Raw genomic sequence first — 60948 nt, forward strand, 5'->3', positions numbered from 1 at the left:
GCTTGACAGAATCAACACTTAGAGCTACGAATGTTCAGATAGCCGAGGAGATGGTCACGCATGGTGCTGTTGTTTCTAGCTCCAAGTCACCTGCTGTCAGTGCACTGGTCCAAAGGATCTTCTTGTGGTGACCTCACCTACTCCTGCTCTTGCTATCAGTGTGTCTCCTCCGGAGGATCTTGTTGTGGCGACAACACCTACTTCCTCTATGTACTACCCTAAATTTTCAACTTTTGCAATAGTTTAAATTTTTTCTTGAATTAAATAAATAGGACTTGCAATTTTTTATCAAATAGAAAGAAATTATTTTTTTAAATTTAAATTTATCATAGGTTATAGTTAAGTTTGTTGCATTTATGCTGCAGTAGCTGCAATAGGCTTTTATGCTAGAAAAAAAATGTTTGCAAAAGATCGCTAGAAGTCGCTCGTTTAAAAATTCTTTTGAAAATAGTTCAAAATCATAAAAGAAAAGAAATTTTAAATATGTCAAATGCTTCTCGGGCCAATTCCTTCCCTAAGCCCGGCCTAATCTCTTCCCTCCCATATCTCCCCCCCCCCACGTGGGCTACCTCCCTCTCCCACATTGGGCCTCGGGCCAGCCTAATCCGCACCTGAGCCGACCGTTGCCTGAAGCACCCGAGCCGCCCCCTCTCGCCCTCTCTCTCTACCAAGTGGGCCTGAGCCGAGCTGCCAGCCCAGCCCTACTTCTTCCTCATCCCACCCGTTGTTTCCGCCCCCAAATCCTATCACCCGTTCAAAATTCACCACCTCCCCGAGCCGTTTCGCGCCGATTAAACGCCGCCTCCATGATCCTTGCCCCTCAATCAAGTAATCCCCATTGTTTCCCCCTCCTTTACCCCTCTCAAATGCGGAAATTGCCGCATTTGAAGCCAAGGAGGCCACCGGCCATTTTCTCCAATTCTCAACCGATTCGCTTCCCCTCTTGTGCATATAAGCCACCCTCCTACTTCTTGAACACATTTTCCACCTGCTCCCACCTCGCTTCACTCTCGGATTCACCATCGCCACTGTCATCTTCTTCAACTCTAGTGAGCTCCGCCACCACATCAATTCTCCACACCCGAGCCACCATTGATCATGTTCCTCCTCTATTTGGCTTCGCAGGGTCACCGGAGAGCTTCCCGACCGCAGCTCGGCGTCGCCTGACACTTGGAGCGCTGCCACACCGAGCTCAAGCTCCACCCGACTGCCCCTCTCTGTCGTTGGCCTCCCACAGCCCCTTTTCGCCATCAAGAATCCTGTTGTGAGACTCCCTGTGCCCTTCTCTTCATTTTGTGCTTTTCCCCATCGAATTTCATGGCCAGATGCGCTTTTTCACGCTTCTCTAGCGAGGTTCCGGCCATGCGCAGCTGTCGGCTGGTCGTCGGCTGTGTCCAGCACCTCTCATTCCACTCCCTTCACCTCTAAGTCATCCGATCTTGATCTAATGGCCGAGATCGCATACCCCTTCATTTTGTGTAATCTATCCACCGTGGACCATGGACCGGCCTCCAGACAGTGGTCCATAGGTCCATGAACCTATTCCATAGGTTTTTCAATAGAAAAGCATTTCCTTTTCGCTTTTTTATCATCATAAATAAGATATTCAGTATAAAAATAAATTGGTTTATTCTCGAAAATCTAGTAAAATTTGCAGAATAGCCCCTGAAATTTCAAAAGCTTATAACTTTTTGCTCGTAGCTTTGATTTGGGCGATTTTCACGCTCAAATATTCATAGCGACGTATAGAATCTTTTTATAGGGTTTTAACCTAGTTTTAGTACTAATCAAAGTACTGTTCTTAGTACTTCCTTTGTGTGTGCTTTTTCGGTGTGCCGTTCAGGAGGTGAGTAGTTCGTGAACCTGCAAGATCAGGCTTTTGAAGATTTCGAGCAACCCTTAGCTGAAGGCAAGTGTACTTGAACATCTTGCTCCTATTTTAGGATTTTTTGTAGGTTTTTATCCTTCATTGCATGCTTTTCTACTTTGGAATCCCATGTTATGGTTTACTAGCTTTTGTATGATTATCCTTGTCGCCATTGATGAATTATGGGGAATGATGAGTAGTTATGCTAGTGCTATCATAGTTTGGTAAATGGTAATCTTAGCTAATGTCTATACAACATGAACTGGGTATGGTAATTTGGTAGCATAGGGATCCTAACATGATGTTTGTGTGATAATGGTGCGGGAATGCACATACTTGGTTTGTGGTTGTCCTCTGTGGGATCCTAAGGATCGATTCTTGAAGCATGTAACCTGGCTAAACTGCACAGCCATGAGGCTTATATGGGTATGACCTGGCCAATTAATTAGCCATCCCTCCGATTCTGTGGGCAGCAATGGACGGTTGTGTGGTGCAAGAGGGGGCTTATGTAGTGATGGAATCACTGTTAGTGGTGAAACCTCAGTGAGTGCCTGCAAGTTGGTGGCAGCTTTGTAAAGGCCTTGTAGTGAGACCCCGACTCCACACCCCGGAAGTGTGAAGCAACATGGGAATCACAAGTCATGGGGAAAGCTGTGAAAACTCTGCAGAGTGTCAAACTGATCGATCAGCCATGCTCACAGTCAAGAGTGGTTTGGACTTCTTCTTGATTAGCTTGGATCAAGGTTTTGGTATAGATGGTCGGGTAGCTAGGTAATGGAATTACCTGGTAAGTCTTGGTAGTCGGATGGAATCCGATGAGTTATTCCTTTTGTTATAGTTGTGTCTTCACACTTAGTAAATAGGATGCTTGTTGTTGAAGTCATAGGTTAAGGTTGCTTAGTGCTGTTAGCCAGTATCTAACCTTTCCTTGACCTAAGCCCCATATCATATTTTCTTACACTTGCAGAGTACATTATTGTACTCATACATGTTGTCCTCTTTCTTGCATCCCTTTGTTGTTCAGAAGCTGTCAATGAAGCTGCATCCTTCGATGAGGATGACTTCGACCCGAAGCTCCTGTTCTAGATTGGTGTCCCCCCCCCCCCCCCGATTGACGCCTGTGGATGATGGAAACCCTCTATCACTGAGGCTTTCTTTTCCTATTGTATTTTCTTTTAGACCCTCGGGTCCATTTGTAATAAGTTAATAATATTATTATAATAATAGCACTGTGATAATACACTGATGATGTAACACATGTATAAAAACTTGATCCTGGTATACATGTGTTGTACCTGGTTTTGTTCCTTTAAAACTAGGTGTTACACTCTACGAGACCTTCATCTCCTGACTTCGACGCCCTTTCTACTTCTAACGAGGCCGAGCACGACTCTGACTTCGCCTTTGGCTCGGGTTCTAGGTTGGGGGCCAAAGAGGTAGATATTTTGGGGGAGTAGAGCGAGTAGAGTGCTAGATATGTGATATCTGATGTAGTTTTCATGTATGAACAAGCTATTTGTATGTGTGGATAAGTAATGTAATGTGTCTTGTACTAATTTGTCCTAGCCTTTGTGCTTAGGTGCTAACTTTGGGCCTCTCAACCTCAAAGGTGGGGCTGAAGGTGGGACCAAGGAGCATCGACCTCGACCTGCTTTGAGTGTTGGTACCATCGGATGACTCTTCGATAGAATGGCCTTCCAACAATGATGCGAAGGAGGAGCAAGAAACAATGACCCATAAGCGTGCCTAGGAGGAGGAGGATGAGAGGCTAGCCCATTAGCTGTGTGCTGTGGAGGAGCAAGAAGCAACATCCCGTAAGGGTGCCTAGGAGGAGGAGGACAAGAGGGTGGCCTGTTAGTGCACTGTGGATGAGCACAAGAGGGTGGCTCATCAGTGCGCTATGGAGAAGGCTGAAGGTTCAAACCATAATGGTGTTCAGGCGTCGGACTTCTATGTCTTTGGCACGCCAGCAAGCCTAGAGTATAGGCGACATTGTGGTCGACCAGGCGTGGATGGGTCCTCCACTCCACCAAAATTGGCCCCTCGGCATCCCTAGACGTACACACACCATCAACCATCCATACGGAGACGCAGTGCTTATCGCATGGGAGGTACATGATACTGGACTAGCTCAACTCGACAGACTTTTTGGGGGTGACCTGTGAGAACTATTATGCATATATGTGTGTTTGTTGATGCCTATGACTTGTTGATGCCAAGAACGCGGGGAACGTACCCAAATTTGAGGGAAAGAACTCTTTCCTTGAAGTTTGGGTCGCCACTTTTTTAGAATTTGAAAGACCACTTAGTGAGCTTCAAGTTAGATGGAATGGTAGGGCTAGGAATGACCTCTTAGTGAGCTTCAAATTGGTTTATCTCAAATGTCTCAAGGTTACATCATTTGCAAGATCTTGATGGTACTCCCCAAGCCCAAGTGTAGCATCATCGTCTCACTTCTTCATGAGAAGGACCTTGGTGAAATGGAGGTTCATGAAGCGATGGGGAGTATATTATGATGCGTTGGGGATTATATTATGACCTCAAAGAACTAGGGAGAAAAGTAGAATGAAAAGAGAAACTATATTAATAAGAGATTGATTGTGTGTTATTTCAATCGTCCTGCACCCCTTTAGCTATTTATGAGGGGTGTCATGGACTTCTCCATCAAGGACTGGACTCTATCTTGTCCTTAAACTGAGTCTCTATCTATTTCCTAAAAAAACTTGGCTAGAACATCCCAAACATGCGGGATTTTCCAACCCAACAAGCCTTCCACGCAGGGGATGCGTTTATATGCCATAAACAAGTCGTATTTGGCCAAGAATATGAAAGAGTCCGAATAGAACAAAGAAACCAAATCAGTCTGAATCAAATATGCACACCAGATAAATTGGTGTAAACAAAAACCTATTACCGGACTATCTAGTGAATGCAATCTAAAGAACCCTTGATTTCAAGCTTTGTTCTCACCAGATAAATCAGTGTGAACAAAATGCTAGCGCTAAAGTTTTATGTTTACACCATACAATTACTCAAAAGCATTTCGGGAAATCCTTCTTAACACCGAATGTTCCAATGAGCTACTGGAGTTTTTCTCTTTGTTCGGTGTTCACAATCTTCCGCTACAACTCCTCTCCTCCATCTTCTATACATTGGATGATTTGGTGATGACACCGGAGTCTTCATCGAACTAAAAGTCATAGAGTAAACTCTAATTTGAACTCACCGGATGATCCTGCGTTTAAAACAAGCTATCACCGAACTATCTGGTGTTCACATTAATTTTGAACTGAGCCAAATTTGAGTGTCAACACTAGTTTATAAGCCATAATCCCCTAATTCCATAGTTTATATGATTTACAATTGCATAGCTTCACATTCTACAAATTGCCCCCCCCCCCCCCAACACATTTTGCTTCATGCTCCGCCCCTGCACCCTACCCGCAAAAACTAGTTGCTACGCATGGCACTTACAAAATTTCGTGCACCAAAAGCCACACCGCTAGACAGCCTCCCAAAATGAATATGCAAAATGTCTATTTTGTGACTGCCTTCCAAAAATCCTGCACGTGCCACACCACAGCAAAGGTGTTTTGGCAAACAACTGAGGGGCAAAGGTGTTTTGGCAAACAACTGAGGGCAACTGGCTAAATATCCCCAATCTTCCCCTTGTCGTTTCCTAGCTCGTTTCTAATCTTCCCCTTGCTGCCCTACCCCATCCCCTTCTCCCTCCCAATGACCACCGATGACCGATCCTTCTTCCTCCAAGACCCCGATGGCACTAGGGTGGAAGGTGCCACCAATTCAACGGAAGTAGATAGGTACTTTGTTTCCCATGTTTCGTAGGCATCAGTCAACGGAAGACGTGAAATTGTATTTAAAGCTTACTACACGCACAATACAACTATATACTTGGATGCTTATATTGAGTTGACTTGCTTCTCATGCATTTCAAACAAACAATCTTATACTTATTTATTTTTTACGAATGTATAGAAGCTCCACTTACCGGATATAACAAAACGAGGGCTCCACACTATGATAAGGAACAATCAAGTGTTGCAAAGACTTGGTGTCACTGCACTAGCATCAATAGTTAAAAATACATTTCGAAAGAGCAAGGGTACTGGTCCCAAAGATTTGGGTTATTTGTATGACCCTCAAGAGAACAAGGACTCTGAACAAGTGCAAGTTGATAAGGTATTAATTTGCATGTGCAAGTATGTGCTATCACTGTTGCAGTGTTATTTTTCATTAGCTTTGATTATGATATTTTTTTAATTTGGGTCTAATTCTTTTTGTATTCTACCTATTGAGGCCTCATATTCTTCTAAGGATCTACCTAACAAGAGTTCCAAGCAGATTGGTAGCATATCTATTCGAGGAGCAAGAGCATCAAATAAAGTGATGGCACCTGAGCAACAAGAGCAACCTACTAGAGTCACTAGGTAGAAGACAAGGGAATTGACTTCAACTGAGGAAGTTTTCCATGGTATGAGTCCAGATCGACAAGAAGTTCCCACCCTAAGCCTATCTACTACCACACACAATGCATTGGTATATGCTAATTCTCCAACCCAACATGAGGACCAGATCCAGATGAGCGATGAAGGCAAGTGATTGTATGTCCTTTGTGCAAGGCAATTATTATTTACACTATTGCAAATAGCAACTAAATGATTTACACTAACTCTATAAATGTTATTTTGTCAGTTGGACCAACTACCAGTACACAACAAGGGCAAAGGGGAAGAATAATGAGGAAAGATTGATAGGATAAGCAGAGGGTTATACAGTAAGATTGCAATCAATATTTCTAAAGGGAACAGATGGCTGGAGGCACCTATGCAAGCTGCATAGCTTGCATCAAAGGGTGGGATCAAACTTAGGTAGCATATACCAATCCTTCCACACTAGAAAGAGTACAAGAAGAATGAGTTTCATCTTACAAACTACATTGGCAAAGTTGTTGTAAATATATCAACTCTTTGTCATATGTAGCTGAGATGTGAACTCAGTTTTATACATCAGTTCAGTTCTGTTCTGTTCTGTACAACTTCATCAGTTCAGTTCTGTACCTAAACAATTTATTTCTATAGTCTTAGATAAACATGGTTGTAGACAATTTATTTATTCATCATTTACTATTATTAATTATTCCTTTGTTTTACATGGCATTAGTTCATAACAAACAATATGTTACTATCATCGCGATATGTTACTGTCATGTAGTTCAGATGAGTCTTGTTCAACTGAGTTTCAGATTTGAATTCCTCCTATGTTACAAATGTTGTTTGTCAATCAGATAAAAAATGTGCAACAAATAAACTATTTTTCCAGATTACTTGAATTCAGCACGAACCAAAATATATGGATTAATGGTTAAGCAAGATGTTTGCTACTAAACTACATACTTTCTATTTAATGAAGTTTGGACATTCTTGGAATATCACATGCATATATGGCACTGTTGCTTCTAAATGTTGTATCGTATTTTCATGAAAATGGAATCCTTGGAGTATTTTTTAGTATTTAGTATTTTTATTAGTCTATCTTACACAAATGTATCATCTACAGGACAAGTGTATCAAAAACCAATTGAATCATGAGAATGTCCGGTTTCAGCAGCGAACAAGCTCTCGGTGCTACATTGCATAGACCCATGTCGTGGTAAGAAACTAAACAAATGATGTTTGTGATCACTACTCATGAAATCCTGATCATGTTCCAAGCTAACAGTTTAAAATTATTTACACATCATTTTAGAAGCAAGACAAATATAAAGATGTAGAGCCCACCATGACTGATCTTTTCAAGGACTTCCATTGCAGCAAGAATATTGGTTTTAGTGGGCCAGAAAAGAAAGCTATTGTAAGTCCTTGTTTTCTTTCTTTTCCTTTTCTACATGAAGTACACTTGAAAAAAAATCTAAGTACGAGATGGAAGTTTGAGTTGTAATCCTTCTATTGCTAGGCTGATATGGAAGTAATCATGGTTGAACCAGTACAAGATAGATAGGAAACAAAGTCTGCTATTGAAGTTGTTTCTCAAGTTCTGCAATCAAGTACATTTCCTCAAAATGTGGGCCTTCAGTCAACCTCCAAGAAAAGCTACAGAGGTGGCGTTTCTTCATAGGTAGAAGAGCTTGAGAATGAACTTGAGACCGAGAAACAAGGAGCAGCATAACTTCGACAATAAATTGATGCTTAGCAACAAGAGTTGGATACCTTGAAGAAGCAGGCGCAAGAATCAAAAACAGTAATGAAAAACCAATTAGAAGATATTGAGAGTTTGAAGAAGACAGCATAAGAAACTAATGCCGTCCTTTGTCAACTGCTAAGCTACAGTCAGGTTTAGGTCCATCTACTCCTAAAATTTCTGGGTTCTGCTTATCAGCTTGATGTATCTCTAATTGTTGGTGAACTAATGTGGTTTCTATTTCCATGATTTTGTGACCTGGGAGACAATATATTATGTAAACTTATGGTTGTTTCATTTTATATAGGGTCCGTGAACATTATTATTGTATTTTGGTATGTGGGAGCTATGCAATTATAAATCATATGAAATATGGAATTAGGGCTTATAAACTAGTGTTGACACTCAAATTTTGCTTAGGTCAAAATTAATGCGAACATTGGATAGTCCAGTGATAGCTTGTTTTAAATGCAGGATCATCTGGTGAGTTCAAATTAGAGTTTACTATCTAATTTTTAATTCAGTGAATACTCTGGTGTCATCACTAGATCATCCGGTGTATAGAAGGAGGAGAGGAGTTGCAGCGGGAGATTGTGAACACTGGATAAAGAGCAAAACTTTGGTAGGTCATAGGAACATCCGGTGTTAAGAAAGTTTTCCCAAAATTCTTCTGGGTAATTGTACGGTGTAAACATAAATCTTCGTCACTAGCATTGTGTTCACACCAATTTATCCGGTGAGAACAAATCTTGAACTCTAGGGTTTCTTAATATTGCATTCACCGGATAGTTTAGTGATAGAATTGTGCCTCAAAATGGGTTTAACCAAAAAAACGAATTGAGTCTCAAAATGGATTCGATCAAAACTATATAGGGCCTCTAAATGGGCTGCGTCCATATTACTTGGGCTCAACAATCACATGGGTCTTTCACTTAATCATGATGACAAAATTCGTCATAATATTTTGCTCAGATCCACAATTCATCACAACATTTTGCCACATCAGATCCACAATTCATCACAACATTTTGCCATGTCAGATCCACAATTCGTCACAATATTTTACCACGTTAGATCTATGTCACTAGGTTGCAGAGTTTATGACAATTGCTATCCATGTGGTAGCACCGTAGCCACCAACTTGTGATGTTTTTTGTTTCAACCGTAACGATGCATAACATCATAAAAGTAATGATGATACAATATCATCATAATTTCTGTGACGAAAAAGCTTTCATTCGTCACTGAATTTGATTAGAGACGCAAGAAAGATGAAAAATAAATTTTTGTCATACAACCGTCACAAATTTCATACCATGATAAATATTTAATAATCAGTGATGAAAGCTTATGGTTACAGAATAGCATATTTGTTGTAGTGCAACTCATAAAGCAAGTTTGCTTTATTGACCAGAAAATTAATCCATATAGATTTAAAGGATAAATTTGTTTCAATTCACAAGTGTAAATCCATAAAAAATCAAAAAGCAAATTGATATCTTTTTACAAGCACATCCATACGAAATTCAAGAGCAAATTTGTTTAAATCAAAACGCAAACATAGCGAGCTCATAAATAAGGACAAGATCTTTGCTCGAAATGGATGGCTCTAAAGCCTAGAGCAACACACAATCCATCAGGTGAGTTCCAGTTGCTGTCAAGGAGGCACACCGGGTTTGAACCTGCTTATTGTAGATCCTCATGAAGTGCAACCGAGATGAACCTTCCGACAAAGAGCTCCAACTCCCAGGCACCACCACTGTGCTAGCTCACCGCAACCATGCCGCTTCACACTGCCGCGTGCTGGCCTCCCTCAGGACATCCTGAGCGCCACCGCGTGCTGGCCTCTCTCGCTACATCCTTAAGCGCCATCACGTGATGGCCTCCATCACCAAGCCCCTCTGCACTAGCAGCTTCCCTCCTCGCATTTGTGTGCGCCATCACTCGCAGCGCCCCCCGCACACCATCACGAGATGGCCTCTCTCGGCTTGCACTGCTCCATCACTATGCGTTGGCCTCCACTCTCAGCACGCTCCTCCTGTGCTCCCTTTCCTCGTGCTACACTGTGTCGCCTGCCTCTGCTCATGCTGCCTCTCCCACAACTCTGCCTTGACTTGTGTAGAGGAAGAAAGCGAAATTGATGATGCGTAGAGGAGTGGAAGACAACAGGCGATGATGATGAGAAAGTTTGATCCCAGTCAATTGGATATGGATGAATAGATGGCGAAATTTGGGGAGAAAAAGGACATATATGCGGTGGATGGGCGCGCTAGCGTCTGAACCTCTGATGCAAAATAGACGGCCGATCCTAACGTGCATGCCACTCGGAATTTAGTCTTTAAAGTTTGGCTGACCGGAGCAACAGAAACTTCACAAGCATCCCATACCAAGTTAAGTTAGTTTAGTGCACCTTACAAGCAGTATAAAATAGCACGTGTGTGCAGAAAATGGTCGATTACTGTTGGTAGGAGTAGTATAGAGGTATTTGGTGGACAGATCGACATTCGGTAGCCATGCCTTTTGGCTAGCTTGTCATCAAGGAAAAGCGTGAAAAGTTTGCGATTGATTCCTATCGTCTGGCAACTTTTGCTTGGGAGCTGGGACTTGGCCCACTTGGGAGGGGTGCATAAAACCTATTACTAGAGAAAATATTTGTACAGACAATTCAGAAACTCCGTACGATATATTTTTCAAACCATCTGTAAAAAAGAGTGTGTACAAATCAGATTTATACATACTATTTTTGAACCATCTGTACAAATCTTTTGTATTGACGGCTTGTTATTGGAGCTATCTATACTATAGGAATATCACGGATGGCATGAAGTTTTGAGCCTTCTGTGACCTAGGAACAGTATTGATGGCTCCAATCACGAGCCATCTGTACTATGGGAATATCACAGACAGCTTAAAGTTTCGAGCCATCTGTGAACAATGTACAGTACAGATGGTTCTAGTTGCGAGCCTTCTGTGAACTAGGAACAGTACAGGCTGCTTCGATTTTGAGCACTCTGTTGTGTATTTGTACAGATGATTGTAGGCCTAGAACCATCTATACATTTATTTATTCAGTACTGAATTTATGTATTACTGAATGTAAACTGACAACACATCATATGCATAGATCATTTAACAACAGATTCAAACTCCATTCACAATAGATTATACAGAGAGGAGATCAAACATCTTCATTCAATGTCGCAAATCATACACATATAAGTCAGAGAACTAACAATTAAAACTGAACTGAACTAATATATCTTACATTTTCCAAAGATATGGTACATATGTTTGGCCCAGTGTCTACCTACCACAGCCAGATCCTTCAAAATTACTCAGTTGGCTTGTTCGGGTCATCTTCCTTAGGTTCTTCCTTGCTAGATCATCCTCTTGCGGTGGTTATTCTTCCTATTCCTCTTCTTCATCGTCATCGAGAGAATCATCAGAAGGTCTGTCCCACTCCTAGGAACATTCAAAGACAATAGACATTAAATTTTTTGCCAACAAAAAAGCAAAAAGAAGTAGATGGAACATCATGTCCAAATCACTAGTCATGTTTGACATTGTTTTTCTAGGCTAGACAGATCATGCACACAACTAGAATAACCATTGGAAAAAATTACAAGGGGCCTGCACACACTACTTTGGTCATACTAAAAAATATTCGTTATAAGCAAGATGATGACTATCGCAGCTCCACTCCGCTCAGCTATTCAACATCAAAATATACATTGCCAAGAAAGGCTAGGATCAATATGCTCACAGATCACAACAACATGTAAAACGCAATGTCATGAAGCCATGAACATAATCTAGCTTTCAAAAATAAGGTAGTAAATTTTCTAAAAACAGCATGACTGCTCCTGTCAAGACCGGTCTAAGGAACAAACCAATCTTTTTCATGTGTTGAGCCCAGGAATCAATCTCAACACACAATGACTTCCTTGTGATAATCATTACAGTATCATTTCCTTAATCGATAAATCGTCTTGCAAAAGACCTCCAAGATTGAAGAACTAAATAACTGCAGCGGATCCTAAGCGTAGTCTTTATCTTCACCGATAACTCCACAGGGAAAGTAGATGGAGATCACCTCCCTAGATTGCACCTTCCATGAAGTCTTCCAAATCTTTCCCAATTAAGTGTTTGGTTATGGCAAGTGTGAGCACATATCGTACTTAGCAAGTTGTAAAGGAATAGTATGCATATAAAGGCTTTAACAAGGATAAGGCTAAATGGCTCTTTTACAGAAAACAACATTTAAGTAAAAATATTTTAAAAGCAATAATAATTAAGTGAATAGCAACCCACCTCAAGATTCCAACCATCCTGACTTAACCAACTGACCACCTCAACTAAGGTTCTAACCAACAAGGTTGAACACCCAATACCTCAATCATGGCTCCCACCGCCAAGGTTGAACTACTAACAAACCACCTCGACCACGATTCCCACCATCATGATTGACCCATACCTCAACTACGGTTCCCACCACCACTGACCAAAATATCAAATGATAATAATGGTAGGTTTCCTATGCCGCTCGTGACTGTGAGGATGGCTAAATATTCAGTTTTAACTCTGCAGAGGTTATACTTTACCCACAAGTCATGATTTCACCACCCGCAAGCAGGTGACTAAGTCTCCATGTTACAGTTCCGGCCAAGACATTACACACTAACTAAGGTGTGTTACTAAGAGATCACTACAAAGCCTTTACAATGCCCCTCTCAATACGCGCATACCCACTAAGGTTTCACTATCGCGTGAATCCACCTCAACAACAGTAGCCCCCTCTTGCGCCATTCAGATTCCAAGACATTACATCCATTCAGCGCTCTTCTGCCTGGTCTACACTATGCTAAGAGTGAAAAATTAATTGGCTAGGCCCGTCTCATTCCAGACTTGTGGTTGTATTGTAAACACAGAAAGGTCACCTCATGAATCGATCCATAGATTTGAGCAAGAGTACCACTTTCCAAACCATACCACCCTCATCATACCTTTTGCTCAAATCCCTATTCCATGTTGCTACAAAAATTATTCCACCATATTTTTATTATTGTTGCATAGGACCACTATAAATTTCATAGAACAATTATCAAGATTACCATTCTAAAGCAAGGCTAAGCATCATCTACCCTCCTATAACCCAAAACCATAATATGGCGATAAGGATGATAAGAGAAAACTAGGGTAAAGCCTAACACCTGGTATTCCCAACAGATTATTAGCATGCATGTTTGCAAAGCAAAATATTTAAAATCTGGGATAAATATGTTCAAGAACACAACTTGCATTAACTCAACTCAATTAGGTCTTCAACGAAGTCTTGGTCTTAAAGTCCTTGTAGCTCCTCTGGAACATTAGTGTCTACTTATGAAAATAAGAGAAAAGGCAACACATAAACACCAGGATACAAAAGAACCAAATATCACACAATAAATATCATCACATATAAGATCACACTTTTCCAGACAATCCGACGAAAGAACGGGTCAGAATGGAGCTACACCTGACAAGTTATGATTTTCTAAAGATTAAAACTGAGCTAAAAAGATTACCTATAGATGAAATTATGTTGCTAGAAATTTCTAGTGTTCCAAAGTCATATATGATTTTCTAGCATTTTTCTAGACTTTATTAGTATTTACTTTAATTATTAAGCTCTATAAACATTAAACCTAACTAAATAATATTATAGAAACATTATTACACATCACTAAAACTATTTCAGATTTCATCCTATTTATGGAATAATTTTTATTCTAGAAAACCTTATTTACCATAGAAAAACATTAAGCAAAATTAACAAATATTTATTTGAACATGTAACAGAATTAAATAATATTAAAAAACACCATAAACATCATGAAAACTATTTTACAAAAGATTACCTTAGAATTATTTTTATCGTGCAAAATATATTTGTTGGAATTATTCCACTAAAGAAGCACTTTATGGGATTATAAAACTATTGAACAAAATTAAATATACCTATAAAACATTATTAAACATTTTTTAGAAATTAATTTCCTATTTATTATTTTTTAGAATTATTTTTGTAGTGGAAATCTATTTATTGCGTAATAATTAAGCATTATGACATCAGCAAAACAATTAAAACAAATAAAAAATAAAAGCTCACTAGGCATGCTAACTGGGTTGCTTTGCTGAGGTGGCTTCATGATTGGACTGACATGTAGGATAGAGGGTTGACTGGGATTATGTTAAACACGTGGCAATTTCTTATTGGCCAACGAAGGGATAAACACTAGATCTAATCGTGGCCAATGCATCTGGATTGGACGGCTCATAGCACTCCCACACTCGGCTTCAATAGAACGGAGGCGGCTTGGCGACAGAGTCAGCTCCCACAGCGGCGCTCGACCAGAGTTCCGCCGGAACGACGCTCCGGTGGCCTAAGGTCGATAGCAAGAGGAGGAAGAGAAACACAAGATGGTGGTGAGCTCATTTAGGGGGTCGGTTAGCTCCGAGAGGCAGTACTGATGGCTGGCGGTGAGGAACATCGGTAGCAACTTGCTGACATCGGCAAAGATGGTACTCCAGTGGCCGGGGAGTAAAGGCGAGGGTGGAGGAAGCTTTCCAAGGTCTCAACGGTGCTCTAGGATGTCTCGGAGGTGGCAATGCGGCATGGAGGCAGCGCGTCGACGAGCACGGCTAAGGAACACTAATGGCGGCTCGGCATTGGTGCTAGGGCGCTACGGAGTTGCTCTCACGTTGGCGTGTTGGGGGAAGGTTTGGGGTGTTCCGGGGAGAGCCTCGGGCTACCTATTTATACCTGGGGCGTGGTGGAGTCCATGGTTGACACAGGTAGGGTTTCAAGGAGGTGGTGGCTAAATCCCGTGCTCAAACTCCTCGTTTAAACTCACAGGGCTTGGAGATAAGGCCGACACTAGGTCAGGAGTTCACAGGGACTCGTATCAGAGGATCCTAGAAGATCTGCCATCCAGATTGGCATGGATTTGCGCACGGCTCATATTGGAGGCAGTCTCTGGCTCAAGGTAGAGGATGGGCATGATAGGTGGGCCCCTCCTAGTGGTCTCGAGTGGAGAGAAAGTGGGTCGGTAGGGTTGCGTGTTCGATAGGAGAGCGGCAGGTCAGAAGCTGACTTGTGGCCTGGGCAGGAGAGAATGGCGTGCGGCCAGCTGGGCCGAGGCCTGGCCTAATTAGAAGGGAAGGGAGAAAGGCTGGCTCCGGCTGGATCAAAAGAGAAGAAAGGAGAGGGAAAGAAAAAGGACCGGTTGGGCTAACTATATGGGAGGGTTTTGGCCCGTTTTAATCTAAAAGCTTTTAGACAACGGTGGCGGAGACCCTCAAGAACTCGACGACGGCGGTGCTCCGATGGCTGAGAGACCAAACCAATGGTGGAAGGAGCTTTGGGGATGGGTGGCGGAGCTTGCAGGTGGCTCAGGTGGGGCAAGGTGACACTAGAGTAGCTCGGTAGTTCGATCGATAGGCAGAGGCAACAATGGCGGTGGTGGAGCTTTGGATCTCAGTAAGAAGGCTTAGGATTTGACGAGTTTGAGGCGAGGAGAAAATGAGGAGGATTGGGGACCTATATAAGTGGGGTGGAGAGCTCGGTACAGGCCAGGGCTCCAGGCGGCGATGGGAGTCTATCTTGAACACAGTGGTAGGTTTGACTTGGAGTTAAAGACGGTGAAAGCAGGGGACGAGGGGAGAGAAGAGAAGCGGTATGGGAGGGGAGAGGGTTGGGCCGGGTTTAGTTTTAGGGTTTTCTAACATCCTTTCCCTTTTCTAATTCTATTCTATTCTATTTTCTATTGTAAAGAAAAACAACTCCAAATAAAAGCCAAATAAAAACCAACAAAAACCAAATAACCATACATGCCTATTTCAGCATGAATGCATCTTAAGAAAATATATCCTATGTCAAATTGACTTATTTTAGAAAATAGGATTTATCCTATTCTATTTGTATAAACCCTAATTAACTCTAGGAAAATTGAAGGAAATTGAGAAATCAAAAACCAAGGTGTTACAATGACGTCGATGGAGTGGCGAACTTCAAAGTTCTTCCAATATGGTAGCTCCCACAATAGCGATCTCTTCTTCCACATGCCACTGATATCCTTAGATTTTTTACTCCCCTTTCCAAACACAACATTGAGATCTTTAACCATATTGTGCACCTCTTGACCATTGTAGTGCCTTGGACATAAATATTTCTCTCTCATTTTGTCGAATTGTTCCTTCATGTTGCGGTACGGGTGATACCTATTAAGGAACCTATGGTGGCGCATGAACACCGTTTTACACAAGTGGGGAAACCACATACTCATTGATCGTGCAGAACAACAAGGCATGTAGCATGAAATTCTCTCTTTTGTACGAATCCCATACTTGCGCCCTTTCGTTCCACAATGGTTTTAGATCTTCCACCAATGGTCTTAATTATACATCAATATCATTCCCAAGTTGTTTTGTGCCTTGGATAAGTAGCGACTTCATCTAGTACTTCTGCTTCATACACAACTAAGGAGGTAGGTTGTAAATACTGAGAACAACTAGCCAAGTGTTGTGCCTGCTGCTCATGTTCCCAAAAGGATTCATCTCGTCCATGCTCAAAGCAAACCTTATATTCCTTAGTTCTGCACCAAAGTCATCAAAGATTGTGTCAATGTTTCTCCACTTGGGAGAATCAGTAGGGTGTCTTAGCTTTCCAACTTGCTTGCGGCCCTCCGAGTGCTAGCACAACAATTTTGTCTCTTTTCGATTCATAAACAAATGCTTAAGACGCGAAATTGTAGGCAGATACCACACCACCTCAGCAGGAATTTCTTTCTTCACCTCACTGTCATCTGATTCACTCTTACGCTTGTATCGAGATGCTTTGCATACTGGATATGAATGCAAGTCTGATAGATCTTTACAGTACAAGATACAAACATTCGAATATGCATGTATCCTTTCTATATCCATCCTCAATGGACAAAGAACGTGCTTTGCTTCGTATGTGCTTTTGGGCAGCTCGTTTAATTTCCATCTGGAAGCATGTCCGATAAGAATTCTATAGTGTCGTGAAACTATTGTCCGACCAACCATCGCTTGCTTTCAATTTAAGCAGTTCAAACACAGATGAAAACTTTGTGTATTCCGGTTTGCATCTTGGAAACAACGATTTCTCCGAGTCCTCAATCAAGCGCATGAATTTGTTAAAGTCTCTCTGAGTACTCAAGTTCACGTCTGCACCGTACATCGTCTACACCATCACAATCATCATCATCGGCACCAAATTCTTTGTCATCTTGTCTTCTTACATCGACTTCGGGTTTTTCAACGATACCAACGTCTTCATCTAACACATTATGCTCTTCACCATGTTTGGTCCAACACGTGTAGTCCGGTTTGAAGCCCCTGATAATCAAGTGCGCTTGGATCTATAGGGTTGTGTTCTGTCCAAGAAATAATATTTCGTTTCTACAATCACAACAAAGGCAATATATAAATTCAACATCCTTGTCCAAACGATCCTCCTTAGCAGCTACTAGAAAAGCTGTCACACCATCAAAGTACCCTTGGTTCGTACGAGAATCATATATCCAGCCACGATCCATCTACAATGTATGAAGTAAATTAATGTCAAATCAACATAATAAAAGAGAGCAACCAAGCTTTTGGTTGAAAAAAATAGAGCTACCATGCATTCATACATAAATGAACCATACAAATGACAATTCATTCAAAAATAATTAATGATTATCATTATATATTATATACATGAATACCTAAAAATAAGGGCAAACATTAATTCAAAACTTACCTTTACATACTATATAGTTATTAATAATTTTATGTTTATATACCAAAAATCCAAAATTTATCTAGAAAACTAGATTAAAACTAGCAATTTATAATAACACATAATTAAACCTTGATCTATACTTTGAGCTTCATGTATACCTAGAATAACTAATATATTCTAGATCATCATGAAAAAAATTGAAATCTAGATGTAAATATAGTTGACCTATCAAGACTAAATTAGAACACAAATCTACATCATCTAATGAATAGAACAAAACTATGTTATCATGAAAAAAAATCTAGATTTAGCTAGCTCTCCAAATCAAATATAAACCAAATTAGAACATAATGCTTACTTTGCAGTAACAAATACCAATAAATTTTCATATTTTCACCGAAATCTAACAATCTTTTTGTGAAAATCGCCGGCCTCTTCCTCCAAAACTGCGCACCAATCTTCACTGTTCGACTGACATTGTTATGCTTCGATCTGGAGGTAAGGGATGATATACTATTCTAATATTACAAACGGTTTTATGTTTAGAGCTATGTGTACTAAAGTGTCCCACCTCCTCCATGTCATTTTCTCTGACAGCTCGTATTTAGAGCTGTCTGTACTAATTTTATGGACGGGTCCTATTTGCCATCATCTGTGAAATTTGTTTTATTACAAATGACTTCAAATACAAACCGTTTATATTAATATTGTAGACGATTTCTATTTGAACCGTGTGTGATATTTATTTTATTACAGACGGCTCTAAATAGGAGCCGTCTATATTAATATTATAGATGGTTTCAAATGGAAAACATCCGTACTAAAAGCATCCCAACACTTTAGGACGTATCTCTTTATTATTACAGACGATTCTCATTTAGAATCGTCTGTGATAATCTTTGCACAGATGACTCTACAGTGTGTGTGTATATATATATATATATATATATATATATATATATATATATATATATATATATATATAGTAGTGACCGGTCATTTGTAGCCGTGCATCCTGCTGGTTTTATAGCGTTCAGGAGCTCACAAAGCTTGTCGTGTGGCAACCTTGTGCTCAGACAAAAGTCTAGCCGTTTCTCACGTAATCAAAATTAAGCTTCTCATTTCTTGGTGAAAAGCTGACGGTGTAAGCCTCTTACAACAGGTAAATTTGGACCACCCCAGCATCAATCGCACAGGCCCTTACAACATCATATCAGACGGGTGGTGTGTCACTACTATATACGTAGCCTCGAGATACATAGCAACTGATGGTTACATGACACAAAGATTTTTTTTTTATAACGGGAAAACCCTATTTCCATTACCAGATAACGGAACAATGTACTTAGCAGTGATGTTTATAGTCCTGACTGAAGGGATAGAGCGAGAGGACTTCAATATTTACAGATCAACGAGTAAACAGCACAAAGGGAAAACTCTAATAAAAACATCCAAATTTAACCAAGCAGCAGAGAGACAAAAGTCTGAGAGACACAGACAATCAGAGCAAAAACTAATTAGCGAGTTTATCATCGTCCGGTGAGTTGGAGGTGCTCATGTCAGCATTAACCTCAGAGATCATGACTGCAGGACTGAGAAGCAACAATGAAGGAGGTATCTGGTGTTGCTGCCAAGACTTTCTGACATAAAGATTTAAGTGAAGATGTCGATTATTGTGGACCCCTGTCCGTCTTTGACTTCGGATGTATATTTAGTGACACCGTTCAGGTCAGAAACAGAAGCTGAAGAGCCGTAGAGCGCATTGCTAAGCGTACGAACGAAGGGGCTGGGCTCGGATCGAGTCAATGCTGCGGAAGGATTGCGGAGTAACAAATGCTATGTACACTAACTTCACCATGCAACATATAAACACGTGATAATAGACAACATGTCATCGAGGAAACGGCCTTTTGGCGCCGACGATATGGCTCCAAAACTTTTGCGAATTGATATCTATTTCTTTATAGTAATTGGTATCCATGTTTTGAATACAAACTTGACAGCTTTTACTTGGGAGTTGGCAGGGTACATAAAACTGAGCAAGTTTGTAAGTACAACAATAATGCATCCGGCCAGCTGGTCTTTTAGCGTATAGCTACATGTAAAAGAAAACTCAGATCTAGAAGGAACTAGATATAGTATTAATAAGAAATAGATATCTAAATTTAAATTGAAGAGAACTCAAATCTAAATAATGGGGTGTACAATCACCTCTCTCATTAAGTGATCCCACCAACTGAGCCTAGCTACGTGTTTACAAAGCTAGCTTGTCGTAGCAAGGTAGCTCCTATGTATAAAGTTGAATAATTAAGCTTATACATTCCGTCAAAAAATTAAGCTTATAACAATGTACTGTCAGACCAGAACGAGCATCAACCAAACAAGCTCTGAGAACACGATATCAGACGGTACGGGTGCAACTGATAGCTACACAACCGGAAAAGCAAGTCGATTAGGACCCTGTCGATCGATTGATTAGGATGTATCTTTACTGCCCAATCGATTCGGGTTGACTATGTCCCAGGCTGACTAACGCCACACCAAGTCGTCCTCACCAGGCCAATGACAAAAGCACCTGGCTGCCACCAATAATAGTTGACAAAAAATATCGTGTATAACAAGTCGGAGCCCATACCTCTCCAGCTACTACTTGTGCGCGCGCGCGCGAGTAGAGAAATGGTCCGCTAGTATAAAACTGCTCCCAACAATACAGCTAGTTGCTACTATTTATTATTTCTTTCATGTTATCTATATATAGATAGTATAAAACTTACCTCTCTAATAGTTGATCTACAACACAATTAAAATTTTAATTAGTCTACTACCCATATTCTATCTCAACCAATCATCACATACATTTTTTCTGGTATTTAATGTCTCATGTGTTATATTTTATTTACAGGTTAAATACTAGTTTTTCTCTCTTATTCACCTCTCTCACGCTAGATAAAAATCTGACTTGGATAATCTTATAGCTTGTTAACATGTATTATTGGAGACACTCTAATACTCCTGCAGAAGTAGCACGTCGACCGATGGAATAGCTGTACTGTGAGAGATTACTGCGGAGTCTAAGGTACGAAACTCAATATACTTTTAATCTTATACGCTGCATGCCATGCCTGTAACAAATACAGTAGAAAAGACCGAAGGAAAGCTTCGAAGAAATATCAAACAATACAACTTTGTGAACTACTTGAAGGTGACCCCGGCTGTGATGTAAACATGTCGATCTCATCCATGCCGGCGGTTTCTGGTTATTCTAACACCCTAATTTTCAATTTTGTCAATTTATAACATTTGCTAGAATTTATTTTGAGCTTAAACAATTTCACAAGGTTAAATGCTATTTTATAAAAAGAGATCTAATTTGATATAGGAAATATTTGTATATTGTGCATTCATGATGTTTTAGGCACATAGGTTTTCTTTTGTTTGATTTGTTTTGTTTTGTGGCTGTAGGTTTGATTTTGGGTGCTAGTTTGAATTTAAAAGAATTTCAAAAGCTTTTGAAAAAGGGAAATAAAAAGGAAAAGAATAAAAAACCTAACTGGGCTCCCTTCTCTCTTCTCTCCCTCTGGCCCAGCCCGCCAGCCTTTTTTCTCCGCCCGCTCTCACTCCCTCCCGCGTGGGCCGCACTGCCTGAGCAGGCCCACCATCCCGCGCAGCTGCCACTCCCGTGAACATGCCCTCTAGGAATCCGTGTTCACTCGAGCCATCGATGTGTGGGGCCCACCTGTTAGGTTCGTCGTCTCCAAGTCAAACTCGGCCATCCACCGCGTCCGAGTTGATCTCCGCCGCCGCCTGAGAGTCATGGTCCTCCTCGAGCCCTCTTGAGCCACCTATAAAGATCCCCGTGACGCCCCTCGATCTATTCCTGTCCCAAAACTCGCCGAGTTCCAGCGCAATCACTGAGATCCGTATCTTTCCGCCGCCGTCATTGCCGCCTCGATCGAGCTCACCGACCTGATGTTCCAGAGCCCCACAGCCCTAGCCGAAGCCACCGGAAGAACGGTCTGCCGTCGTTGATTGTGTTGGAGCCTTTGCTGTCGCCGATTAACCGCCAGAGCATTGCCATCGACAAAGATCCGAGCCGCTCCATCGCCTCTCCCGTCACTGGCCCTCTTCACGTGTGTCGCCGCCCTCAGTAAGGCCCCATCCTTTTCCCCGTGAGCGTGTCGTCGTGTTCCGCCGCTCGTCGCCGAGATCCGACCCCGGCGATGAGATTCCGACGACATTCCAGTGGGTGCGCCGCCACGACCCCCTCGGTGCCGCCGTGCATCTCCTCCCCGGCCGCCGATCCCTTCTGAGTAGTCCGATTTAAGGCTGACCGCCTAGATTAGATTTCAACTTACCCCTTCGGCAGCCAATCACAGCATGCTGCGTGTCGCCTCTTTGACCTAGTCAACAGGCCAGCCGAGTCAGCCGCTAGCTCAGCCGCCACGCCAGAGCCACGTCGTCGGTTCTACCGACGTGTCAGCCTAGTCATGCCCAATTAGCAAGCCACGCAATAATTCAAGGTTCTTCAATATTATGATAATTTGGTTAATTCCTAGAAATTGGTGATTTCGCAATTTAGACCCTATACTTTTCTAAAATCACAAAAAGAGCATTGTCTTTTTACACTTAAGTCTCTAAGCTTTTCAAAAATTATAAATCAGTCCCTCTATTTTTACAAAAAGTAACTAGAACTTTCTGTTTTTGCAAATTAGTCTTTTCTTTTATAAATTCAACCATAATCTTGTTTTTAGCGTATCTTTTTCGTCGTAGCTCCGTTTTAAACGATTCTTGCGCCATTAGATTCATTTTTCAATGCTCTTTCTTTTTAGATAGGCTGTGTAATTTGTTCTTTTGTTTTGTTATCTATTCTTAGCATATTTTGCTTGTATGCTTTGCCAGTAATTATGCGATTAGCCAACAACGCCCCAGATCAACTTGAAGAACATCAAGACCAGGAGCATGAGTACACTGAGAAGAAGCAAGGATAAGGCAAGTGCCCTTGATCATCTTGAACCTATGTTTTGAATGTTTTGTTTTACAAAATTGCATGCAATATTTGTCAAATTGATGGGTAGTCACCTATGTTAGGGTTTACCTAGTTCTTTCTTTACATTCCTTGAAGCCTAAGTGGTAGTTGATATGAGTCTCCTAGGTAGAATTGCTTAGCTATGCTTTTGGGATGTTGGGAAGTGTTATATACATTTTTTTAGTGGACATATGCAATGGCGATGATGAACTTGTATTAGTAACATGGAACCCTAGGACTTGGGCAAAGAATTAGTTTGATAATGGTGGTTTATATGGTGGGCTTGTGGATATGTTCCAAGTAGTGTTGTTAGGTTTTGTTTGTTGATAATCTCCCTGTTGTATAGTCTTTGCCCAAGTATCACATGTAAGGATCGGTTCGTAGAGCGACAACCTAAGAATTATCATACCAACCACGAGGCTGATATGGGTAAAGCTTAGCATATTGGTTAGACAGTTGGCTGGAATTCGTTGGAGTACCAGGACCTAATCAATGGATAATGCTTCGTAGTGATCTCCTGGCGGCACACCACTAGCGTGTGTTAAGTGTGTCATGAACACAGCAACAAGGGAATCACGACTTGTGGGTAAAGTTGGACAATCTCTGCAGAGTGTAAGAATTATTATAACAGTCGTGCCCACGGTTATGGAAGACTTGGATCCTCACATGATTAGTTGATTTTGGTCATGATCTTAATGTTACAGGAGTTATTGGATAGTGATAGTTTAGGGATGGTTACCTTTGGATGGTTAGTTGTTGGGTGGTTTGGGTTACATACACTTAACAATGGCTTAATTTTTTTCAATTACATTACTGTTTTATTTACCAGCATTTACGTAAATATACCTTGTGTTAGTCTATTCTTGTTTTAAGCATGCATGTCATTACTTTACCACACTTAATGAGTACTCTATGTGCTCACCCTTGCTATCTCCCACAATACATATGCTGCTCAGTGGAAGACTTTGAAGACTACAAAGATAACCACCTGGAGTTCTAGGAGCGTGTCTTCCAGTCGGTGCCTGTGGAGTGATTGGTCGCTGATGCTTTCATCCCACTATCGTTGTTTAGATGCTATCGTTTAGTTATTAGAGTTGTTTGGGTGAGGTCTTTAATGTATTATTTAAATGGTTCTAAGTTAAAGTATTGCTTTTGTTACTTCACCTGTGATATCTTTATGTGTGTTAAACTTTCTGGGCATACATAAACCGCACTTGGTTTTATCCGTTAAAATTGGGTGTGATAGAGGTAGTATTAGAGCCATACTGACTATAGGACCATAAGCCTAGTTAGAATGGTCGTTCTAAGGTTTTTCTAGTCTGTCTAAACCCATAGAAGTTTTTCTTAGCCCTCAACTTACCTCTTGTTATCCTTAAGGCTAGTTCTTATATCCTATCTTCTCCTTTATGGATGGTTCGCCAGTTGCTCACCGCTCGCAAGTCAGCTGGAGAACGTCCACCCATTATTCAACGTGTTCCAACTGAAGAGGAGATTGATGATCCCACTTTTCGCAACATGGATTCTGTTCCCGATGTCTACAAGAGTGACGGTCTTCACACTGGACACCTTCTATTGGAGCAAGAGATCGTCTTGCCCGAGCAAGTACGGAAAGAGTTTCTTCTAAGGAGGAGACTCAAGCTTGAAGATAAAGTTTGAGAGGAAGGAACACCACAAATGTATTGATGGTAGAAAAATGGATCGGTTTGTGGGGAGTATCACAGCGTGATTTAGTGTTTGGGCACCTCTGTGTCATGTGTGTTGCCTTGAGCGTTCTTCTTGTGACCTCTTCTAGCCTAGATGACCGCAACCCCCTATTTATAGGGTGGTACGTAGCTTAGTGTACAAGTTATCACAGTGTACAAATATCTACGACCTGGCTGAATTATTGGGCCTTATCCTGGATAACTACTTTTTACCCTACATAGAAGATAAATATCTACCATGGTAACTAGTGTGGTGCTTGCACCCTGAGGGTTGAGCCAGTCGCCAATTGCGACCTGACGCCGTGCTGTCAGGGATGTTAGGATAATCTCCATTGTATTGGGGTGTCAGGATGGTATCCACTAGCCTAGGTATTTAACGCCGATCACTTCCTTGCAGGCAAAGGATGGCCGGCGTTCCCCTTCTAGCCGATCTTTTTTTAGGCTTGATGACTCACCCCGTAGCCTTTGGGAAGCCTGCCTGAACCCCGGAGATGGGGGCTCAGGGGGAGGTATGGCTCCGGGAGATGGAGGTTTTGGGAGGCATGGCTTCCGGAAATTGAGGCTTCGGGACGCATGACTCCCGGAGATGGAGGCTTCGGGAGGCATGGCTCCATGGGCATAGGCTAGCTGAGACAGGGGGCCGTCGGGGGTCTTTAACAACAACCCCCAACACATTCCTCACCTGCTGTGGGGAATACTTTCTAGACTTGGACATACGCAGAAGCTGATCTACATGGGGAATTAAGAAGCAATAATCTGTACATGTGGAATAGAGGTAGAAGTCACCATCTACGACTACAAGCGAATCGAAGATGAAGGAATGGATGTTCGTCGAGTTGTGGGCATTCACTCAGCAATGACCCCAAGAGCAACCTTCACTGCTGGTGTTCGAGATGCAGCACGTCAAGCTATATCTTGTGTTTGAGACCAATACAACAGCAAGATGGTTGACTCTCCTTATGCATACTATCCCCGAAGAACTCATGGGAGTAATGAACTATTCATGAAACACCCTTTTGGAGAATGCCCCAAGCTATGTGAACAAGTTGTGCTTACTATGGCCTTGGAAGATGAACTGGACTGGGCCCTATGGGAATTGGGAGATTAAAGAAGCATGAGGAACATTATCCTACGCATGACCTGCAGTTAGCAACTGTGGTTCATGTATTGAAGATTTAGAGATACTATCTCATTGGAAAACAGTGTGAGATATACACGGATCACAAGGGTTTGAAGTACATATTCACTCAACCGGATTTAAATCTTCGTCAACATCGATGGTTAGAGTTAATCAAGGATTATATGTAGGAATCCACTATCACCTAGGAAAGGCTAACGTAGTGGCCGATGCTTTGAGTCAAAAAAGTTACTATAACTCGATGATGGTTCAAGAAAGTCAACCTGAGTTATGAAAGGAGTTCGAGAAACTCAATCTTGGATTTGTGGCAGATATGGAAACATCTGCCATGAAAGTTGATTACATGTTAGAGCAAGAGATTCGAAAAGGTCAACTCGAGGATGAGAAAATCAAGGAAATTAGACAGCCTATCAAGGACAATAAAGCGCCAGGCTTTACAGAAGACAGTCAAGGTACCATGTGGTTCAAGAAAAGGATATGTGTGCCTAATAAGAACGACATCGAGGAGTAGATTCTGAGAGAAGCTCATGATTCAGCGTATTCCATTCACCCTGGAAGCATGAAGATGTATCAAGATCTCAAGGATCGTTATTGGTGGTATGGAATGAAAAGAGATATTGCAGAATACGTAGCCATGTGTGATACTTGCCAGAAAGTCAAAGCAGAACATCAGAGACCAGCAGGATTGCTACAACCCCTAAAAGTACCTGAATGAAAATGGGAGGAAATTGGTATGGATTTCATTGTTGGATTACCCCATACACAAAGTGGATATGATTCTATATGGGTTATAGTTGATCGTTTGACTAAAGTCGCCCATTGTATCCCGGTTAAGACTACATATAGTGGAGCCAGACTAGTAGAGTTTTATATGTCAAGAATAGTGTGTTTGCACGGAGTACCGAAGAAGATTATTTCGGATAGAGGAACTCAATTTACTTCCAAGTTTTAGCAGAAACTACACGAGTCTATGGACATGAAGCTAAATTTCAGTTTACCTATCACCCTCAAACAAATGGCCAGACTGAGAGAGTAAATCAGATACTCGAGGATATGTTAAGAGCTTGTGCTCTGAAGTATGGTAAAAGTTGGGATCAAAGTCCGCCATATGTAGAGTTCTCGTACAACAACAGTTACCAGGCAAGTCTCCAAATGTCTCCATTTGAAGCCTTGTATGGAAGAAAGTGTAGGACACCACTGTTTTGGAATGAGACCGGAGAAAGTCAAGTTTTTGGTCCAGAAGTTCTACTAGATGCAGAAAAGCAAGTTCAAATAATTCAAGAGAATCTAAGGATTGCACAATCGAGGCAGAAAAGTTATGCTGATAACAGGCGAAGAGAATTGGTTTTTGAAATTGGAGAGTTCGTCTATCTCAAGGTTTCGCCCCCTAAGAGGTCTTTGTAGATTTAAGGTCAAATAGAAGTTATCACCAAGATTCATTGGACCTTTCAAGATACTGGATAAGAGAGGAGAAGTAGCTTATCAGTTGGAGTTATCAACTCAACTGTCAGATGTGCACGATGTCTTTCATGTTTTCCAGTTGAAGAAATGTCTTCGAGTGCCGGAAGAATGGTTACGAATGGAAGAACGGATGTTCAGGAAGATCTCTCCTATACAGTGTATCCCGTGAAGATTCTTTAAAGATCAAAAAGAGTGACCAGAACCAAAGTAATACCAATGTGCAAAGTGAAATGGAGTCACCACTCAGAAGATGAAGCAACGTGGGAAAGAGAAGAAGACTAGAAGATGGAGTTCTCTCATCTCTTCACCGATCCGTCCGAATCTCGAGGGCGAGATTCATTCCAAGGGGGGTAGGTTTGTAACACCCTAATTTTTAATTTTTGCCAATTTATAAAATTTGCTAAAATTTATTTTGATCTTAAACAATTTCAAAAGGTTAAATGCTATTTTATAAGAAGGAAATCTAATTTGACATAGGAAAATTTGTATATTGTGCATTCATGATGTTTTAGGCACATAGGTTTTATTTTGCTTGATTTGTTTTGTTTAGTGGCTATAGGTTTAATTTTGGGTGCTAGTTTGAATTCAAAAGAATTGCAAAAGCTTTTGGAAAAGGAAAATCATAAGGGAAAAGAATAAAAAAAATCTCAGCGGGCTCCTTTCTATCTTACCTCCCTCTGGCCCAGCCCGCCGGCCTGTTTTCTCCACCTGCGCCTGCTCCTTACCGCTTGGGCCATGCTGCCCGACCCAGCCCACTGTCCAGCGCAGCTCCTGCTCCCATGAACGCGCCCTCTTGGAATCCATGTTCGCTTGAGCCGCCGATGTGTAGGGCCCGCCTGTCAGGGTTCATCGTCTCCGAGTCGAACTCGACCGACCACCGCGTCTGAGTTGATCTCCGCTGCTGCCTGAGAATCTTGGTCCTCCCTGAGCCCTCTTGAGCCACCTATAAAGATCCCCATGACCCCCTCGATCTATTCCTGTCCCAAAACTCACCGAGTTCCAGCGCAATCGCCGAGATCTGTAGCTTTCTGCCGTCGCCGCCATTGTCGCCTCGGTCGAGCTCGCTGACCAGACATTACAGAGTCCCATTGCCTCAGCTGAAGCCACTAGAAGAACAGTCTGCCTTCAATGATCGTGTTGGAGCCTTCGCCGTCGCCGATTGACCACAGGAGCATCGCCGTCGACAAAGATCCGAGCCGCTTCGCCGCCTCTCCCGTCACTGGTCCTCTTCTCATGCGTCGCCACCCTCAGTAAGACCCCATCCGTTTCCCTGTGAGCGTGTCGTCGTGTTTCGCCGCTCGTCGTCAAGATCTGACCCCGGCGACAAGATTCGGCAACATTCCGGTGGGTGCACCACCACGACCCCCTCGGTGCCGCCGTGCCTCGCCTCCTCGGTCGCCGATCCCTTTTGAGTCGTCCGATTTAAGGCCGACCGCCCAGATTAGATTTCAACTTACCCCTTCGGCAGCCAATCAGAGCGTGCTGCGTGTTGCCTCTTTGACCTAGTCAACAGGCCATCCGAGTCAGCCACCAGCTCAGCCGCCACGCTAGCGCCACAACGCAGGTTCTACCGATGTGTCAGTCTAGTCATGCCCAGTAGCAAGCCACGCAATAATTCAAGGTTTTTCGGTATAAAGATAATTCGGTTAACTCCCAGAAATTGGTAATTTTGCAATTTAGACCCTATACTTTTCTGAAATCACAAAAAGGACCTTGTCATTTTACAATTAAGTCTCTGAACTTTTCCAAATTACAAATCAGTCCCTCTATTTTTACAAAAAGTCCCTAGAACTTTCTATTATTTGCAAATTATTCTTTTCTTTTATAAATTCAACCCTAATCTTGTTTTTAGCGTATCTTTTTCATCGTAACTCCGTTTTAAACGATTCTTGCACTGTTTTTCAATGCTCTTTCTTTTAAGATAGGCTTTGTCTTTTGTTCTTCTGTTTTGTGATCTCTTCTTAGTGTATTTTGTTTGTGTGCTTTGTTGGTAATTGTGTGATTAGTTGTGCTTTGTTGGTAATTGTGTGATTAGTCAACAACACCCAGATCAACTTGAAGAACATCAAAACCAGGAGCAAGAGTACACTAAGTAGCAGCAAGAAGGCAAGTGCCCTTGATTATGTTGAACCTACATTTTAAATGTTTTGTGTTACAAAATTGCATGTAATGTATGTCAACTTGATGGGTAGTCACCTATGTTAGGGTTTACCTAGTTCTTTTTTTACATTCTTTGAAGCCTAAGTGGTAGTTGATATGAGTCTCCTGGGTAGAATTGCTTAGCTATACTTTTGGGATGTTGAGAAGTGTTATATACATTTTTTTTTAGTGGACATATGCAATGGTCATAATGAACTTGTTTTAGTAACATGGAACCCTAGGACTTGTGCAAAGAGTTGGTTTGATAATGGTGGTTTATGTGGTGGGCTTGGGATATGTTCCAAGTAGTGTTGTTAGGTTTTGTTGGTTGGTTATCTCCCTGTTGGATAGTCTTTGCCTAAGTATCACATATAAGGACCGGTTCGTTGAGCGACAACCTAAGAATTATCATACCAACCACGAGGCTGATATGGGTAAGACTTAGCATATTGGTTAGACACCTGGCTGGTATTCGTTGGAGTACCAGGACCTAATCAATGGATAATGCTTTGTAGTGATCTCCTGGCGGCACACCACTAGCATGTGTTAAGTATGTCATAAACATGGCAACAAGGGAATCGTGACTTGTGGGTAAAATTAGACAATCTCTGCAGAGTGTAAAAACTGTTATAACAGTCGTGCCTACGGTTATGGGAGACTTGGATCCTCACATGATTAGTTGATTTTGATCATGATCTTAATGGTACAGGAGTTACTGGATAGTGATAGTTTAGGGATGGTTACCTTTGGATGGTTAGTTGTTGGGTGGTTTGGGTTACATACACTTAACAATGGTTTAATATTTTTCAATTACATTACTGTTTTATTTACCAGCATTTACGCAAATATACATTGTGTTAGCCTATTCTTGTTATAAGCCTACATGTCATTACTTTACCACACTTGATGAGTACTTCATGTGCTCACCCTTACTATCTCCCACAATATATATGCTGCTCAGTGGAAGACTTTGAAAACTACCAAGATGACGACATGGAGTTCTAGGAGCGTGTCTTTCGATCGGTGCCTGTGGAGTGCTTGGTCGCTGATACTTTCATCCCACTACCATTGTTTAGATGCTGTCGTTTAATTATTAGAGTTGTTTGAGTGAAGTTTTTAATGTATTAGTTAAATGGTTCTTAGTTAAAGTATTGCTTTTGTTACTTCACATGTGATGTCCTTATGTGTGTTAAACTTCCTAGGCACACATTAGTCGCACTTGGTTTTGTCCGTTAAAACCGGGTGGGACAGTTATCACTAGCCTGCACTTTAACTTTAGCTAGGATTAGATGGTTCAAATCACTTGGACGACAGATCACGAATAAATCTGATAGTTTGAAATCTTGATTATATTGTTGTAAAAGGAGTTGTAAGTAAATGGGTTGCATGTAACATTCATCACGTAAAAAACTAGTAAAGGAGACACCACATTAGTGATAGCTGATCAACATGTGTCACTAATGTCCTATTAGTGATGGGTCCAATAAGGATGTATTACTAATGTCCTTTCTGATCAGGACCAAATATAGACCCGTCACTATTGAGTGGTCATTAGTGACGGGTCGTAATATGACCTGTCACTGATGATAATAGTGATGGGTCAAGTTGTGACTTATCACTAATGATAAGTTCATTAGTGGCAGGTTATCCTATACTAGTCATTAGTGACGAGTTAAGTTGTGACCCATCACTAATGATAAGGTCATCAATGATGGATCGTCCTAGGCCCATCATTAGTGACGAGTCACAACATGACCTGTCACTAATGATCCACCCATTAGTGATGGGTCATCATATACCAGTCATTAGTGATGAGTCAATATGTAATCCGTCACTAATGACTAACTCCAGTCACTAATGACGGTATTTGCAAATATTTTTTATTTTTATTTTATTTTTATCTTATTTTTTCTCACCTCAGGAGCACTAGAATAGGAATAATTGTATATTTCTGCTCAAATTTGATGTAAGGTGTGACGGCTATGGACACAAACGCGCATTCTGAAAATGGTACAGAAAATTCTAGGGGCAAGAACTCAATCTTACAAGCTATTTTTTGCCTTATTTATGACCCGACACTAAGGACTGAACATTAGTGCCCATCACTAATAACCTATAATGGAAGAGGCGACTGGAAAATTTCATTTAAAGAAAAAGAGGTAGACGGAGGGTTCACACACCTTGCTTTCAAAGGAAAAGGTGTCCTTTCTCGAAACCATTGCCCACATTTCACAAAATAGTGCACCACAAATAGGAGCTAATGAATAGGCCCGCGATTCCATAGAAAGACATCACGACCCCCTGTGGAAAAAAAAAAGCGACGCGATAAGAGTGACGGATACGAGATCCGTCACTAATACCGGTTATTACCCGTCACTAATGACTTTTTTTATGTAGTGATTTCTCTTTTAGATAGCTTTTCATCTAGGAAAAGCGTGGAAAGTGCAGATAAAAACTTTTTGTGGGTTTCTGTTGACAACTTCTGCTTGGGAGTTGAGAAGGGATGCATAGAACGGAGCATATTTGGCAGTACAATAATGCATGGAAGATAGAATTGAACCAAGGTGTACGAAAATAAGCACCTGTTACACCCGAATTCTGGACAGAAAGTAAAGAGTAATGGAGCACTGCTACGCGGAAGAACTAACAAACAGACAAACGGACGGAACACAGAGCAAATGAAGCTTACTCGAAGGCTCAAATATTGTCCATGGCTAGAGTTGTGCAGTGAAAGATGGGCTAAGAAGTGTAGTTTGGTTTGTAACCAATACAATTGGTAATAGGGGTCGGAATAGGTATGAGTTGATGGCGTCATATTATCACAAGATTAGTTTGTGCTCTTTCTAGGACATGCCGCGACTTGCCCTTATCGATTGGAATCACCATAGGGGTTAATAGCATGCACCACAAGTAGTTTGGAGCAAATAGATCGAGGTTGTGTGTTGCGATCTCCTCAAGCAAACTTATAGAAATCAAGTCATTTTGAATGGCACAAAATCAGCTTACTATGATTAATCCGATGTGATTTTCCTGTGACTTCATAGATGTGATCTATGTATTTCCGAAAGTTGATATGATTTAATATGAACCGCGATTACATAGCATACATACATAGATTGTTATAATAAAAATATTCATATCACATGGTAGAACCAGTTCTACGCTTAACTTATTTTTGCAAACAATGATATAAATAATATGGTCTATATTTGTGTATGTGATACATGCGTGTAATCTTCATGACCTGTGTAAACTGCAGTAACGGGATACCATGGTATTGTATAATGGCCTATGTGTCGATTTGTGATGCTTGATATTCTCATGTAAATTCATTACTAACTATTAGGAGTAGTAGCTTTGTTATAACCATGGAGGCTTCAAGCATGATGGCCAGAAGTACACGAAGCGTGGTGATAGAGATCACCAAGTAAAAGGGTCATACTATGTCATAATTAATTTAATTATCTGTGATGCTTATTTATGTTCATGTTATACTTTTCTTTCATGTTTTTATATATGGTGGATATTATTATCATGATAGAATTGTTTCTCTTAGAAAAAATTAAGAGTAATTGATGCTTTTTCAATAGCTGCACCTATTAAAGTTTTGATCGTGTTGTGGTAGATCTGCTAAAGTAGAGTTCCCTCAAATATCTTGATTAATGGGGTGGATGTTGGTCATCTACATACATAATATTGGTTTACTTAACAAAGCTATCAAAGTGGTTTTAAAATTTATGGCATAGTTTTGGGTGTCAGGTTATTGGATGCCACTCAACAAATAAGAGTCATAGATAGATGTGATTAGCAAATTATCATTTATCTACGTCACTAAGTTTCTAGCAGTGATGCCAAAGCTCAGTAGGACTTAGATGAATATGGATCTTGACCCATTATATGTTGTTAGAGGGAAAACAATTGCAAAATATATAGTGAGAGTGTCTTTTATTAAATTGTTTAATGAGATATTCTTATAAATTAGTTGAACTTTTAATATTTATTTCATGTTGAAGATCATGTCAACCACCACCAATTTCAGTTAACTTGTGATCGATTCTTGATAAGCAAAATCTTAGTGGAACAGACTTTATTGATTGGAACTGTAATATGAGAATTATTCTCAAGCAAGAAAAAAAGGATTATGTTCTAGATGTTCCCTGTTTTGATTATTGACCTGCTACTGCCATCACTGCACACTATTGTTCCACGTTATTACAAGATCTTTAATTAATGGTTTCTGGTAGACATCGATATCGTTGACAGGTTACCTCGGCCTTGGTATCGACACCGGCATCAATGTACTTCCGCTTCATACAGAACCAAGCAGGAAGTTTGTAGATACATAGAGTCATAGGCCAAGTGCTATGACTACTACTCATGTTGCTGAATGGATTCATCCCATCCGTACTCAACCCAAATCTTATATTCCTCACATCTTCTGCAAAGGGCTTCTTATATTTCCTATCGATGTTTCTCCACTACGTAGAATCAGCGAGGTGTCTCAGCATTCCATCATCCTTGGGCTCTTCAGCGTGCCATCACATCAGTTCGGCATGCCTTTTGTTCACGAATAAATGCTCTAAACGAGGGACTATAGGAAAATACCATATCACCTTCATAGGACGCCTCTTCTTCTTTTCTTCACCATCACACTTGTACTGTGCTGCACCACAAGCGAGACAGGTTTGCAAGTCTGCATGCTCTCCATGATACAACATGTAATCGTTTGGACATGCATGTATTTTTTATACTTCTAACCCCAATGGGCACACAACCTGCTTGGCCTGGTACGTGTTTTCTGACAGCATATTTTCCTTTAGAAGCAATTTCTTCAAAAACAGTAACAAGTCTGTGAAGCTTGTATCTGACCACCCGTTGCTTGCCTTCAATTGCAGTAGTGAAAGCACGGTATACAACTTTGTATGCTCCTTTTCGCAGCTCAGGAACAATGGTGTTTTAAAGTCCTCTACCATACGTTGGAACTTTTGAAACTCTCTTTCATTGGTGAAGTTTCCCTCCCCATCGCACAACATCTGCTCCAAATCATCGATGTCGACGTTGGTCAACATCTCCTCTAGATCATCATCAGCCAACGTATCTCCGACATGCGGCATATCGATGTATTCGTCGACTGGCATATCGGTGAACATGTCTTCACCTTCTCTTCCAATGTATTACCCTTCATGTATGATCTCAGCTTCACCGTGCTCGGTCCAACAGGTATATCCAGGCATAAAGCCCATTGGCATCAAGTGAGAATGTATCTGCTGGGTGATAGAGAACTGCTTCTTGTTCTTGCAATCGACGCATGGACAGCACATGTATTGAGACTGTGTATTTGACTTGTGCGGTGCGGCTGCTACCAAGAAACCCTCCACGCCGTTCTTGTACTCTGCGCTCACACAGCTCGCATCGTACAACCATCTTCTGTCCATGTACAATTATATCATTATTGTAAATCTAAATTCAAAATATTTAGAAGATTTTGCGATCACCAACAAATAAATTACCTCACCATCTCCTATAGACAATTGGCCCAAGTTGGAGGAGTCGCCTTTTGTATGCTTTCGCGTCCGCTTCCGATGAGCATTTGTTGGTGCCATCCCTAGAAATTTACTTTAGTATTCAACCCTTATCTAGGACTCATTAAGAAAAATAAATACGCTCATACCTAACGTTTCTATATTGGAGGTTGTTAATAAATAAAATATAAAAAATACAATTGGATCTTGCTACATAACTAAATATCATGGCTACTTTTTCTAATTCATTAAAAATTAAATATAAATATGCTCGTACCTAAAGTTTCTATATTGTAGACTTCTAAATTTATTCCTATGGTTCATTAGGATCAACTTTGAAGATTTGCCTAGGTCTCTATAGGGATAAGATCAACTTTGGTTTTTCAGGTAACATTTTGAGTTAAAATTCTAAATATAGGATTAACCTATTTCAACTTACTTGATCTCAAGAGGCTCCTGCTAGAAGCTTGCTTGTTATTGGGGAAAAATTTAGAGTTCACTTGCCCTAAAAAATGAAGAAAAGGCAAATGAGCAAATAGAGAGGAAAGAAGGAATTTTGTTTGGATAGCTAAAGAGAGCTCATCTAGACCTCCTTCTTGTCAAAATTGAGCTTGAGTGGTGGAGAAATCAATGCGGGAGAAGAGATGAAGTGGCTGTTGCCATAGAAGATTTTGTGAGGGAGAGAGTTCTGAAATGGCTCTTTAGCTCGAGATAGAAAAAGGTGGGGAAGAGCAGCATATCATTGCCAGCTCATATATTCTGCTGGCAGTGATGTATAGATATCACTATCGGTCAGTAGATTAAGCCAGCAATGATGAGAGCAGGTGCATCACTGCCAGCTCAATACATCAGCCAGTAGTGATGACTCTTATCACTGCTAATTTATAAGCCATGATGGTTGATTCTTCCCGCACGGCTAATGAATCGGCAGTGATATGATGCCACATCACTGTCGGCCCATGAGGAACCGATAATGATGATCCGGCATATAAGCCCAGTTCTGTAGTAGTGATGGTTCAAACAGACCCTAATTAGACGCATCAGCTTTGAATGAATAGGCTAATTAATACAATTAAGAGAAATCAGAACCCAAAAGATGATAAAGAGCTATAAGATGTCCTAACACAAGCAATCGATCGCGGAACACCTCAGAGAAAATCCTCTCCAAATCTCATATGGGCTAGGTTTTATATACGATTTAAATTTGTACATCTAATAACCATTCATGGGGATGATGCTATAGAGAAAATTGCAATAGAAAAGGCCTCTCCAATCAGCAGCAGCAAACATAGAAAAACAAATTTAACAGAGAATAAGATCCACAGCACAGAGAACCATATGCAAAGGGCAATCACCCAACTGAGCATCAATACTAAGAAATAAAAGTTAGGAGTATCCAGCAAAGAGACCTGTAACCGTGCATCTGCGTATATTAACGAATCTAAGCATATATTAGTTACATCCACGATCAACTACAACCTTCCCCAACAAAACTGTTCATCATCACTTGCCCTAGCCTCTCCTCTTTTTTCTTTCTTGTTGCATGTGCTGTGCAATATGCAAATTAACCGATCGAACAACAGCAACACCAAGTATATATGCTCATGTAATAGCTATTCTTGAAGTAGACAACCATATACAATATCTCATCCACATGAATGGATCGACATATATACTTGGGGAATCGGAGTTCCTTCGTTTTGCATGCACCTCGCGCGCGCCAGAATAATAACCTAACTGATCAGTTGTAGTTGCCGCGGCCGGTCGCAGGTGGCGGCTTCTGGTGCTGGACGATGAGCCGCGCAGGGAGCGGCCTTCCCGTGCCCGACCCGCCGCAGCTGCGGCACGGCATCCTGCCCGACCCGGCGCAGGACCGGCACCCAGAGTCGCCGTCGGACCAGCGGTTGCAGAGGCACTCCACCCTGCCGGAGCCGCCGCACGTGGCGCAGCGCGGCCGCGCGTCCCACCTGGAGGCGGCGGGGAGCCCGTCCCCCAGGGACCGGTTCGCAATCGCCACGCCCGCCAGCATGCCCAGCCCCGCCGACGCGATCACCACCGGCGCCACCATCGTCGCCGCTAGCAGATGGTACAGCTAGCCAAGAACTAGCCAAGCCTTGATTCGATCTCTGGATATGGAAGGAAGGAAGGAAGGAAGGAAAAGGGAGAGGAGTGACTCGCTGGCTTCCTTGGCGTATATACCGACGAGCCGACGGGTGGAAAAGATTTGGGCGCGCGTGTGTGGCGATGGTTTCTCGTCCGGAGGCGACGGGGGCCAAGGGGACGGGGGAGCGTGTCGTTTTATAGGATTTTTTTCCCGGCGGTTTCGTGATGCAGGTTGCGTCGCGTGGCGTTTCGGCTGCTGGGCGGGCGCCGGGTTGGGTGGTGGGGCTTGGATGGTAGCGAGGTGGGGGAGGCGTGTCCGCCTTGTTACCTTGCCTTGGCTGCTTGGTGTGCGTCCCCTCCTGGTGCGGAGTTAGACCTCCGCACGTACGGTTCGATGGGTGCGGCGCCGGTTTCGTGCATGCATGTGCGCTACATCCCGCGAGGTGCCGTGGCGGCTGGATTTTTCCCCCCTCCCTTCTTTCGTTTCCAACTCTCTTTTTTCTACTGGGATATTGAGTTTTATTTTTTTCCTTTTTATTCTGTGAATTATTGCTTATCGGACTTTTGTACTTTTTTCAGTGTCTAATTATCTCTAGATTTTAGGGCGGCTGTCAGCTGGATTTTGTGTCAATTTAGAGATTTAATCGACATTCTCATGGGTTATTAATGATGCTAATAAGGGCATTTCGCCACATGATTTTTGACATTCTTTATCGGTTTCTTTTTATCTTTTTCTTTCTCGTTGATTTTTTGTTTTTGTTTTTCTAACTAAAGATGAGATGTCACTTTTCAAAGGAAGCATCGAAGAAAATCATAATATATGTCTTGTCAACATTTTGAAGTTGTTTGGTTGGGCCATTTTGGGCTGTAAACGGTTCACAGGGTATCACGTAACGGTATTTTCCGTTTGGTTGGGCTATCCTATAATCAGTTCACGGAGGGATCCGACACCGGGCCATAGACAGGTGATACCGTCCACATCCCAACGGGAAGGGATTACATCATTGGCCCACGATCTCTCCCCTCAACATCGATCTTCCCCAATCAGAGTTCCTCATGAGCTCACTCGCGATGGCGGCGGCGTCCTCGCATGAGCTTTCTTACCGGTGACCTGTTGCTTCCGGCCATCTCGGTGAGGAGCACCCGCCTCCCTCTTCCACTTCCTCTCCCTCTCCCTCTCTCTCTCTACACCCGAACCTTCTACTCCTAACCCTAGCTTTTGTTTTAGATCTTGAGGGAACTTTTGCTCCGGTGTCCGTGTAGGTGAGTTAATTCCTTCCCTTTCCTTCTCATCAATAAAGACATTGTCCATAGTGGCCAAGCTTTATGTTGCTGCTCGGGGGCTTTGGTCTTTATTGCCGCTGTTTAAGTGGGGCGGTGGTTGTGGTATCAATTGTGAATGGGATCTCTGTTCCCATTGATTGCGGTGTGCGTACTCCTGATCTATATCAAATTTAGGATTAGGATGGGGCATTAGAGATTAGCTCAGCTACTGCAATGGATTGAGATGGTTGGGGAGTTGACCTGACACTTTTTTTTCATGCTAGATCATGTTCAAGCAGCTCATTCAGGGTTTTATGTTCTTATTGGATGTCATAGTTCATGATGTCATAATGATCCATTGATTTTGCCTATTATGCTTTATGTTATGCTATTGCTTACAGTTTGGTTGATAACTGTTGTTCAACCACTTGAGTACATAAATTCTAAATGCACTCCAGATCATGTAGGGTGGACTGTAGGAGGGAGATGTGGTTTCTTAACAAGGTAAAATAAGGATCATCAGTTGTTTTGACTTTTGAGAGGTAGTTGTTAACTGCAAATATGTGGACAAATGACCTACTGTAACCTATGGTGGTTCCTACTTTTGTTGGATGGTGGTTCTAAAGATTTTGGTCTCTCCCTTTTAGTGATTTTTGGATGTGAATCTCTAGGACAAAATGGCAGCTAGGATTTGAATCGTTGATGGTACTTGTATGTGGTACTTGTTATAATCACCCCTTTTTGCCACCTTTAGCGTAAATTTGAAAATCTCTACGTCCATGTCAGATTCAGGTTGTTACAAAGATATATGTGGTACTTGTTACAGCTTTTTGCAAGTGTAATTACTTATTTATTCCGAATGTTTAATTGAATTTGTATTACTTCTATAACCATGATGCCTACTTATCTTGACCTTGACCAGATTAACCATGATGCCAAATTTTGACCTTGACCAGGTGGTTATGATAGGAAATGCTAATTTACATTTTCTTTAAGAAGAAAAGGAACTAGCCCCTGCTCTATTTTACTATTTCAGCTCCAATGCATTTATGTGAAAGAAAACTTTGCAAGGTGCATGTATTTTTGACAAGGATTATCATCTGCTCCATCCTTACCCTTTTTCCTCAGCTCTTTTCATTTTGAGATTTTAATGTCATCAATTGATGCCTATTGTACCATGTCTATTATTGTGATGATTGTACTAGCACACCATATACTAATATACCATTTCTGTTCGATTGTTTGTTAGAGAGTATGACAACTCATACCATATGATAATCCATAGAAGTTTTTGGTCATTTCCTAAACTTCTTTTGTCTTTGTTGATGAAGCAAATAAAAAGTGATGAGAAGCTAGGAAGAAAACAGGTGGCGGAACTACTTAGGATGTCTAGACCTCAAGCTTTAAAAGTTGATACTTTAGCTTTGATGCATCAAAACTCTTGATACTTTAAAAATTGTTACTCCACCTTTTGTGTACGCAAATACTATTGTCAGCCCTTGCTCGGGTTCAGGTAGTATCTTTGAAGTTTGGTGCACTAATTTAGAGTCTATATGTTGTTCTCAAAAACAAGTTCATAGCTCTCTTCTAGTAGCAGTCCTGTATGGGGCATTCAGTTGTTAAAATGCATGTTCCTTTCAAATTTACCGGATTAAATGACTTGACAAGTTTACATGATCAGTTTTGGTTAGCACTGATTAAAGAGAAGCAGAATTTGTTATGTTTTGTATTGGTTGGCTTGCCAAAGGATCAGTTCTCATGAGTACTATTTAAATTATGTATTTTATACCTGAGATGCCAATCAAACGTCGTAATGTTACTCAATACAATTACCTCATCGAGCCAAACAAAATAGGCAAACAGTGATCCCACCCACAAAACCTCTATAATCCAATTCCAATGCCATTTACATTAACAAAGTGCGAGCCAAACACCACCTTAGTTTCGATCTCCCTATTTTTCTTTAGTTGAAAGCATGTTTGCAAAGTTGTTATATCAAAATAATCATATTGAAATTAGTAAAGACACATCTAACAAATTATAAGAATGTTCAACATCTCAAACCTTCCTTGGAAACTTGACAAAATCTGATAAACTACATTTACTGAAAGCAAGAACTGTATCCGAGAATATCATACAGCAAAGAAGGAAATTCAAGCGGTGATAATCAAAGTTAGTACAAAGTATGGTGGATAGGACCTACTACAATTAATATATATCTCAACATCCATAACTTAAATTGGAGATACAAAGGGTAGACCCATTAAATAAAAGAGCCCATTGTGCCTCCAACCAACAATTCATACAATCTCCTTGTTCCTTCTTTTTCTGGATTTTGCACAAGGTTGTTGATGCATGATCGATTGACTTAGCCAATATTCAGAATTGTTTAGGAAAGGTGATTAGACATCCAACTACATATCAATTCCTCCACCTTTTCCAATTAATTTTCCAGTGACAATTACGAAGGATAGCGCCACAAGTTTATTATTGTCAACAAAATGTTGCTTTACAGATAAGTCATTCCAGTGCTGTCGCAATTACTTACTTTTGTGTAATCCACATCTGATACAGCTTTTCTTCTTTTATTTATTTATTTTTTGCGAGGGTCCTTTTTTATTACTCTGGATATGCAAGACAATGCATTGATCAAGAACTATGATGTGACAAAGGACTTATTTGAAATGTCTTCTGTACCCACAAAATATGTGGAAACTTTGCCCTGTTACCTAGTCACGCTGTCCTCGATAAATCACAAGATAAACATTTTTTGTGAGAGTGAAAAATCACCAACAAAATTCTGTATATAAACCATCATAAACTCTGTTAACCAGTCGTTCGCAACTGCTAGATCAATTACTGATGATTCATAGTAACCGAGGGTTTCTGCACAAAGTTAAAGGTCATTATAACACACAGAAAGAGCAAGTCGTGTTCTGGTAATGCGGCACACAAATAGTCATTGTTGAGCCTGGATACATGAGGTGTCATCGTCACCCAGCTTAGTTTGAATCCAAATGCATAGTTTAAATTTATGTCAAACTCAATTTTTTCAAGGCAACCCAAGGAATGGTGCAGCATAGTTGCCTTGGTCAGAAGGTAGCTAAAGACCGAGGCATGCAGCTGAGTGTAGCTGAGATCGACAATGGACTGATAAAGAAGGATATTAAATTAGCCACGTGCTTCTTTGACTTGGATCCATCGATCGTTTGCTGTCAGGATCAATCAGTGATGCTACGAAAGTGTATATAGTTTTTTTAAAATGTTTGACTCAGTTCAACTAATTGATTGATTAATATAGGCAGCTCATCTTCTTCGACTTGTTCTGCTATACATGATCGATACTAACAATGACCAAACGGTGGGCCTCTTCTTTTTTACGGGACTAATGGCAAATTTATAAACGGAATTTAGGTAAAGAATGAGGTCAAGGGAGCATCCCCTTGGCACATTCTCAATGGGGAAGTATTTGAAGTTTCGAACTTGTGCTGTGTAGCCCACCTACCATGCCCGTAGCAGAGATGCTTGGATAAAAAGAAATCTTAAGTTTGCCACTTTTGCTAGGCATCAGTCAACTGTAATCGACCCAGATTACAGTCCATGTTCAAATCTGCACCGGTGAGAAAAGGTTAGCGGTGGGTTAGGGTTCTGACATGGGGATTGTGTGTTGTGGGCTTAGAGGGAGGTTGTTGGGCGGTAGTTCAGACTGGCGATGGTGGCGGACGAGATGGCTGGGCAGTTGGAGACAACCGGATGGGCAGTGAGTGAGCGGGGTGGGAGGAAAGTGACCAGCGAAGCCGGTTTAGCTTAGCGGCTATGCAGCATTGATACGGATACGGGTATCGGTATCGGGTCGATATGGATCTAGGGATATGGTATTTTTTGAGAAAACCTAATACGTGGATCCGTTTAAATTTTTTTTTTAAACAGCAATAAGTGATCTAGGAGAGCCGCAATTCCCATTCAGAAGTATTGTTTACAAGATCGTGGAGATGCATATCTGGCAGCCCAACAACACCATTTGAGAGCCATAAGGAATTTCGCGACGAGTTTTCGATAGTGATTTGATTACGAGTAGAACTTTATTGACGTCTCAAAATTTAGTGGACTAAAGAAGATGGCGTGTGCTTCTTTCTTGGTATATATCCCTTTTGACCACGTCAAGGCTATTCATGCTAACTACATTTGGGTAAGGTGAGTAGAAATGGCAGTCAAGTGGCCTCATTTCGTGACATGGCTCCATCGTGTTGCTCCTTATATTTGCGCAACTATCTAGATTTAAGTGCAACGCAAACACGATGACAGTAAAGTGGCCGTAAGATGTTCATCGCTGTTGCTGCAAGCTGCATTTTGGTAAGGCGAGCAGAAATGGCCCGGGGAAAGTGGCCTCATTTCGACGCATGACACTTTCATGTTGCTCTTTGTACTTGCGCGATCACGCTCCTAGCATCTGATCTGCAGTTCTGCGACCAGCTTGGGAAAAAAATAACCAGATTTCTGGTTCAGATGTCGGCACACGAGCTTAACCCAAAACCACCTTCCCCATTCGTCAGTTTAGGTGAGAGCTCTGTTGCTCGATTCGATTGACGGGCGTTGGGGGCACGCCAACCATATTTGGTGCTGTTCACTAAGAAAGGCGGTCTGGAGTCTAAAATCGCTACGTTTAAATTTAGATTTTGGACTAAATCCTAAAAAAGTCTTTAGAACTATACTCCTTTCAAATAGACCCAAAGACCAACAAAGAACTCCGTTTCATCACATTTACCCGTACCACTATGCGCCCGGGACAAAGAGGAACTATGTTTATGAAAAATTTGGACGCAAACAATCACATAACCTATAAACTGACATTGAAGAAGGATAGAAAGGGAAGGGGTGAATGTTTCGAAACTCAAAATCTTGCGAAACGGAAGAGTGCCGTGTAAAGCGTGCTCTAGTTAAGAGGCAAGATTCCAGCTCAGATGCATAGGAATTATGAATTTAACGCTTCGCAAATCACAACCAGAAAAAAATATATTTCGCCTCCGAAGTGACCGTTCCAAACAAACCTCTGAATATTACTAGTTATCAGAGCTGCTCCCGATAGATAAATTCTTATCCGAAATTAACAATGCAGATATTAGTAACGGATTAATTCCTCACCTCCGAAATGTACATTCTCTCAACCAAAACTGTATGTCAAAACTCAAAAAGTATAACTAATAAATTTTGTACCCAGTACAATCAGTGAAGGATATGTCCAGCGAAATTACTAACTCTGTTAGAACAGACAAACAATAATATGTGAACTCAGTTTCCGCATCCAAGTTGGTTTTTGGGGAAGGCCGAGAGAACGCTGACGCACCAGTTGACTAAGGCTAAGACGAGTTTAGGGCATCAAGTTGCCGCTGGAGCTCCTCAAGGTCATCATCAATAGCACTGGAGCTCACTGGAGCAGGTTGTTCTGGATAGAAATCAGCAGCTGGAAGCTCACGGACAAGGCCTTCTGGTAGGATATCTGTATAATTTCAGAAGGTTTAAAGGTGTCGAGAGGACTGGCAAATAAAGGAAAAATAGTTTGTCCTAACTTGCGAAAGCATTTGATTTACCTGCAGTGCTTCGAATGCTTAATGTCGCTGTGTCATCATCATCAACAACACTGCATAAGAACAGAAATTTCAATTCAGATATTGCGCACAGCATCTTTATTGATTATTTATTAATGAAGCATGTCAACTTGCTATACAATAGAAAGGCAAACTCTTGGAAATACAATGAGCACCAACATGCTAGTCCTAGTTGAGTAGTTTCTATATCATATACGTGAAGGAAAAGAACAGCTCAAGTTAGGCATTGCAAATGAGGCTGCATAAGAAATGAAGTGGTTTGAACATGGGTACAGTGTTATAGTAATCAAAATCTTATTACCTCCATTACCTATGGATAACCCACTAATATGAAATAGTTAGCACAATAAATATAATAAGAGTGAATTGCACAAAACTATAACTATTATGCCATTTGTAACACAAAACTACAAGTATTGTACACTAATTTCACACAAAAACCCGATTTTAATTAGATTCACCCAAAAATGATCTTATGTTTCTCTAAAAATCCTAAAACTTTTTGTATTTGTTCCATAATCCATGTACACATTCTTTAAACTCCTAATAATTGTTAGGCCCTTAAATAAAATCCAAAAAATATGGGAAAATTCACTAATATTCTTATATGATGGACTAATTTCTAAAATTATTTCTAGCCCTAGATTATATGGTGAAAAATTAAGTTCATTTGTAATGCTCCATTTATATACTTACAAAGAAACTCACTTTTTCATCATATAACGTAGGGCTGGAAATAATTTTAGAAATTAGTCCATCATATAAGAAGAATATTAGTGAATTTTTCCATATTTTTAGGATTTTACTTGAGACCCTAACAATTGTTAGGAGTTATAAAAATAGCCTTTTTGGAGAATTTTAATTTAAATTCTACACAAGTTTTTTGGGTGAGTCCAATTAAAATGGGTTGAATATGGATTATAGAACACGTACAAAAAATTCTAGGATTACTGGAGAAACATAAGACCATTTTTGGATGAATTTAATTAAAATCGAGTTTTGTGTGAAATTAGTGCACAATACTTGTAGGTTTGTGTTACTATTCACAATAATTGTAGTTTTGTGTTACAAATGGCATAATACTTGTAGTTTTGTGCAATTCACTCATATAATAAACCACTATGTCATGCATCAGTTATTCCTAATTAGTACTTGTTGGTAATATCCATGTTCTGAAGGAAAGTTGCTAAGCATTTGTTAAGGAAACATAACTAAATCAGTATTGGGGATAAAAATAAATTAAGATGACGTGGAATGATGTACCTAATGTTCCACTCGTTATCAAGGTGGACAGGGCATTCATTTGCTTCTGGTGTTTCAGCTTCCATCTTAGCCTTTGCAGCTGCATCTCTAGCAGGTTTAGCTTCCATATATTCTTTCTAAAAGATAATCAAAACCAAGATAACATTAGGAATCCTTCATCATTTCAATTATCAGACATAGCAATAAACAGTGGGAAAAGACAAACACCTGTCTCTGAACACATGCTGGATTCGAACATTGCGGATTTGGTCTCATTTCCATTGTTGGGAAATAATCCTTAAGTGAATTGTATCCCTGCATGATCATGAAGACATAACAAGATTTAAAAACATAACAATCATTTGGAACGTCGAGATAAATATGCTGGATCAATATGTGCTGCAGCAGTGCAACCTTTCCAGCCCAAAATTATATATGTATTTCCTCAAAAATATTACTACATCAGACACAGGCAAATTTAAGCAGGAAATTTAAAAATGAGAGCATAGAAAGCCAACAAAGTAGTATTTACAACCCAAATAAATAATAAAAACTCCCTGACGTCGTGTCAAGAAAACACTTTAGTCAAGTATGCTGGACTACAAATACTATAGTTAGTTTCAATTACCAAGTAAGGGGAAACTTGTCCAAACTTCAATAGATATTTCAAAGAATTCTGGACCAGGAGACCAGCAACAACGCCCTGCAAAACACCATGTTTGTCAGACCAAAAAAATGGCACAGTTCTGGTTAAAACTGAAGAACCCTATGTCTAGGAATAAAGACTGTAGTTCGCCCTCACTTGGGCCGGTAGTGCTCAATCATGAAACACTGGATGCACTGCAATGCAGTTGTTTCCAACAATGCAGTGAAGAATACTGTACATGTTATAAAAGTTAATAAAACCATGCAGCAATCCCACTTAAGGCTACATGGCAGCTACAAAAATATAACGATACTATCATCTGATTCAAGCTTCCATATTGCATCGTAGTTGCTTCCAACAAAACAGAGACAAATATTGTCAATGTTACAAAAACTAACGAAAATGTGCAGCGTCCACATAAGGCTACTAGGCAGCTACAAAAAAATATAATATAACATTCATCTGATTCAATCTTTCACATGGCACAATGAGATGGCATTATGACAATGAGAAACAAATTAAAATGGTTAAAATAAATAAGATAAAGCCTAACCATTGTAGTTGGCAAAGAGGCAGCACAAACACCTTCTCTTTTAAGTGTACGCTCGTCCACTCCAGATGCTACAACCTTAGTAAAGGTATTACAAACAGGTTACCAAGAAGGGATAGAGAAAATACAGGTTACCAAGAATGGATACAGAAATACTAGTGAAATATGATGGAGGTTTGTAGGGACATCTTTTTCAAGCCAGAACAACCATTGAAATTACATAATTGAAATAGAAAATGCCAGTATGAAATACACATTCACAATTTAAAAGCATCAAATGCATAAGAGCACACAATTAAACTAGAGTAGCAGATAGAAGATCATAAGAACATACCAATGGAGGAGCACATGCAAAACATGCAGTTTCACCAGGAACCAGCAGTTGTATATGACCTGAAACAGCATCTTCCGAGACACCTGATACATAAATATCTTATGTTACTTGCTGTGTACAGCTTTACATTGATGAAATTAATGTGACTAGAGAGGACTAGCATTGAATGAAGGAGAAGGTATGTTAGAACCCAATTATTCCTTTTCACTATGAATTCTGTAAGGAATCAGAAAGTAACTTGGCAAACTTTAATACATACTTGTTTCTGTAACACAGATTTGAGCATGTATGTTTATTTCTGTGGATTGCAATCTTAAAGGTCACACATTTACGACCTATTTTCCAAACCAATTATATGAAACTAATGCAAATTCCATCCATAATCCTGCATAACTAGCCCGGGGGTTAACTCAACCAAGAATAACGGCTGAAGTGTACTAATGTGTTATTATCCAATGGACAAATTGGTATAAAGAAGGTCAGGCAACTATGAAAGACAAGGTGGCTCAACAATTTTGTGATACAATGAAGGTATCTGATGAGATAGAATGGTAGCAGTACACAAAAAATAGATGTTACTATGCATGGCATCGAAAAATAGCATTGCACTTTTTGAAAAGGTTCATTGTCAAAAAAATGCGAGTTATAACTTACCAGACTCCATCCACGTCTGACCAAGCTCATTGCATGCCTGAAAAGCAGGTAAAAAGACCAAATAAGTAAATAACGTACTAATACATGGCACAGAAGCACTGAAGCACCCAGGGAGGGGAAATACTGATATGGTTAATAAAGTTCTACGGATAACCATGAAAAAGCACTCTATTTTGGTTTGTGTGCGGACAACCCACCTGGTTTACAACCATGCGAGCTTCATAGTTATCAACACAGCTCAAGACAAGATCAACTCCAGTGCTACAGTCATGAGAGCTCTGTGCTTTTAGACTTGCCAAAAATGTTTCAAATCCTTTGACTGTAGTAATATTCAATGAGTAGCTCTGCAGGAGAAAAGATAAGTCAACATCACTTATAAGCAGGAGTAGTACATCACTCCATACAAAGATCCCGTCCAAGCAAATAAAATATTCCTCAAATTGTGCGCTTCATAAACGATCACCCAAGTTGAGTAAGCAATGGAACAAACAAAAGGAAACAATACAAATGAGAAATTATTTTAATTTCATACGTATTCAGTCGAAGAAGAATAATGGAAAGTAGAGGACACTAGGTAAAGATTAGTACCCAATTCTCATATTAAAAATTGCAAGGATAAGCTTTTGTCCCTTCTACCAAAACTTGTAACCTACTGAATCTGATGAAATAATTCATTAAAACTTAGAACTTTAATTCATTAAAGCTAAGCTATGAAATAAGGAGAAAAGAGATTTAATTCATGAGTTTGATGTGTTGAATTTAGCTTCTGAACTTAGAACTTTGTCTGAAGCAGAACATAATAGAATGAAAGAGATTACATTAAAACTTGATAGCATTTGCACTGCTGAAGAGATCAAAGCAAAACAAAGATCTAGAGATATCAAGGAAGGGGATAGAAGCACTGCATATTTCCATGCTGTAGCCAACCAAAGATGCAGGAAAACTTATGTAGCAGCTTTAAAAAAGCCTCAGTGCTTGGTAGAAGACCCTGATGAGATGTTAAACATAGCTGTTACAAAGAACTGTTTGGTGTAGAAGATAGAGGTAATTTTGCATTAGATAAGGATTGTTGGGAGGAAAGTGAAAAAGTAACTAAGGAAGAAAATGAAATCTTAGAGCCTGCTTTCACAGAAGAAGAGGTTAGGCAAGCAGTTCTTTTTTCTTCATACCCTGATGAGTTATCATTTATTTTTTACCAAAAGTATTGATGCATCATTAAAGAAGATTTGCTTAGTATATTTAAAGAGTTTGAGCAAGATGAGTTAGACCTGCATAGACTCAATTTTGCTAGGCTTAGACTTGTATCAAAAGAAAATGATGCAAGTATTATGAAAAACTTTAGGCCTATCAGATTGATCAATTGCAGCTATAAGATCTTCACGGAAGTGCTTACAAACAGGTTTGGTAATATTTGTAATAGATTGATTACTGCTAATCAGAGTGCATTTATCAAAGGGAGGTACATATTGGAGAGTGTGGTAGTTGCTCATGAAATTGCTCATGCTACACATAGATCTGGTGAGGAGGGAATAGTTTTAAAATTAGATTATGAGAGCGTATGATAGGGTAAATTTAGATTTTGTAGAGGAAATTTTACATTCTAGGGATTTTGGGGATAAATGGAAGAGGTGGATTCATAGGGTTATACATGGAGGGTATGTGGGAGTTTTACTTAATGCGTTAGAGAGTAATTTTTTTAGGAATGGCAAGGGGCTTAGACAAGGGGACCCCCTGTCACCACTGTTAATTAATTTAGTAGGAAATGTGCTAGCTAGGATGCTTCAAAAAGCTGCACAAGCAAATATTATTTCAGGGCTTCTTGCCAGTTTTAGGAAGGATGGGATTATGACTTGCTGTAAAGGTCCGTATAGCTCACAGTCCTTGTACAAGATAATCGATTTTAGAGGTATTATGCCTGTGTACATTCCCAGTGTGTGTAATATCAACATACCACCGAGAGTCCTTTTTTTTTATGGCTGCTTTGTAAAAATAAAAACTTAACTAGAGATAATCTTAGCAGACATCAAAATATTAGAAATCAATCTTGTCTATTTTGTGTTGAGCCAGAGACAGGGCAGCATTTGTTCTTTAAGTGTGCAATTGCTAAGCATATGAGGGCAGTGATGTCTGAGTGGTTAGCTATGTTACAGGGACACGCGTGTCCACAAATTTTTTGCCGCGTCGATGCGTATCGCCGTGTCAGGGAGAGGCAACGGCAGCAGACGGGGGAGAGGCGACGACAGCGGCGGGGGAGAGGCGGCGGCAGCAGCGGGGGAGAGGCGGCGGCAGGAGGGGGGGCGGGAGAGGCGGCAGCAGCGGTGGCAGCAAGCGGGGGAGAAACGAAGGCAGCAGCGGGGAAGAGGCGGCGGCAGCAGGCGGGGGAGCGGCGGCGTTGAGGACTCGGGAGGACTGAGGAGGCAGCTGTGTGCGTGATAACTAATGCGTGCGGTTGGAGATTTAGGGCGTGCGGCTTAGATGGGCCAGTGGCTGGATGGGCCAAGTGGCTAACAAATGATGAATTGAGCTCATTCCACTTTTCTTTTCTATTTTCTTTGACAACTCTAGTGGATTTGATTCTAAATTAGGACTATGATTTTATTTCCCCTTGTAATGTATTAAAGAAGAGGTAGATGTCTATGTTATACATATATTTTATGTATATACTTAGGTTTAAAACATAAAAAAATAAAACTAACGAATCCTTGACGAATCCTCGACGAATCCTCTTTATAGTTTGCCGAATCGGACACCCGCATCCGAGTCGGACTCCGACACCCGTGTCCGTGTCCGTGTAACACAGGTGGTTAGGTGTTGAAATAGGGGGTCTTATGAACATGTTACCAAATTTTGGCTTAGTAATAAAAAGTGCCTGGTTCTGAATATGGTTAGTTGCTGCATTGTGGGGACTATGGGAGTTAAGAAATTCTATGTGTTTTCAGCAGGTGGAGTGGAGTGGAATAAACTGATTGCTATGTCCAAGGGTTAACCTCAAGGAGCTGGAAAGGGTGATCAAGAAGATGGAAGAGTACATGGGCAGGCCTATCAGACTGTCAATGGGAGATCAATGAAGACATCGAGGTACATGGGGGTCAAGAGATGCAGACAGAGTGTGAAGTTGGAGGAGAAAGACAAGACCAACAAGATGATGGCGCTGCCAGAAGCATGGAGTCTCATATTGGGACAATGAAAACAAACTGATGGCAGATCCTGGAGATGACACAAGAAGTGGAAAATGGTAGAGTTTATTGCTAGACAAAATGATCTGTAGTTGATCAGGTGTTTTGTCGGTTTGGAAACAGTAGAGTAAAAAGAGAGAACTTATCTTGGATGAGATGAAGAAGTCTGGTACCCTAGAGTCCAGCAAATGTGCAAACATGAATATTATATGGTCCAATTATTTTTAGTTGAGACTGGGGAAATAAAAAGCCCTTTAACTCGAAAAAATATTGGTTTGTTGAAGGAGAAGATCTAACAGATAAATACTAATATTGGCATAGTTCTCACCTCCAACACAACATCGGGATTTATTCCAGAAAGTGTCTGTACAGCGGCATCTGTTTTGGTCATTCCAACCTAAAAATAGCACATGAATTGCATGTGTCACAATCTAATTTGGATTATGTTCTTGCAGAGCAGCAAATAAGTAATCCAACAAAAAACGTTTTAGTGGGATAACAATCAACCCAAAAATAAGAAGAGAAAAGGTCGAGGGAAGCATTATGCATATAAACATATCAGCCTGGTAGCTTACCTGGTCTGGACGAAAGAACAACCTATTCATGTTAGCCAACTCGACTGTATCGTAGTCGTACAACAAGAGGCGTCCAATCCCACATCTAGTGAGCATCTCTGCAGCGACACTACCAACACCACCTATTCCCTGTGGAGAATATGACAATGAATCAAGTTTTTTAATTCCTGAATTGAAATTTTGCACTTATGTGACAAGACGAATGTCAGCAATGAATTTTCTTCTTTTTGTGCTGACACTATGAATTTTGTGCTCAAAGATACTGAAAGCAGTGGCAACATACAAAATAACAGCAATCTTTTCCAAGTACGCATTATCACTACATTTTTCTTGTTAGGTGTAACCATGGCCTTGGTATGTATCCAAACGTGCTTCTAGCAGGAGACAGTATCTCGAATTTAGCAATATCCATATGACATTTGCAATGCATACTAGTATCAAACGTGCTTCTAGCAGGAGGCAGCATCTCGAATTTAGCAATATCCATATGACATTTGCAATGCATACTAGTATCATGTGGTAGCCTACTGGGCTCAGAGAGTGAACTTCTACATGTCTGCTCCGTGCTGTTTCGAGCTTCATGAAGTATGCAACTATTTTAAACAGTTCCGATGGCAGATCAGGAGGGGGAAAAGGCACTTACAACAATGGCGACGGAATAGTCCCGGATGCGCTCGTAATTCTCGACGACGCCCATACGCTGCAGCGCCATGAGCCTGCTGTAGGGGTTGCTGTCCACCACCTCCGCGCTCATGTCCTGCACCCCAGAATTTCGCGCGCAAGCAGTGAGATCCACAAGTGCCCCAAAACTTCGGTACCCTCAAGGCGGAAAGTGGCATCAGATCGTACCTTGATCTTGGATCGGGCGCCGGCGGTCGGGTTCATCATCGCCACCACCCGGTCTCGCATCTGGTAATCAGAAGAAGAATGAGAGAGGGAGAGATCAGGAGTTTGGGAAACGCTGGGAGTTAGGGAACATGGCGAGGAAAGGGGTCGAGATCTTTGGGGGGGGGGGGGGGGGGGAGTGTTACCCGGTCGATGGAGGCCGGATCAGGGCGTTGCTTGAGCGCGTCCAGGTCGCGGAGCAGCGCGCGCAGCTGCTCCTCCTCCATCGCCACCGCTTGCTGCTCTGCTCCTCCGCTGGTGAGAGAGCAGGATGCAGTCGCGCGCCAGTTGAGACTAGAGACTCCGCGCCTCGAGTCTAGCGAGTCGAAGCAGGAGCGCTGATCCGACGTGTCCCACCGATGACGCGTTCTTGATGACGTGGCATACCAGGTGGTGCTGCCTCAGATGGGTAGACCCATAGAGAAGGCACATGGTTCCTTTTCTCGGAAAAAGGCTCGTGGACCAGAGAACTGACGTTGGTGTAGTTTAAGCCCAGCTATACACAACATCTGGTCCACCAACCTTATAGACTGCCCCGCAAGGCTGCAATTGTTTTTCCGGCAACAACTAAGCGCATGAACGAAGAGGGGGAGGAGGAACGATTTTTTTATATTTTTTTAATATTTTTAAAACTACATGTTTGTTTAAAAAATTAGCAAATTTAACATATCATCGCCTATTGAAAGATATCATCCTTTTATTGAACGACAGCAAGATATCGTCTATCCAACAGACGACATCTAAAAGATGATAACTCTCTAACATATGTAGAATATCGTCCCGTATATATTCCAATTGGAGAAGAGGTGGAGGAAGGACATGAAGGCCCAGCCCCTAATCTTTTGTTCTGCGTTAGCCACTGGCTCTTGGTGCCCATTATGAGATGATTTTTCCTGCGACTAATGCTTTAAATCTCATCTTACAGTAAGCATGTCTTGCCTAGTCTTTTAATCACAAGACTATGGTAATATGTTCCGGGTGACGTTTCTGACTTGAGGCCCTTATTGAGGCTCAATTTTAGGACTCGGCAAAACACAACATATGTAGTCGAATACAAACAACGCCTTCCAGATGCCCCGCGATATTAGGGAAGACATGGCTTACTACGAGATGAATAGCTCAGCTCATCTAGACTTGAGGCCCTTGTTGAGGCTCAGTTTCAGTAAAGAATTGTTCATCGTGCAACGAAGGCAAAAAAAAAGCTCGGGCTTCGTCTTGCCAAAGACTACGAGCGGAGCAGCGATGGGATTAGAGAAAAGCTCGGCTACGGATTTGCAGTCGAACAGAGGGGCGACACTAGGGCGTTTGTGCCGTCGGATGTGGCTGAGCGTGAAGCCGTGCGCGGCCGAGACTGCAGCTTGGCCAGGCAGCGAATGGAGTAGCGAAGCGCGGGCTTCGGGCGATTTGCAGTGAGGAAGAGCAGTTGCGCATTACAGAAGCGGCGGCGGCGGCGGCGGACGCCGGCGCGCGTGCACAGGGACGGCCTGGACAAACCGAATAGGTCGGTGCAGAAATAAGCAAGCAGTCCACGAAGAGATCAGAACGGAAGGGCCGGCCTGGATGGAAGTAGTGGACCAAGGCCTATTCTGATATTTGAGGGATTAGGAAGGAATAAAGAGTATAGATAGGATTTCTCAGGGAAGAAATAAACCCAAATAGTCCAATGAATTGCAGAGAACACCAATAAAATTCAAGAAAATACCAGAGGACTCCGAAAATTCCAAGGAACACAAATGAAATACTATCAAAAAAATTCCTCAAATATTCGGAGCAATTTGACGGAGCATCAATGATGGATCTGGACACCTCCTCTAGCGGAGATTACTCCCAAGAAGTTTACACCATCGAAAACGGAGGTGATGATCTGGGCCATTATGACGACAACCCTGCAAATGGTCAGGGTCCTCTAGCCCCGGTGGCAGGCAATGGTCAGTCGCAGGCAGACACACCTATGGTCCTTATCGGGGCCCCGATCTTACTGTCTTCTGAACATTAGTAGGGGGTTAACCGCTTTAAATCTACAACTGCTCGGAGGATCCTCCTTCTACAAGAGGCCCTCATGCGTCCTCCGATTATAGACCTAGCTACCTTAGTTGGTAAGGATTAGATGAACTCAACGATTGACTTAACAAAGGAAATCATCATCCAAACTAAGAACTCTCATCATGTCCTAGCTAGAAATAGTACTAATTGGGGCAGACCAGGCAATCCCCTGTCATGAGATGCATCGGATCCGGAGATGCGTAACCCTAGGGACAAGGCTTCCCGGGATGACAACCAGGGAAACAACCACCGTCGGACCTCATTGGTCAAAGGTCATTCGACCAATGACTTGTGTTAGGCCATCGACAACCGGGGAAGATGCCCGGGGGCTTCTGAGGAGGCTTCATCTACCCCTCATTGGTCTAATTAAGAAATGTCCTAACATCGATCAAATCGGGACCGATCTCGGATCGCCATGGGAAAGACTCTTGGGGATGCTGGAATCAAGCAAGGCGCCATCAATGGATGTCTGATCTTCTTCCAAGATCTACAAAACATAAACTGGCCGGCAAGGTTTCGCACTAGGACGATCGAGAAATATAATAGAAGTACAAATCTCATAGAGTTTCTCTAGATCTATACCACGACCATCCAGGCGACCAGTGGGGATGAGAAGGTAATGGTGAATTACCTCCCTATAACCCTTGAAGGGGTAGCCAGGACATGGTTGACCAATCTATCATCAAAGACGATCTACTCGTGGGAGCAGCTTTGTGATGTGTACCGAGCTAACTTTCATAGTACATACGTTCACCCAGGCATGAAAAACAACCCCCACCATTGCGAGTAGATGGGGGAACGAAACCTTGCACGAGTTCATGCACCACTTCAGCAATCCTCGGAATACCATCTCCAAGATTAGCGACTACGATGTCATCTAGGTGTTCATTCAAGGGGTTAAGAGCTGGCGTTGTGTTGAAGACATCGCCAGAAAGGAGCCTGAAACGGTTAAAGAGCTCATGCAGATCGTCTATAAATCTGCTAGGACTGAGGATGCGCTCCTCTATGTCAAGGAGAAGACTCATGTCATCAAACGTCCTCAACCCAGGCTCGGCGGTGACAAGATTTAGAGCAAGCACAAGAAAAACACCAAAGGAGGTAAGGGTAAGACAGCTAAATCTAATGAAGTTTTTGCAGACCTGCTCGACATCCATCCCAACCAGTGCTCCAATCCTTCCTAGGGCAGAAGTTTTACACTAGACTCTGGCGAACGAGATGAAAGCCTCTGGAAAAAGTTGGTCAAGGTGGAAGTCAAAAAAGTGGCTAAAGGAAAGAAGATCCATGTCACGACCCAAAGCAGAGACTCCGACTCAGATGGTAGTGAGGACGATACGAACCCGATGTCTTTCTAGCCATATGAGAGGACGGTTCACCACATGTTCGGTGTTTCCGCATCTTATGAGTCCAAATGGCGGTACAAGATTGTAGCCCGAGAAGTCCTAGCTTCTATCCTTAAGGGTTGACAGGCCGTAAAGTGGTTGAACACCGAAATCTCCTTCGCCCAAGAAGATTACCGTGATAACTTCATACGGTCAGGCTGCTTCTCGATGGTGGTTGAGCCTACGATAAATAACTGCAAGGTTACTCGAGTCCTTATCAATGAAGGGAGTTCCCTAAACATCATCTTTGATAATGCACTCGAAGGTATGCAGATCTCTCGTCTGCTATCAAGCTGGTTACTCAAGCTTTTCATAGCATAGTACTCGGATCTTCGGCCACTCCTGTCGGTAAGATATCGCTACTCGTTACCTTCGGGAAGCATGACAATTTCTAGACTATTCCACGTGGTCAACGTGTCCTAAACTAATTGAAGGAAAAAGCCAATAAAGGATCACGATATGTTGTCAAAAGAGTCTAGCACGAATTAATCCCATCAAGCATAGAAAAAATTTAAGTTCCTGACTAAAAATAACAAAATCTACCAAGTGTTTATACAAAACTTATTGTGCGCGCCATATTTCCAAGAAGAAGGGAAAGAATGTATTTTGGAACCGCTGAAATCCTTATTGTGTCCCCGATGTGCTTGAGAGCTAAGACGTTTTACATTCGGAGTCTAACCTAAGATGATCGCGACGAATATTCCAATAAGCTCCCTAACCTACTCGGAAGGAATAAAGGATGAACACTTGTTTAAATATTTTCTTATATTCTCGAAAAGATTGACAAACATACACATGTATTCTAGTAGAAATAGGAGTCCTACATTTAATAAGATTCTTTGAGCACCTTTACATATAAGCTAAGAGAGAGATGATTATAAAAAGTCCTTAAAGTCTACTCAGCGAAGAGGTAGGAGAGTCTTCGACCAATGAAGCTTCACCAACTGAGCAAGAGGAAGGAGAGACTCCCTTGTCTCTCTCCAACAACTAGTGCCAACGGAGGAGACCAGGTCGTCAATGTTCTGACCTCATGCTAAACTTGCCAGTGTCATCGTCGGATCATCGACATCTCCGATGACATAGGGTTTGGAAGAGGCATTGGCTCTTCACCCTCATTGTCGGTGTCACTGCTCCAGCTACTCCCTCCAACCGTCCTCACTGAAATAGCACGAGGACGGAGAGGATGAAGCAGCAGACATCTTGCCGTCTTTAATGGAGATGTTGCCAGATGCTTCCCTCTTCTTCGCATCAGTCGTTGCTTCCTCCTCCTCTATTTTCGCCTCCAAAAGGTCCTAGTCCACCTCATCTTGAACATGAAGCATTGGGGGCTTGTCGTCTTTAATAGGGATGCCACGAGTCACCGCCAACTCTTCAGTCTCCTCGTTTGAAGAGACGTCGATAACCTCCACCACCAAATAAGATTCAATAGGAGGCGATGGCGGAGTAAGAGGTGTGTACTCGGGGGAGGATTGAGAATAGTCAGGAGATGAATGAGTATATTTAAGTGATGGAGGAGGGTTCATGATAGAGTTTGATGCAGCCAAGCTCCAGCACGTGGGGCTCTATATAGGCCAACGGGTCAAGAGACGCATCGCTTCATCCCACAAACATTAGTTCTGGGCGTAGCTACATTATGAGTCATGAGCGCCCAAGTGATGCTCGATCATCAAGGCTATGCCTTTTCAGTTGATCAACACTGACAAAGAGGAAAACCTCGGTGCATGCATTTACCCGCTGAGTTTTCTAGTGCATGGGAGTAGTCAAAAGGATGGAACGATGATCCCTTCGCATTCATTATAGAGAATTTTTTTTCACCACCACAGAAACTTTTTGCTGCCACGGTTCAACTTTTGAGCCTAGCCAGTAACAAGTCCTATCTTCCATGTACTTGGTAAGGACAAGATGATTTTTTTGGACCGACTAGAAAACCTACCCGAATGGGACAAAGAATCTAGTACTCTCTTGAAAACTCAGAGGCGTTCAGAATCCTGAGTAGGTGTTCTAAGAACACAGGAAACCTGGTTAGGTGCTTTATCTTAATCGGTAATCCGAGTCTACTCGATGACATGGTCAGATACAAAGCTTATCTTTGTTGGCTATATATTTGAACCGTCAAAGTCTTATTTCATGTACTGATGGAGGGCTTGATGATTAGTTACCATATCCAGGTACCCTAGGGGTTCCTGTAATTCTCAGGCATATTTTATCTCTAGGAAGGGGATCTCTAGAAGAAAGGAAACTACCTATAGATGCCAAAGGCATCCCGTAACCCGGAAGGTCTATCTCCAAGAATAAAAATGAGGAGTCCAGATGATATACGACACACTATATATGTACGGAGCCAAGGGGACCTGCGGAGGGCAAGGAACACAAGCGATACACGTCCAAACAAGTCATTGAAAGCCAACAAAAGCCAAGGAGGAAGTCACTAACTAGGTTTAGATCAATCTAGGCTAGATACACCCTCTTCTATAACAGGCTCAGATTAATACAAGATAAACATGACATAAAGTTATTATCCTTTGTGAGGCCTAAACCTGTCTAAAAACCCCTACATGTTCCCTTGTGATTCATCTACTTCAACCATCCCCTATTTTTTCGAAAAGTTCGTTAGATTAGCGATTCACCAATCGTTGATAAAACCCTAGGGTATCCGGATACGGTAATCGTATACTACCCATTGTTAATATGATTCTCTAGAATCGATATAGTTTGTGTATATTTCATTTACCCCTTCTAAATCCTTGTGATTTCTCAAAACAATTGAGTTAGGGTGTTTCGATGTCCCAATATCTATATTTGTGTACATAGTTGTGCCGGTTTTGGATGTTGAGCATCCATAGGCCTTGGATATTAAATATCCATAAGGTGTCTATCAACTTTAGATTGATCTGCATTTACTGCTTTGGAATATAACATCCGCTGTTTTCACGTATGCTTTTTAGAAGCATTATCCCTTATGACCAAACTTGTCATCTTCTTATCTGCATTTGAGAGTTATGTGGTTTATTAGGTAACTCTGCTCTTTCTGGCACATTAAAAGTGTGAATATGAGATTTAGTGACACAATTGTAGTCAACAAATGCATGAGGTATATTATTTGTAATGTATTACAAATTTATAATTATCTGAAGTTCTAGTTCAGATTCTTTCGTACGTGAATCTGAGGATTGAATGCATGCGAGGTTCTAATTTATTTCCTGGTATTCTTTGTGGTACTTTTGATCTCCCCCTAATGCTGAAAAAATTATCCTCATCAAAGATAGAATCAGTGTATTGGACTGTGAATAAGTCCCCTGTTAGGTGCTTGAGGTATTTGATCGACGAAGAATTATACTCCACATAGATCCTTAATTTCCTATTAGGGCCTATTGATGTACACTGCAATGTTGATATCGGTACGTATACAACACAACCAATTTTTCACAGATGCGAAATATTTGTTTGATTTTCACATACTAACTTCAACAGGGAAGCCGTATGATATGAAGTTGGTCTTATTCGAATCAAGTCTGCAGCGTGTAAGACTGCATGACCCCAATATGAGGTTGGTAAATTACAATTCTAGAGTAATAGTCATGCAATTAATTTAACTCTCTTGATAAGAGATTTAGCTAGACCATTTTGAGTGTGCACATAAGGTACCGAGTGCTCCAAATTTATGCCTAAGGCCATTCAATAATCATTGAAGGTCCATGAAGTAAATTCGGCAGGATTGTACATGTTAATGGATCTGATCACGTGTTCAAGATAATTTGCTCATGATTTTATAATTTGAGCAATATATTTGGCAAACACATGGTTCCGTGTGGATAAGATACATAAATATGACCATCTTGTAGATCCATCTTTGAGCACCATAAAGTACCTAAATGGTTCAGATAATGGCTGAATCAGACCATATATATTGTCTTGCGGTTCATTGATGTGAGCCTCGGACATATCCCCTTATATTTGTTTTCCTTTTCCAACTAACTTGAGGTATAGATCAACCAAATGCTTAGGGATACGACATTTCTTGGTTTGATGGTTTGTACATCCACACTTATGACAAACTTGTGAGTTGTTATTGTGGTCATTTTTCTTGAAATTGCATATACCTTTGTTTGATCCACTGAAATTATGCTTATTATTGCATTTCCACTTTCCGTTGAATTTCTTTTGGTGTCTTTTGTGACCACCAAATTTGTTTGTATTCTGAATGTTCAAATGAACTTCAAGCAATGGTGCGCTTCACCAACTTTGATGATTCTTCATTAGAATACTTTGTATACTTATAGGTGTAGTATTGCTGTTGCAATACCATGTTAGCCGAAAGGAAAGTGGACAAAGTCTTCTCGATCATATCCGCATCTGAGATGGGTTGATTACAGAAACACAACTTGGAGCATGTTTTACTTAAAATATTAAAAATGAATGACTGACCATTCGTGTGTTGCTTTTAGTAGAGTAACAACCTTTTGCTGATCATATCGCTCTTTGAGGGAATTCCAAAGAGCATGTGGATCCTCTTCCATTAGATATTCGTTCTTGAGATCTGGATAGAGTAAACTAATTTTTATGTTCATAGCCCAAGTTAGATAGTTTCTATCATCTAACTCAAGTCCATTGAAATCTTTGTTGGAGATATGAGCCATGTCCTACATGAAATAATCATGTAGTCATTTAATTTACCAAGATGGTAAATTAAATAGCATGAAAATATTATAAATTGTGCAAAATTTAAATTCAAGACGTGACTTGAATGACATAGGTGTAGACCTTCAATATATGACATGCGAAAATTTCGCTGTTAATGTCTTGGACTCCACTTCTGAGGAAGTGGGTGACATTCAGAAACTGCCAAATATATACACTTTATATATGTAAAATATTGGTAAATACTCACTGCTATAATATGGACTCTGTCCAATTAAGGTGACTACAATCACAACTGATGTTATAGACTTCACTACCTTATGTTTTGCTAATATAATTGAAAGTAATCACCAATATAAAATTTGGATATTTTTTGCAAATTATTTAAGCTAATATGAGGCTTAAATAATTAAGAAATACACAAATATAAATAAATAATTGCAATTAAGCAATTAAAAATGTAACAAACTACAAATATATTAAACAACATAATATTACTAACGTAATACATGTGCAGTTTAATAGTACACACTATTATGCAATTCCCGATGACCTTAGGGTCTCGAATATATATTTACATGAGATAAATGAAAGCATAATATAATTTGTATAAAGTCCAAGGACTAAAAATAAAAAATAGAGGTTTTTTTATTAAATTTGGAATTTTGGTGCGCAATTTATTTGTAAGTCAGGGAGTTTTCTACAAAATTACCACCTCTATTGGTCTGGTAGCACATTCGGCTTGTAGCCCATTTGGGCTCAGAGTATATAAGGCCTGTGGGCAGTTAGGGTTAGGGATTCATCTCCCCCTGCCTCTGCTCTGGTCACCTCCGTGTAGAGCTGGTGCACTGCCGGTGTTGGGGGTGTGGACGACCATTGCTGCCATGAGAGCGCATGGAGGGCCGCTGGCCATGTGTGCCATTGCACGGTCGGCCACCGTAGTAAGGCTGGAGTGTAGTCGCTTGATGGCTGGAGTACCACCTTCGGTGCACGTTGCCACGGCTGGCTATTGC

General features: G+C 41.2%; 2 protein-coding genes across 2 annotated transcripts; both read right to left on the reverse strand.

Annotated features, from left to right (window-relative positions):
• Positions 1-36245: 36245 nt before the first annotated feature.
• LOC133922104 (uncharacterized) lies at positions 36246-37121 on the reverse strand. The gene has a single exon (XM_062367280.1). The coding sequence runs from the start codon at positions 36907-36909 to the stop codon at positions 36583-36585; it is 327 nt and encodes a 108-aa protein (XP_062223264.1). The 5' UTR covers positions 36910-37121; the 3' UTR covers positions 36246-36582.
• A 6203-nt stretch (positions 37122-43324) lies between these two features.
• LOC133922105 (ubiquitin-like modifier-activating enzyme 5) lies at positions 43325-52202 on the reverse strand. The gene is made up of 14 exons (XM_062367281.1): positions 52022-52202; positions 51840-51899; positions 51634-51747; positions 50991-51119; positions 50744-50812; positions 47437-47583; positions 47240-47276; positions 46586-46668; positions 46255-46329; positions 45684-45758; positions 45284-45370; positions 45077-45192; positions 43796-43845; positions 43325-43704 (listed from the first exon to the last, which is right to left on the reverse strand). The coding sequence occupies exons 1-14, from the start codon at positions 52100-52102 to the stop codon at positions 43565-43567; spliced, it is 1263 nt and encodes a 420-aa protein (XP_062223265.1). The 5' UTR covers positions 52103-52202; the 3' UTR covers positions 43325-43564.
• Between the last annotated feature and the right edge of the window lie 8746 nt (positions 52203-60948).

This window comes from Phragmites australis, chromosome 6, assembly GCF_958298935.1.
Source record: "Phragmites australis chromosome 6, lpPhrAust1.1, whole genome shotgun sequence".
NCBI classification, from domain to species: Eukaryota; Viridiplantae; Streptophyta; class Magnoliopsida; order Poales; family Poaceae; genus Phragmites; species Phragmites australis.

Excerpts from the sequence above, each read along its gene's own strand:
- LOC133922105 (XM_062367281.1), bottom strand. The coding sequence starts at position 52,102 with ATGGAGGAGGAGCAGCTGCGCGCGCTGCTCCGCGACCTGGACGCGCTC. Across the intron at positions 51,748-51,839 it reads GCGCCCGATCCAAGATCAAG|GACATGAGCGCGGAGGTGGT; the intron begins GTACGATCTGAT and ends TCTGGGGTGCAG. Across the intron at positions 45,193-45,283 it reads CAGCATGTGTTCAGAGACAG|AAAGAATATATGGAAGCTAA; the intron begins GTGTTTGTCTTT and ends ATTATCTTTTAG.
- LOC133922104 (XM_062367280.1), bottom strand. The coding sequence starts at position 36,909 with ATGGTGGCGCCGGTGGTGATCGCGTCGGCGGGGCTGGGCATGCTGGCG.